A 72089-nucleotide genomic window follows, 5' to 3' on the forward strand; every position below is an offset into this window, starting at 1 on the left:
TCCTTTTCTCCAAGATAAAAAGACCCGCTTGGAAGAGGAATTTGATGACCTTATATACAGACAACAGATGGATTAAAGAAGAAGTTTGACAACCTTGTACACAAACAACAGATGGACTATGCCATAGACCCCCATTTTCCCTAGAAATTTTAAATTTACGAGAGCCCAATTTTTTTTGTAAGTCTATGGACATTGATAAAGCTTTGCTTACGTTTATTAGCAAAAGCACAAAGAGACTACAGTCAACATGTACATCAAGACAAGACAAGACAAGACAAGACCTCAATCGGCAAATGTATATTAAACTCACATAGTTTATCAATGCACTTACCATAAGTGTTCTTTATCTTCATCTCTACAACCTTCAGGTAATGACACACATAGTCGATAGGGAATACAGGCACAGATATCAGCATTCACATATTCCCCCCCATTCATGTATCATCAACTAAAATGTGCTCCCCCATTTTGTTGCAACTAAAAGCCGAAAAGAGCTCGGTAAAGTTTGACAGCCCATCCACAGACCCGTACCACGGGATAAGAAGGAATTCAAATGTATACTTCGCAATACCTCGAAGCTTGATTTAAAACACGTACGGCACGATGATACATGACCCTCCAAACATGGACTCATACACACATGCTTCTGCTATCTCACTAGGTCATACCCTTTCCTCACCTTCTCCTCTCCTCCCCTACCCAACCATAGAAATATTTACACATGACATATATTTTTCTCGTTTTTGAAATGTTTTAGAAAGTGGCAGTTATTGGTGACTGCCAAAGGGTGGACTGTCAAAGTCAGAAAAATATCATGATGCACACTACCATATTTGCACCTCATGCGTGTCCCCGCTGCGCGTGCCCACGCTCTCCCGTGCGTACGCATACTCGCTGTTGCGTGCACCCGCAGGCGCACGGTATGCGCATTTACGGTAGAGTTTGTGTGCGTCTAGCGGGCGACTCGATCGTTACATATTTTAACCATATAATGTATTTTGTAGATTATTGTCCCTTTGATAGAATCTGAAAGTTTAGTTAATGTAGCATGTTCATGAACAAAGAGATCCCTCTTTGTTTGATACGAAGGGTCAGACAAGGGTTATACAGTGGAGTTTAGTATCCATCGGAAGAGTATTTAATTAGCAATATTCCGGTGTTGGTTTGAAGCGGATTAATCGCTCGTGCGAATAGTTATGGACATAAGCAGTTTATGGACTTTTACTATTATTTGCACTTTATTATCCATGCGGCGGGAAACCTAGTTTCCCACCCACCTGAGCAGTTGGAAATAGTCACAGCCCACCTGTATGAATCAACCTATGACCTTTTGTTATAATGCGAAGACGAATTCCTGTGTCCAATGAACAATGAGATTGTAGGGACCATTGTATTGTATTGTGTGTGGTGTATATATAGACGAGCCGATCTGATCCAGCTCCACTCTACTCTCTTCAACGGTTCTCATCACTGATAATCGGGAGCTGGATATTCAGAAAGGCGCATGCGATTTGTTCCCCTTGTGCGTAAGTTTCTCCGCAATCATATTGTCTTTAATGTTATTGTGAGCCATATCTCTCTCTCTCTCTCTCTCTTCTCCCCTTTTCTCTCTCTTTTCCTCTTAAATTGTTATTGTACTGTTATTGTATTTCATGTGTAGTTATCTGGTTAGTTAGTCTATGTTATATTGGTAGTGTATGACTTGTATTGTATTATTCTTTTGCAAATAGAACGTTCATATAAGGTGTTAGAACCTAAGATCGGTATCTGTGTATTACTTATATTTCTAAGTATTCTCTGAGCGTCGGAGACGCTCGTACAGCTTTTAAGTTAATAAGGTTACACTGTGTTACATTTACACCCTATCACTACACCAAGGTTTACTGCATAATACATTGTTTTATGGTATAGTTATAAAGGTTTTACACTGTGAGCGTCAGCGCCGCTTGTGATCTCCTCGTGGTCCCGAGCGTCCGCTACGCTAATAGCGGATCATTACGGTAGTCGGCAGCCTCTAGCGTGCCTGCCTGTGATCTCTTGGCCGTGAGCGAACGCGACGCTTGAGCGTCTCGACTACGGCTAAGCGATTGTTACGCAACGTGCGTACCCTTACGGTATTCCATACGCCAATAGCGTACTGTGTTCTTTGACCTCTTAAAGGGTTTTAAGTAAGAAAAATATTTAGCTTTATCAGTATGGTTAATCGAGAAGCACGTGGTGAACAACTGGGAGGACTTATCCATCATGTCCAACGACAGTGAAGGGGACAACTACATCAACTCTACTGAGTGCCTCCTTAACATATCCCTACCCTTTACTTATGGTGGTTTATGAGAACTGGTGGCGGCTGGACAACTGTTGGAGTTCATCTTCAAGGTTTTATGCAATGGTGAGCGCTATGAGAGTTTTGATGCTGAATGATTCCCTGTGAGGAGGCTACGCTTTATGCAAGACCTAAGGGCCATTTTCATGCATACCTACCACGTAAACTTCAAGAGGTGTCCACACCACCCCTCCTTCAGCCTGACTCCGCCTCACACCCCTCACAGGCATCACCTCTTCCTGTTTTTTAATCCACCGTCAATTCATTTATATTACAAATGTTTAAATATCTTAATTAATTTAATCTTGATACTACTACGCTCCTGTACCCCAGAGGCATGAAATGAACTAAGCATATAAATTAAGATGGACTGAAGGCATATTTGCCTACTCTCCCGAAAATTAGATGGCACTCCCAAATCCGCTCATAAACCCGATATCCCCGCCACCCACTTACCGAGTAAAGAAGGTGGACTGTGCGGCTGATGACGCGATTTGCACTGAATTGTCATTGTAGCCACACACCCCACTGTACAATGGGGGTAATTCCAAGTTGATCGCAGCAGGAATTTTGTTTGCAGTTGGGCAAAACCATGTGCACTGCAGGGGGGCAGATATAACATGTGCAGAAACAGTTAGATTTGGGTGGGTTATTTTATTTCTGTGCAGGGTAAATACTGGCTGCTTTATTTTTACACTGCAAATTAGATTGCAGATTGAACACACCACACCCAAATCTAACTCTCTCTGCACATGTTATATCTGCCTCCCCTGCAGTGCACATGGTTTTGCCCAACTGCTAACAAAATTCCTGCTGCGATCAACTTGGAATTACCCCCAATGCCCGAAATTTCAGCATTGTACAGCGTGTGTGTGGCTATGATGATACGAGCATGCAGCCACATCCCCCACCGTTGTACCAACCTGGCTGTTTCCCAGCCGTAAAGTCAGCAACTCTGGATGAAGGAAATGGAAACAGTATATATCGAATGACTACCCGGGTGAAACCAGGCACATCAGCTAGTCAATCATACATAAATGATGCTAATATATTAATTGTAGAAGAGCTATCTTGTCTCCTCTGTGCGTGTGCAGTGGAACCCTGTGAGGAAAAAGCCACAGGGTAAATATGGGAGCGGGGCGGACTGACGGGGCAGTCAGAGTTACGATGGAGCAGGGTTGTGTGTTAGGGTAACAGTAGAGAGGTAATGGGGCCGGCTATAGAAGGAGTGGGGCGGAGACTGAGGTAACCTGTATCTATATATTATTGAGAATAATACATGTAAAAACAGATAAACAGTAAGTTCTGTTTTATTAAATTAACCTGTCTACTCTAAGGAATAAGCCTATTGTAGCAAATTATGGTTATTAGAAGTCACCTTGGATTTATGGCCCTCATTCCGAGTTGTTCGCTCGCAAGCTGCTTTTAGCAGCATTGCACACGCTAGGCCGCCGCCTGCTGGGAGTGGATCTTAGCTTAGCAGAATTGCGAACGAAAGATTCTCAAAATTGCGAATAGAAATTTCTTAGCAGTTTCTGAGTAGCTCGACACTTACTCTGCCACTGCGATCAGTTCAGTCAGTTTCGTTCCTGGTTTGACGTCACAAACACACCCAGCGTTCGCCCAGACACTCCCCCGTTTCTCCAGCCACTCCCACGTTTTTCCCAGAAACGGCAGCGTTTTTTCACACACACCCATAAAACGGTCAGTTTCCGCCCAGAAACACCCACTTCCTGTCAATCACACAACGATCACCAGAACGAAGAAAAACCTCGTAATGCCGTGAGTAAAATACCAAACTTCTTAGCAAATTTACTTGACGCAGCCGCAGTGCGAACATTGTGCATGCGCAGTTAGCGGAAAATCGCACCGATGCAAAGAAAAATAACGAGCGAACAACTCGGAATGAGGGCCTATGTGATCTCTTCAGTGCCTTATAATATATGATGAGGAGGAACTGAATTCCTGTCATCAACGAGATGGGCTATTCTGGAACTGGTGATGTCAGCACTATGAGATGTGTACTGGTGTGGATAATTGGGTCGTACCAGTCTAGGTTGACAGTCACTAGGTTGACACCTGAAAATGGTCAACATGGACTGAAGGTCGACATGAGTTTTTTTTGACTGTTTTTGATGTTGTTTACTCCGTACAACCAGCGGGAACCCTAATTAGCACACGGCATCCCCTCGCATGGCTCACTTCTCTTGCTTCGGGCTGTGCTCAGCACAGGTTACTATTCCCAATCGTAGTCCACATGGATTGTAAAGCATGAAAATTTTTTAAAAATAGTGAAAAACTCATGACGACCTGTTCTTGTGTCAAACTTTGTCATGTCAACCTTGGAACCATGTCGACCAATAGTGGTTGATCTTTTGACTGTCGACCTAAGTGTGGTTGACCTAACAACCGCATACCTATGTGCGCAGCTGGCATTGGGAGATGCCAAGCTGCACAGTAATGAATTACCCCCAATGTCCACTGACATTTCTGTAAATAACATTGCTGATTATTCATGCTAATAAGCATCCAGCAATTTCTTTTACTAGGCCTGATTGCGAATGCTACTGGTTGCGTGAACCGCTATGTGTCGTAGCATCAAGACTGTACTAGTGATCACCTCACGGATCTGGGTTGCTTGTGAACATCTCGTACACTACCCGAATGATTGTACACTACACATGGCAGTGGGGACAAATGGTTATGCTCAACCATATACAGTACAGGAAATTATAAAAACAGGATTCCTTTCTGAACCTTATTGTGATTTGTCGTTCAGTATCTTGCATCGCAGGCTTTTGTGTCAGGAACCTTCAGTTGTATTCCACTGATGCCTCCTGCAGTTTTAGGGAGTAAAGTTTGCTACGTGTGTGTAAATTGCAATACACATGGGGGTAAATTTACTAAGATGGGAGTTCTATTTAAGATGGGGTGTTGCCCATAGCAACCAATCAGCTTCTACTTCTCATTTATCTAGCACCTTCTACAAGATAATACCTGGAATCTGATTGGTTGCTATGGGCAACATCTCATCTTAAATAGAACTCCCATCTTAGTAAATTTACCCCCATGGTATCTTTTAAATAAGCCCAGAAAGATGCTGCACACACACCTTTGTATTGATCAAAGAAATCATAACAAATGGTGAAACGCGTAATACATAGGCTTTTTCTCCCTTTTTATAGTTTACTAGCTTCCCCAGCTTTCCTAAAATGTTATTCACTACATGTAGGATTACAACCTTATCCTGCTAAAGATCGCTAACAAGATTAAAAGAACACTTGTGTGGATTTATCAGATTAGTGCAAGTGCATGGCACTGGATATGTGAGTAACGTGATCGATTAAACAGGACATTTATGCAAAATAAATTGCAAATGATCCTGATTCTTAGAATTGCTGAAAAATTGGATGTTTAAAGAGATATTTGTGGCATTATTAGTATGACGAAGCATCTGATCTGATTGGGATTCCAGCTCTTTTTAAAAAAAAAATCACCAAACTTTTGGTTAATTTTTAGGATTTTTTTTTTTTTTTTTTTTGTAGTTTCCTTGTATTTATGCTCAATGTTGAAATAAAATGTTGTTTCCTGTTTTATTCATGGACATAACACATACAATAAAAAATGTTTTTTTCATAGATAGCCAATAAAGTATTCACAAAAAGAATGAGAGAATACAGCGATGAAACAGCTGCACTTGGTACGGAAGGTGAAACCAATATGAATTTCTTAGTTTTTTTGTATGGAGGGGATGCAGGATGTAAAGAGAATTGAGGGGAAAGTAGTCATGGGCACATGGGATCCACTAGATGAGTGATGGCTAACCGTGACACTCCAGCTGCTGTTGAACTACACATCCCAGCATGCCCTGCTAGTTTTGCTATTTGGCCATGCTAAAACCAATGCAGGGCATGCTGGGATGTGTAGTTCCCAGCATGCCCTGCTACAGTTTTGCTATTTGGCCATGCTCAAACTGATGCAGGGCATGCTGGGATGTGTAGTTCAACAACAGCTGGAGTGTCAAGGTTAGCCATCAATGCACTAGATGGAAGGTGTAAGTCAGTTATGTAAAGGAGGAGGCAGAGTTATGGCAGTGAAAAAAAAAATGAAAAAGGAGGAAGCGTCTGAATTTGTAGAGCAAGGTTTGATAGTACAGTAGACGGATGTGAGGGCTGTTCAAGAGTATAGCCCAGGTCTGGTGAAATTTGGCTCCTCATGCAAGTCATGGGTTATCTTTTCCATGCATGCAATATACCACATATAGGACCAGTCCAGAAGATAATGGAGTGGAAAAGTTGTGCACCCCTCTGGCCAACAATAAACACTCAATAAAAAGAAATGCACTCTACCAATGCCCTTTTATTTCATTTCAATAATCTTTCTTCATAAAAGGAAACGTGAACATCTCAGCAAAACAAGGTGCTCGTGCCCTCTACACCAACTTCTACTGCTCAGTAAATGTCACTATATTATAATAATAATTTTATTTATATAGCGCTATTTCTCCAATAGGACTCATGGCGCTTAACAGATACATAGCATAATATAGTACAGAAACAATGAAGTACAGAAAGGCTTTTCATAAAATACAGAGAGCATGTAGATACTAAAGGGACATTATGAAAATGCTTGAGTAAACAGGAAAGTCTTGAGTCTGTTTTTGAAGGATTCTAGAGTAGGGGCTCCTCGAACTGTGCGGGGAAGTGAGTTCCATAGAGTCAGAGCCGCATGGCTAAAAGGTCGACCCCCTGATGAATTACGGGAGATTCTAGGTACTGCTAAAAGTCCATCTACAAATCACAGTAATCGAGTGGGGCAGTATGAAATCAGAAGCTGTTTCAGGTACGTTGGGCCTTGGTCATGTAGTGCTTTGAAACTCAGCAAACCAATCTTGAAGATGATTCGCCATCTTACAGGCAACCAGTGAAGGGAGTAGAGGATGGGTGTTATGTGGCTAGAACGGGGCTGGTTGGTTAACAACCAGGAAATCTAAACACAAATTAGGTATACAGCCTTAGACCCTTTGTTGGTGTCTGGTCCATCGTGGAGGCTACACATAATTGAATATAGATTCAGCAATAGAGAATTTCAACAGATTTATTTTTGTTTAATGCGTTATTTTCATAAAGGGATATCAAGTGTTCTAAACCACTGGAATAAACACAAAAAGCACCAGAAATCATATTGTGCAGGTTCTTTATTCATGCAGAAATTCAGACACTTACGCAAATTGAGGCAAAGAAGATGCAGTGGACATTTTGAACTTCAGAAATGTCCTCCAGTGAGACACACAGGGATGAACTCAATTACCTGTGAGCCTCCTCGCAGCGCAAGTGCAGTTATATACCACACTTATGGTACCCCCGAATTTGTGGATTTTCAATCTATCAGTCTTGCACAGTGTTTTTCAACCACTGTGCCGTGGCACACTAGTGTGCTCTGAGTACTCTCCAGGTGTGCCGCCACAGACGCACAGCCAGGCCCGTCAGTGTTTGGCCGCTACTGAGGCCCTGGAATGATCAATACTGGTGGATGTAGTGGTTGCTGAGCCAGTTCTAATTTTGGGCCCTGGCAGTGTTGGGCTCTTCTGACTTTCTCAGAGCTCAGGCGTTACCTATGGAGAAGCTGTGACATGACATCCTAGGACACGCAACTGCACCATGCACCATTATATTTGAACGTGCCTTGGCAATATTTAAATCTTGTTCAGTGTGCCGCGAGTTGTAAATGGTTGATAATCTCTGGTCTAGCATGAGATCATGACCGAGAGGTGAGGTTCCGTTGCTTGTGTTTCCATGCCGTTACAGCTGCAACTTGCCCCCCCAAAACTTATCTTAGAACTTGGGGGCTCATTTATCAATGAGTAACAAAACTTGTTGTGAATGATACATGATGCTCTAGCCAATCAGCTCCTGTCACGTGCTTCAAAAATGACAGTGGGGAGCCGACTGGCAGGAGCTCAATTTATCATACGCAATGAGTTTTATCACTCAATATATGGGCCCTATAGTTTGCCAAAAGTAAAGTAAGGCTTATATAAAAACATGCGTTACAGATGTACTAAAGCATACCTCCCAACATGACCCTCTCCAGGAGGGACAGAATGCTCTGCTCCTGGACTTCCCTCTTAATGTATGATTGCCATCACCTGTGCTGAAACACCTTTCTTATCCATTAACCTGTTCAACACAGGTGCCGGCAATCATACATTAAGAGAAAAGTCCAGAAGCAGAGCATTGTGTCCTTCCTGGAGAGGGTCATGTTGGGAGGTATGCTAAAGTTAGGCTTAACAGCCTATCCCAACACCAAAGCCTCACCCCCGGGCCCTGAGACTAACTCCATATTAAAGGGTGACCATCGATGATCAAAACCATCGATGGTATCTTACAGATGGTTTCCCCCCGAGGTTTCAATCGATGGTGCCATCAATGATAACCCACCGATGACCATCCCTAACCTGCATTTCCCCTCATTTTAAGCAAGTAGAGAACATGTGTAATTCATTAGTGTTCTGGTTTAAAGGGATAATATGGAAAGACTAAAGGGCCCTACACACTGGCCGATCCACCGCCAAGCTGCCCGACGGCGGATACGGCCGACGAGCGACCCGGCGGCGGGGGGGCAGTGACGGGGGGAGTGAAGTTTCTTCACTCCCCCCGTCACGCGGCTCCATTGAAGTGCAGGCAAATATGGACGAGATCGTCCATAATGGCCTGCATGCACAGACGATGGGGGCCGCACATCGTTCATCGCTGGAGCCTCCACACTGAAAGATATGAACGAGTTCTCGTTCATTTATGAACGAGATCGTTCATATCCTTCAAACAAATCGGCATGTGTGTAGGGCCTATAAGTAATGTCCAAACAATGAGCAAGGCTTGTTACACGGTTAATAGAAATGACTACTGCCAGGCTAATAATGACTCCGTATTTATTCCCACAACACAAGGAGAGTGGCGGCCTTCATGCCACCAGCAGATATAGTTAAGTTTTTCCACTTTTGGATTTTAACCTTTTCAGTATGTGTTTTTCCTATTTTAGCCACCTTTGTTGGCTCTCATGTTATCTCATTAGCATAGGATTATAAGAACCAGCCGGTTGTGAGGGAGAGCCGGAAACCTGAACGTTTGAATAAGGGGAAACACTGACCGGAAATGCTCCAGCCGCCATTTTGTCTGGCTCAATGCATCCCCTAGCAGGTTTTTCCCATCAGCCATCTTAGGCGGTCGGAACATTGAAATCGCAGCTTAACCCTCTGTAAATGGCGATAAAACACATCACGCGCACATCCCATCGACGTTAAATCTATATAGTTCAAGTTCTGTACGTTGCGAGGCAACATTAATGAATCGCGTCATAAGCCGCCGTCTCCATGTGTGTACACCCAGCGGTATCAGTGCCGGTCCTGGCTACAAGACGGGTGTACCAAGATGGCGGCACCGAACCCTTATTCTCTGTCAGGGATAGAGGCCGCGCTGTGCCCCGGCCAATGACTGGGCTCAGTCGTGCACGCACAGTCCCCCCTCCAGCGCTCCAAGGCCGGACACAGCGGTACGTCGCCCTGCCTGAGCCCGCTCCACCGTCACCCACCCGCCGCCTTCCCCCAGCAGCCATTGCGGAGTAGCGAAGACTTCCGGCGGGGGCGGGTTTATAGCAGTCCGCGCCTCCCCACCCCCTCCCAGACCAGCAGAGGCAGCAGCAGAAGCCGCAGCTCCCGCCAGCCCCTCCCGCCGTCGCCACTCCTCGCCTGCCCGGCTCTCTCCTTCCCTCCCTCCCCGGGGCATCTCGCCTCCGGATCGCTCCTTCCTCCCCATTCCTCCCTTGTTTTTCCTCCCCCTCTCTTCCCTTCCCCGTTCTCTGTCCCGCACAGCCCGCTCCCGGCGGACACATCTCGTCCTGTGTAACTTGGAAGGTAAGAGCGGGGCGCGCCTCCCGTGTGCCGGGGGAGGGTATGGCCCTGACCCATTGTGGCGGATGCACCATGTGAGGCGGCCCAGCTACCGGGCCTGCACCACGTGACGTCGCCGCCGCTCCTCCAGCACCTGCGTGCCCGGTGCGGGCGGGGTGTGCCCACGTGACGCTGCCGCTCCTCCAGCTCGGTGCGGGCATCTCACGCTGCACACACTAGCGGGATACGGGATCATGGGCCGTGCTGTGGCCCTATCACTGTGCTGCGTGCGGGCTGAGGCATGGGCAGCTGTGTAACACCGGTCTGTGAATGACCTTTGTGTGCAGCCTATCACAGTGCCAGTGTCTTCCCCATCATCCTCATCACCAGCATGACCTCATCTAGGTTACGACTTAGAGATGGGTCCCCCCCCCCCCTGCCTCGTGTTGTCTTCCTCAACCCACCCCAAGGTGTCACATATTACATTATCCCTTTTTAATTTTTAAGTCTCTATTTCATTGGCTGCTAATTTCTGGGTGGGGCTGGATGTAGACAGAGGCCAGGTTCCTCTGGCTATTGCTGAGGACGGATGCCCTATTTATGGGTCCCTTATATACATAGCTAGTGAAATGGTTTTCTGCTTGTAATCAGGCTTATTTCTTTTCTGCATAGTGCCGTTTGGCATGTGTGCTATGTCATTCTAATATTGTAGTGTTTCTCTGTAGTGTGGTGGCCTGGGTAGTTTAAGAAGTAGTAACGTGTTTTTATTGGTCACCGGTGCTGTAGGCAGCTTTATGGAATAATTGATCATCTAAAGAGGATTGCATTTAGGCCTGCAGTCTGCTTGTTGTAACTTAGTGCTGCGTAATGGAAGCGACTTAATTTGCTGAGCATGCGGTATTAAGCATCCTAAACACCTCCCAATCCCTGATTCACCGTAGGTCATCTATAGATGCTTTAGAGAACTGGTCCTTCTGTTTCATTGCTGCTTCAGTGTTCTACCCGATTATGCATCCATAGTAAATTAGACTTTGCTATATAAATAAGGTGTATAACGCTGAGGCTAGGAAGCTGATTTAGCGCGACACAGAATATAGCTTTGTTTGGAATCCTCTAAAATCGTCCAGGCTGTGTGTTTGGAAGTGGGATGTGACGGGGTCAAGCTAAATATTTTGTGTTGGTGTCGCTGGTCTCCTGCGGTGTTTTTGCTAATCTTGACGGTATTTGTTGAAGCCTCAAGTGGCTTCTTTGTAGGACAGATGTGAATATACCACATCCTCTTAATATTGTATAATTTCTATCATATTATTCTGTTGAATAATGTAAGCATTTTATGCTGTTATTGAACCAATAAATATTGCAATATTAATCAGTTTATACACGTTGACTGTATTTCAACACTCCTGTTTTGTTCACAATAGAAATTGATCTTTCTTTGCCTGAGGAGGGGGTGGGAGAGCCTAGCCTGCTTTGGTAAGACAGCCATGTGCGCTGGCTCCTCTTCATAGGGGTCTAGGAAAATGTCTTTTGGCCCATCAGATGGGAGGTGGAGTAAATGACCCTATGTGCACAAGCTACTAAACCTTGCAGAGTAAATTATTATCCTTTATTTAAATACTAATAGTATTTTATTTACTTAACTTGCAGCTATTATCACAAGATAAGGGTAGGCAGGCGCACAGATTACCACTAAACAATGGTACTTTAATAGCCTGACGTATCATAGCCAAAAAGTATTATTACTAAACGCATAATACTTAGAAAGAGTAATGAAACATGAATAAACAGTACAGGAGACAAGAGAACTCTAGTTTCTGAGGCACTCTTGTGTTAAAGAAAAATTGTAATTCCTTTAGTAAATGTTTGTTTTTGTGCGTTTCTATTTAATTAGATGTTAAGCTTTAATATAAGAGTGCACTAGAAATTAGCATTTTCTTTCCTCCTATACTGATTATTAGCTACTAATTCTCATGAATTAAATATGCTATCATCTGAGAGTCACCTATAAACATGTGAACCATGACTTGTGACTGAAAGTAGCTGCTTTCCCTTCTGTATACAGCCAGATTCACAGCACTTACAATGGTGACATCTGCAGGCTAAAATTAGGTACTTGTCTCTTAGAATGTGGCGATGGAACAATGACGAAAGTAAACAAACAGACCTTACCTTACTGTGACAAACTATAGGTACAAATGGTTGCTTTGTGTAAAGATTTTGAGAGCACTGGGTGTAGAACAGTGACATCTTGGGTAACCTCTTGAGGTTATTGACAGCATACCACGTATGTCATGTAAAATTGGCTAAACGTTAATGGTTTTTGCCTTGAAATCAGTATTTCTGCATATTGGCATTTTTTTGGAGGCCTTTCTCTGATCACAGGTCTAATTTTGCCTTCAGTTGTAGAAAAACGTTCACCTCCAAAACATTGGGGACGCTTCAATTCGGCGCGATGTGAATAGCGCTGGGAAGGAGGTCCCGGAACACGATGCTGTCTGCGCCGCACTAAGGCACAAAACAGCATTGCACCACTAGTTTTGCCGGATTTCTCACAAAGGCTGTAGTTTGACTTGACAGCAAGCTGAATTGAATATCTGAGGGACCTCCTTCCGAGCGCTGTTGACAGCGCTCAGAATTGACCCTATTGATATCTGTAACGTGATGGACCAAGTGGTTTTCTGCTGTCAAAGCTGTTTCAATCCCTGTAGAGCACCCCTATGTTACTTGAGTCATAGATTCAGTTGATGCTTTCAAACTGCAAAATATCCTTTTGACCACTTTTACATTACTATGTAGATTGCCATTCACAGCCATCTTTGTTCTATAGTAAATGTACAAACAGAGCTGAGCATCTTTTCCTTGATATGGGTAATGAAGGCAATATAAGTTCCTTAGGCTGGGTACACATCGGGATGACTCTGATCGTGGCTGTTAGGACAACCGAAGTAACAATTTTGTTCAATGGCCTCATCCAGGGGCGTGCTGCTGGGTTGTTGCATCACATGTGACAACCCCTGATGCAGGCAGGAGTGCGCAATCACAGGTACACATCAGACAATATGCCTCTCCGATCAGCAGGATCAGCCAACATATCGTCTGTGCACCCAGCCTTATTCAGTTGGGACAACCATGTATAGTATCTCTGAAGACTGACGCAGTAGTATTTCTGAAGACCAGTGGTGTATGTAGTTACGTGACATGTTCCCAACACACAACCGATTCACGCTTTTAATTGTGTTGACTACTGCTAAAGGTATTGGGTTGGGGATAAACATTTGTCAATCGGCCATGTACCTTCTTGCACCTCACGTGTTATATACACCCCCCCCAACGACGTGCTGGTTACACACGCAGAACGCCAAACATTGCATGTTAGTTTTGTCACTGCTATATATGACACCAGTAGGTGAGGTGCTAATACCTCGCTTGCTCTAAAATATGTAGTGTGTGTGTATAGAGCGATAGATAGATAAAAATAAATAAATCTATAATTTAGCATAGTTCTGAAGCCTGACAGTAATATTCAGTCATATGTAATGTCACCCACATTTTTTTCCTTAATTGAATGATCCCTTGGAATGGGGGAGAACTAGTGGGTAAGAAATAAAATAAGTTGTGGGTTGACATATCCTTGTACAATACATCATTGTACATTTTTATGCAGAATTTCTAGAGCTTTGTGTATTGTGCACTGTAATCATACTGCTATGCTGCAGATAACAAGGCTTGTACTGTCCTCCCTAGTCAGCAGTGTTTGAAGAGAATTTAATCTGCTACTTTGTAGTAAATCTGAACATTCTGTCCCAAGAATCCAGTCTTTAGTAACTTGTTACATACTGAAATTTTAAACTTCGGCAGCTGCTTCTGCAGACTATTACAGGATCACACAACAATGTTACACATCTTAATTTACTTCATTGTTTTTGCTACCATGAATGAGCATTGCTTTAATGGTCTGAATGTCTACAAAAGCCTGTACGTGTGGGCGTTCCTAGTGCTTCTACTACATCCCTCCAAACTGTAGGTTAGTGCCTCACATGGGGACTAAGCTGCCCCGTGGAGAGATACTGGCAACAGTATACAGGCTTTACAATGCATGGTAAGGTAACCAACTGAGATTTGGTAGTAGAAAAGATGCAGGCCTGGGTGGACTGCCAAAAGTAGGAGGTAGGCAAATAAGTCATTGGGCATGATTCAATTTGAAGAGTTGAATAACGCTGAGATTCAGCACCCGGTGATACCAGACAACTGGATTTCTCCTCGCACCTGCAGAGGGGAGCGAGCAGAAATCTGTCAGAAGGGCTGGCGCGATGCTGATTTCTGCCCTTAGTGTGAAGGAAACAGCTTAAGTCACGGAATGCTGGTTCTCCCAACAAAACAACCTGTTTAGTCCGGGAGAACAGGCATTCTCCGGTTTTTACCACTGCGCTGCATTGAATAGCCCTGGGAGCTAATTCCCAGTGCTATTCAACTGTCTTCAAATTGAATCGTGCCCATTGATATTCTGCAGTGCTTTAGAGCACAGGTTCTCAAACTCTGTCCTCAGGACCCCACACGGTGCATGTTTTGCAGGTCTCCTCACAGAATCCCAAGTAACATAATTAGCTCCACCTGTGGACCTTTTAAAATGTGTCAGTGAGTAATTAATACACCTGTGCACGTACTGGGTTACCTGCAAAACATGCACTGTGGGGTCCTGAGGACAGAGTTTGAGAACCACTGCTTTAGAGTATGTGGCCATTCACCTCAGTCCCTTCCCCAGTGGAGCTTACAGTCTATATACACATTCATGCTAGTGTTCATTTTGTTAGCAGCCAGTTAACCTACCAGTATATTTTTGGATTGTGGGAGGAAACCCACGCAAGCACGAGGAGAATATACAAACTCAACACAGTTAGGGCTTTAATGGGAATTGAACCGATGACCTCAGTGCTATGAGGCATTAATGCTAACCATTATACCATCCGTGACTTGGCATGCTCTTTAAAATTGTCATTGGTGAAAGTAGATATGTCCTTTAAAAGAAATATTAACTTTCAGACATTTTGTTTGGATCTGTTCCCAACAAATTGATCTTTGAAAATGTGTCTCTGCGCGTGCCCAGGAAGGAGGCATGGCTTTGCGTTTGTCATGCTGCGGTGTTGCCCCCAGGCTCACTCCCTGTGCACATGGCATGTATTTTGACCCAAGTGGCTGGGACAGTGCTTGAAAAAAGGATTGTCCTGCTGAATCAGGACAGTTGGAATGTATGTTACTCCTCCATCTGCTGTCTAATGCTGCATCCTTCTGGTTGTCCACTCCAGTGCAAATTCTGAGAAACAAAGCTTGGCAGGATAAAGCTTGCATGCCCCTTAAGTCTGACCTTTAAATGACAGCTGGGGAACCTCCAGAGCATGCCAAATAAACACCAGAGGGCAGTGTATGAGACAAGAGGTTCCACCTTCCTATGTGATCTGGATCTGCTAGAGTCTCTGCCAATTTAATTATCTGGTGCTTGCACAGCAGAGTACTACAAATGTGGGATAATAGAAAATAAGGTGTGGGGATACCAAAGGACAGAGCACAGGAAAGCCTAAAAAAAATATATTTTTTATATCTACATATCTCTACATTTATTTATTTCTATTTTCATACTGCAGCAGTTTAGTGTTGCTGTGGTGAAGTGACAGAATAGCAAAACAAGACTGGGCATTAACAAATAGGGGTCCTGGTTACCAAAGTTACCAGGTGCATTAAATATGTATTGGGTTAGTGATCATGCCTCCAGGCCAAGGGGTCTATTCATGCAGCAGTGAAAAGCCCTGTTTTGCGTTAAACAGGGCTTTTCTCTGCCTTCTGCAATATACAGAGCTGGTTACCGTGGAGAAGTCTCTGACTTCTCCAGCGGTACCCCCGCTCTCTGCCTGAATCGCATCACCATACTTTTGTATGGTGAGTGCGATTCATGAAGGTGCGGAAAGGAGCTTTCCGCTTCTCCATGGAGTTCAGGTTCGCCATCTCAGGACGGCGTAACCTGAACTGTAGTGCGGAGACATCAGGGAAGCTCAATGCTTCCCTGGTCGCTGCTCTGCACCTCGTGCTGGCTCCGCCCCCCGACCTCCCAGCAACCACTGCAGCCTGCCTGGAGGTCAACACCCTGCGCATGCGCACAGGGACCCACCGCTGGACTCCGCATCGCTGGGAAGGACCGCTGGAGTTGACCTCACCGCAGGAGCCCCAGACACCGCAGCGCATTGTCGGAATGGTGAGTATACATGAATTGCTACTTATTACAGCTATACATCGCATCGAAGCGATGTATAGTGATAAGTAGCAATTCTGTTTTCGTTTTCTGTATGAATAGACCCCCAAGTCTGTTGTATCTGGTCATGGGAGCAAGTTAGTGACCGAAGTGTTGTGTAAAGGGGGGTACTCACGGAGCGATATTCTAAGCAATCTGACTAGATTGCTTAGAATATAAGCCTGATCGCTCCGTGTGTACCCCTTACAGCGATAGCGATGCGCAGCCCCTCGCATCGCTATCGCTGCTGCTAGATTGGCTTGCCGAGCGCCCTCCCCCCGCACGCTCAGCACACATTGCGCTGTGCTGAGCGGTTCGCTCAGCACACATCTCTCCCTGCATTGGCCCGTCTATATGGGCCTTTAATTGGATGCCTTAGAGTGCTGCCTCTTAGCAATCAGGCTTTCTGAAGGCATTAATTGCTCTTGATTGTGTAGCTCTCTGGAAAAACGAAGCTATTCTTCAGTGCCTATGTGCACACTTCCCTACACAGCTTTACACAGTAGAATCCTGTATAACTGCAAATAACAGCAGCTTTCTGATAGTGTACAGGTTGGCAGTCCAGGTCAGTGGTGTTTGTTTGTTTTTTTTGTTTTTGATGTGAGCTAGTGGAACCTGATCTATCTAAAGATTAGGCTGTAAACTTTAAGGGGTATGTTTCCTGTATACAACTTTTGATACAAAGCAAAATAATGCGATTTGCAGTAAACAAAGTGTGTAACTTGGAACTTCTGTCAAGGTGCTTAGGTAACTGTGGATGGATAGTCACTAGCTTTTCCCAGTTGTGAAAAGACAGCCACACGTATCTAGTCAGAAAGGTTTCCCAGGAAACTTGCCCTGTCACAGAACTTTGGGGTCTATTTACTAAGCCATAAAGTGACTGGAGATGAAGTACCAGCCAATCTGCTCCTAACTGCCATGTCACAGGCTGTGTTTGAAAAATGACAGGAGCTGGTGGGCTGGTACTTTATCTCCATCGAATGCTTAGTAAATAGACCCCTTTGCTCCATTCCACGCAGGCTACCACGCTTTGCCGTGCACCATACTGCTGGGACTCTACACTATCATAGGAGTTCTGTCTTCTAGCCTGGACCACTAGGTCTGGGGGGTTGCAAATGCCTCCTCCTGCAATCCTCATTACTGAACATGGGCAGATAACACTGTCCACTGGTCAGCATACAGAAGGAGAGGGGGGGCGTGCAAGGAAATTGCCAGTTTCCTTTCCTGGCATCCTCCAGAGTGATGGAAAGGGCAGCAGTACCTATTGTATAGCTGACATGCCATTCGAACATACCACTTCTAGATGGTATTGCCTTTCTCCTGGGAGCACAAGCAGCAGCCACATGTTTTTGCAGAATCCCTAAATTGTGATGTACAGCCCACTCTCCCTAGCGGTCTCTCACAATGACTGGTAAACTGCTAGTTTAAAAAAATGTTGACCTATTTAGCGTTTGGTTGTACTTCTGTCCCTCTTTGAGAGACTTTCATACTACTTTCAAAGTGGCTTTTCTTTTCTTCATCTAGTCTTGTCGTCTCATCATGGACACCAGTGTAATTGAAGGAGGCCTGAATGTCACCCTCACAATCAGACTCTTGATGCATGGCAAGGCACGTATACTATTCCTGTTTGTTACGGATTTATGTCCAGCCTTCTGAGGACTGTAATGATGTGTAAATACTCATGATGTAACATGAAAAATGTTCCTGCATTCTGAACAGAAAGCAAATCACTTGATGCAGCTCAGTGTTTGCTTTGTCCCTGTCTGTTCATTCTGCAAGTACTGTACTTTGGTGCAAGCGTCAAATTTCCTTTTTGTTGATGACTAAGCAGGAAAGAACACGTGTTCAATCCGGTAAGCTGTGTACTGTAAATGGAAGCAGTGTCTATGCAATACGGCTCCCGTTAAGTGTATTTAAGGGCGGCGCTGGGAGATCATGTGATCTCCCAGCGCTGCCCCTGCCGCGTCAACAGCAGCGCCATCAACCCGGCAATATGCCGGGTTGGTGAGCTCTGTGTAGAAGGGGGCTCTAGCACGGGTCGCAGCCGTGTCAGCTTCCCGGCTGCAACCCGTGCTAGCAAGTGGAAAAGGGGTATTAAATCTGAAAGATTACTGTAAAGAGAAGTATAGGGTCTTGTGGCATAATTAATGACCCTACATTAGAGCTCAATCTTGTGTTCTATTGTAGGATGAACTGTGCTAGCTTGATTTTATCAAAACATGTTTACTCAATCACTTGAAATCTCTTCACACATTTATCTCGAATGTTATGTGTTTAACGCCTTCAAAGCTGCGTTGCTGTCTGGAACTCTGATATAGGGGTCGATTCAATTCGACGCTATTCAATTCAGCTAAAGTTAAGTCGGAGAATGCTTGTACTCCCGACAACTACCTGTTAAGTCGGCGAGAACGGGCATTCTCCGACTTAACTTTAGCTGAATTGAATAGCGTCGGGAGCTAAGTCGGAGAATGCCCGTTCTCGCCGACTTAACAGGTAGTTTTGTCGGGAGAACGAGCATTCTCCGACTTAACTACCCGCGGCGATGCGGTTTCCCGACAATCAGCCTCTCGCCGGCTCTTTTGTCGGTCTTCTCTCACCCCCGGGGCTGAGAGAAGAATTCCCGACAATTGAGGGTAACTAGTCGCTGTATTGAATAGCGTCGGGAGCTAATTCCCGGCGCTATTCAACTGTTGCCGAATTGAATCGACCCCGTAGAAACCACTATTGTGTATACTGGTCTCTGGTCCCACTGCAGCCTCTTTAAATTAGCCAATGAAAATCCACACTACCTAGGTGGACAGTGTTAAATTAAATCTACTAGTGCATAGGTTTTTAAACTCTGTCCTTATGTCTCCCAAACAGTTCACATTTACCAGTTCTCACAGAATTGCAAGTGAAATAATCTGCTCCAATCTGGAACTTTTAAAATGTATCAGTGAGTAGTCTGGGCACCTGCTAGGTGATCTGGAAAATGTGAACACTGTGGGGTCTTGAGGACAGAGGGACAGATGTATTAACCCTGGAGAAGTGATAAGTGGAAGGTGATAACAACCCATAATGATTGGCTGGTGTGTTAATCACCTTCTATTTATCACTGCAATAGTGTAATTTGGCAGATGGCGTTAAGCATGTCTGTTGTGCATGGATCATTCTATTCAATGAAAACTCTTGTATTACTAAATATAATCTCCAATTGAGGTATCTAGGATTCAGTGACCACGAGATTGAGTACATCACTTTGCTGTTATATAAACCTATTGTATATGTATGTGTGTAAGCTGCTCCAGCCAATCCTCAATTAGTACAGAGGGGTAATTGGTTTTTTACAAACAGCCTTGTATGGAGTTCAAGAAAAGTGGAGTTTGATTTTAGCATGGTTTGTTTATTACTTTCAGGAAGTTGGCAGCATCATCGGGAAAAAAGGAGAATCTGTTAAAAAGATGCGTGAAGAGGTAGGTCTCCATATTCCCATAAAATTGATGTGTCGACTGATCTAGAGTGACAAAGAAATATTTCTGCCTCTAGTGTAAAATGCAGTTTTAACAGTCTCAGATTTAAATGTTTTGCAACTTTCCAGATCCTCCTTTGCAGAGCGCTCTTATTTGATGGATAATCCATTATGATTTTTGGATATGGACCTAGGATGACCTTATCAGTAACTTATATATACACACACTCACACATGTTAAAAACGCCTTTTTTTTATTCAAATATAAAGGACATATTCAAATATATGTTTCTGTAATCCTTTTCTACAAGGAAGTGTTGATATTTGTTCAATTTTTGTTCATACAGTAAAAATGTTAATAAAATATTTTTCGCCCAATGCGTTTTGTTTATTGCGACTTCTTCAGGCGGCTTTAGTTCTTAGGCAAGAATTCGTTTTCTTATGATGCCAGGACTGTTTAGAATGATTTTCCTTCTTAAATGGTGACTTAATGAATGAAACCACATGTAAAGGCAAATTATTTTACTGAAAACATATTTAGAGTAGTCTTAATTAACTTCCACAGCCAAATGTCAATTTCACCTGGATTCCACAGCCTAATGGCAATTTTAGCTGGATTCCCTATTTGTGGGATTCTAAAGGTTTTTAGATTAGAATCAAATAACTTCTAGCTGGTGTCAGAATTTTTTTATTTTATTTTTTGTCTTTACCAGCAGCAATCCTATAACGTCTGTGGGCTCTAAATGTGAATATAATAGAAAAAAAAAAAAAATATCTATATATATCTATATATATATATATATATATATATATATATATATATATATATATATATATATATATATATATATATATATATATATATATGGTTGTAAATGTACAGTTAACTCTTCATGGAGATTACGGCTAAGTACATTTGAGACATGTAAGACTTGACTGCACAGGTGTTACTTTATTGGCATACTTCACCTATTAAGGTTTTTATATCTGTGAGTGAGCATAATGAGTTTTTTGTGTTTTGATATTCACTTGTCCATGTCCAACTTAGATTTTTATCTTACTGAGCATGCCGATGTTAAATTACATTACTTATCTCTCCCTTTCTCTTAGAGTGGGGCCCGGATAAACATCTCAGAAGGAAACTGTCCAGAAAGAATAATCACTCTAGCAGGCCCAACAAATGCGATCTTCAAAGCCTTCTCGATGATTATTGATAAACTGGAAGAGGTAAAATTGTGTTTTGTAGAAGTTGTTTTATGGTTTGCTTACAGAATGTTTTGCTATAGTCCATGCTGTACTGAGCCTTAATACAATGAACTATACAGTAACTCTGAAGTGCGGATGTATTACATAGTGTGTTCCTCCTAGGATATCAGCAGCTCGATGACTAACAGTACTGCATCCAGTAAACCACCAGTGACACTGCGCCTGGTGGTACCTGCAAGCCAGTGTGGTTCTCTGATCGGTAAAGGAGGATGTAAGATTAAAGAAATCAGGGAGGTGAGTGTTTTGTGTATTGAGGCTAGCTTCCATGTAAAGCTGCTGTTGGAGTCTGGGTAAGTAGATTGCGCTCTTGTAGAAACAAGGGTTCTGCGATAAATTGGATTACATAATGCGATAATTGCACCCTGCTTGTCTTTCAGAGTACAGGGGCGCAGGTGCAGGTGGCGGGTGACATGCTTCCCAACTCGACAGAGCGGGCGATAACTATTGCTGGTATTCCCCAGTCAATAATTGAATGCGTCAAGCAGATTTGCGTCGTTATGCTGGAGGTGAGGATGTCTATAAAATATTGGAGTGGTGTCAATGGTCAGCGTTTCTGCTTTTGTGAGCAGAAGTATGAAAGGGTGGGAATTGGCCAGAAAATAAATCTTAAATTGTGGTGGTTATGATCTAAATTTAAACTATAAAAGTATAGAATGCAATGTAGTGTCAGTTGCCCAGTTCTCTTAACATAACGAGTGGTCAGGATAAGTCATGATTGCTAATTTGGTAGTTCTGTATGGCCAAGTAATTGTCACATGGTTATGTACTAGTGCTGTATTATCCTAACTCACAAATTCACTAATTCTATATTCTAGTTAAGAAATCCTTGTTCTAATTGGCTATTCGCCACCAATACTACAAGCAGTTATTTTTTATTTTTTTTGATTATTGATATAATCTGTACTTTCTTGGGTAATATGAAAACTCTTCCTAATAAACTGAAATACACAAGAGGGAAGTGGAGGGAGGGGTCCTATCAGGAAATGTTATCATACATTTTGTCGCTAGGCTGTTGGGGAAGGGGAAACTGCAATAATGGGGTCAGTTCAATTAATCATGGAGTGAATAGCATCTGAGGGAGTGCCCGGAGCTATTCAACTCAGTGCTATGGTGTCCCCGACTAGAGTTTCTTCTTTCACCCCTCTGGGGGTGCGAGCAGAAATCTGACAAAACTAGGTCAGGGATGCTGTCTTGTGACCTAGCGCCGTGTAAACAGCATCGCAGTGGCAGTTTAGTTGGAGAATGCCAGTTCTCGCAACTAAACACCCTGTTTAGTCCGGGAGTACAGGCATTCTCCAACTCGGCATCACGCTGAATTGAGTAGTGTCGGGAGCTCTATACCGGTGCTATTTAATTTGTGATGAATTGACCCCGTAGAATGGTAAAGCTTGCTTCCATAGTGTTATAAGGCAAACAAGTTATGTGACTAGTGAGGGGCCATAACATAAAATGAATAGATGCAACACATTTTACAAAATTTGGAGCTATAATGTGCTACATAAACTAACAATCAATTAGCGGAGTGATTTGTACCTTTTTGAGAGCCCCCTTTACACAGTGCAAATGACCCAATCAATAGGATTCGTATTTCTTTTTCATCCACTAGGGGTCACTGGAGTACTCTTGGGATATGGACGGTTTCCGTAGGAACAGGGCACTGAATATTAAAATTTAGAACACTCCACCCCTCCATATCCCCGAGTACCTCAGTGTTTTTTCTGTGCTCGAAGTTGCAACAGGTCATTGTGGCTGGGTCCACGATTCTTTTGAATAATTTTTCTTTTAAGCTTTCTTTTTTCCTACACATCCCTTTCCCCCTTCCAAAAGGCAGGGTCAGGGATAGTGCAAGCTGCTAATAGCAGCTGTGGCGTGTCTGTCCTCACTGAATGAGCTCCCTCACAGCCACACAGATCCTCCTGCACAGGCTGGCCGGCGCTTGTAGAAAAGCCCCGTCGGAGCCTCACCACAAGCAGCAGGAGTCAAGGTATGTTGAACGGGGCGGTCAGCTCCCGCTGCCGCCCCGCTGTGTGAAGGACATTGGTTTCAGGCGCTGGGATCCCTCTACTGACGGCCGCCCGCCGCCGCTGCTCCGGCCGCCGCTTCTCCGAGCCCCACTGCTGCTCCGGTCCGCTGCTCATAGCGCTTCACGGCGCGCTCCCCGTCCCCCGCTGGCGGCCCCACAGCTCGCTCCCCGCACTGCATCCGCAACGGAGCAGACGGGGGGGGGGGGGCGCATTACAGTATATTCTTCATAAGATCGGCGGCACAAGGGCAAGCAGCAGCATCAGGGCTGCAGGGATTTTACACAGGCTGTTTATACAGAGTTATATGTATCAGTTAAGAGCTAGTACCCTGTACTGCGATTATAAGTTTAAGCATGGCAGCCATTTCTCTATCGTCCTAGTGGATGCTGGGGTTCCTGAAAGGACCATGGGGAATAGCGGCTCCGCAGGAGACAGGGCACAAAAAGTAAAGCTTTCCGATCAGGTGGTGTGCACTGGCTCCTCCCCCTATGACCCTCCTCCAAGCCTCAGTTAGATTTTTGTGCCCGGCCGAGAAGGGTGCAATCTAGGTGGCTCTCCTAAAGAGCTGCTTAGAAAAGTTTAGCTTAGGTTTTTTATTTTACAGTGAGTCCTGCTGGCAACAGGATCACTGCAACGAGGGACTTAGGGGAGAAGAAGTGAACTCACCTGCGTGCAGGATGGATTGGCTTCTTGGCTACTGGACATCAGCTCCAGAGGGACGATCACAGGTACAGCCTGGATGGTCACCGGAGCCTCGCCGCCGGCCCCCTTGCAGATGCTGAAACAAGAAGAGGTCCAGAATCGGCGGCAGAAGACTCCTCAGTCTTCTAAAGGTAGCGCACAGCACTGCAGCTGTGCGCCATTTTCCTCTCAGCACACTTCACACGGCAGTCACTGAGGGTGCAGGGCGCTGGGAGGGGAGCGCCCTGGGAGGCAAATGAAAACCTATTTGACTAAAAAATACCTCACATATAGCCTCCGGGGGCTATATGGAGATATTTAACCCCTGCCAGAATCCACTAAAGAGCGGGAGACGAGCCCGCCGTAAAAGGGGCGGGGCCTATCTCCTCAGCACACAGCGCCATTTTCCTTACACAGCTCCGCTGGTCAGGACGGCTCCCAGGTCTCTCCCCTGCACTGCACTACAGAAACAGGGTAAAACAAGAGAGGGGGGGCAAAATAGTGGCAACAATTATATTATAAAAGCAGCTATACAGGGAGCACTTATTATAAGGTTATCCCTGTCATATATATATAGCGCTTTGGTGTGTGCTGGCAGACTCTCCCTCTGTCTCCCCAAAGGGCTAGTCGGGTCCTGTCTTCGTTAAGAGCATTCCCTGTGTGTCTGCTGTGTGTCGGTACGTGTGTCTCGACATGTATGAGGACGATATTGGTGTCGAGGCGGAGCAATTGCCAAATATGGGGATGTCACCTCCTAGGGGGTCGACACCAGAATGGATGCCTTTATTTATGGAATTACGGGATAGTGTCAACACGCTAAAGCAGTCGTTTGACGACATGAGACGGCCGGACAATCAATTAGTGCCTGTCCAGGCGCCTCAAACACCGTCGGGGGCTGTAAAACGCCCTTTGCCTCAGTCGGTCGACACAGACCCAGACACAGGCACTGATTCCAGTGGCGACGGTGACGAATCAACCGTATTTTCCAGTAGGGCCACACGTTATATGATTTTGGCAATGAAGGAGGCGTTACATTTAGCTGATACTACAGGTACCACTAAACAGGGTATTATGTGGGGTGTGAAAAAACTACCTATAGTTTTTCCTGAATCGGAAGAACTAAATGAGGTGTGTGATGAAGCGTGGGTTGCCCCCGATAAAAAGATGCTAATTTCAAAGAAGTTATTGGCTTTATACCCTTTCCCGCCAGAGGTTAGGGCGCGCTGGGAAACACCTCCTAGGGTGGACAAGGCGCTCACACGCTTATCTAAACAAGTGGCGTTACCCTCTCCTGAGACGGCCGCACTTAAAGATCCAGTAGATAGGAGGATGGAAAATATCCAAAAAAGTATATACACACATACAGGTGTTATACTACGACCAGCTATAGCGACAGCCTGGATGTGCAGTGCTGGAGTAGCTTGGTCAGAGTCCCTGATTGAAAATATTGATACCCTGGATAGGGACAATGTTTTACTGTCTTTAGAGCAAATAAAGGATGCATTTCTTTATATGCGTGATGCACAGAGGGATATCTGCACACTGTCATCACGGGTAAGTGCTATGTCCATTTCGGCCAGAAGAAGTTTATGGACGCGACAGTGGTCAGGCGATGCGGACTCAAAACGGCATATGGAAGTTTTGCCGTATAAAGGGGAGGAGTTATTTGGAGTCGGTCTATCAGATTTGGTGGCCACGGCTACAGCCGGGAAATCCACCTTTTTACCTCAAGTTACTCCCCAACAGAAAAAGACACCGACTTTTCAACCGCAGCCCATTCGTTCCTTTAAAAACAAGAGAGCAAAGGGATATTCATATCTGCCACGAGGCAGAGGAAGGGGGAAGAGACAGCAACAGGCAGCTCCTTCCCAGGAACAGAAGCCCTCCCCTGCTTCTACAAAAGCCTCAGCATGACGCTGGGGCTTCTCAAGCGGACTCGTGGGCGGTCGTCTCAAGAATTTCAGCGCGCAGTGGGCTCACTCGCAGGTAGATCCCTGGATCCTGCAGATAATATCTCAGGGATACAGGTTGGAACTAGAGACAGATCCACCTCGCCGTTTCCTGAAGTCTGCTTTACCAACGTCCCCCTCCGAAAGGGAGACGGTCTTGGAAGCCATTCACAAGCTGTACTCTCAGCAGGTGATAGTCAAGGTACCTCTTCTACAACAAGGAAAGGGGTATTATTCCACTCTATTTGTGGTACCGAAGCCGGATGGCTCGGTAAGACCTATTCTAAATCTGAAGTAATTGAACCTGTACATAAAGAAGTTCAAGTTCAAGATGGAGTCACTCAGAGCAGTGATAGCGAACCTGGAAGAAGGGGACTTTATGGTATCCTTGGACATCAAGGATGCGTACCTCCACGTTCCAATTTACCCCTCACACCAGGGGTACCTCAGGTTCGTCGTACAAAACTGTCACTATCAGTTTCAGACGCTGCCGTTCGGATTGTCCACGGCACCTCGGGTCTTTACAAAGGTAATGGCCGAGATGATGATTCTTCTTCGAAGAAAAGGCGTATTAATTATCCCATACTTGGACGATCTCCTGATAAGGGCAAGGTCCAGAGAACAGCTAGAGATGGGATTAGCACTGTCTCAAGAAGTGCTAAAACAGCACGGGTGGATTCTGAATATTCCAAAATCCCAGTTAATGCCAACAACTCGTCTGCTGTTCCTAGGGATGATTCTGGACACGGTTCAGAAAAAGGTTTTTCTCCCGGAGGGGAAAGCCAAGGAGTTATCCGAGCTTGTCAGGAACCTCCTAAAACCAGGAAAGGTGTCTGTACATCAATGCACAAGAGTCCTGGGAAAAATGGTGGCTTCTTACGAAGCAATTCCATTCGGCAGATTCCACGCAAGAATTTTCCAGAGGGATCTGTTGGACAAATGGTCAGGGTCGCATCTTCAGATGCACCAGCGGATAACCCTGTCTCCAAGGACAAGGGTATCTCTTCTGTGGTGGTTGCAGAGTGCTCATCTATTGGAGGGCCGCAGATTCGGCATACAGGATTGGATCCTGGTGACCACGGACGCCAGCCTGAGAGGCTGGGGAGCAGTCACACAAGGAAGAAACTTCCAGGGAGTGTGGACGAGCCTGGAAACGTCTCTTCACATAAACATTCTGGAACTAAGAGCAATCTACAATGCTCTAAGCCAGGCAGAACCTCTGCTTCAGGGAAAACCGGTGTTGATCCAGTCGGACAACATCACGGCAGTCGCCCATGTGAACAGACAGGGCGGCACAAGAAGCAGGAGTGCAATGGCAGAAGCTGTAAGGATTCTTCGCTGGGCAGAGAATCATGTGATAGCACTGTCAGCAGTGTTCATCCCGGGAGTGGACAACTGGGAAGCAGACTTCCTCAGCAGACACGACCTTCACCCGGGAGAGTGGGGACTTCATCCAGAAGTCTTCCACATGCTGGTAACCCGTTGGGAAAGACCAATGGTGGACATGATGGCGTCTCGCCTCAACAAAAAACTGGACAGGTATTGCGCCAGGTCAAGAGATCCGCAGGCAATAGCTGTGGACGCGCTGGTAACGCCTTGGGTGTACCAGTCGGTGTATGTGTTTCCTCCTCTGCCTCTCATACCAAAAGTATTGAGAATTATACGGCAAAGAGGCGTAAGAACGATACTAGTGGTTCCGGATTGGCCAAGAAGGACTTGGTACCCGGAACTTCAAGAGATGATCACGGAAGATCCGTGGCCTCTACCTCTAAGGAGGGACTTGCTTCAGCAGGGTCCCTGTCTGTTTCAAGACTTACCGCGGCTGCGTTTGACGGCATAGCGGTTGAACGCCGGATCCTAAAGGAAAAAGGCATGCCGGAAGAAGTCATTCCTACTTTGATTAAAGCAAGGAAGGAAGTAACCGTGCAACATTATCACCGCATTTGGCGAAAATATGTTGCGTGGTGCGAGGATCGGAGTGCTCCGACGGAGGAATTTCATCTGGGTCGATTCCTACATTTCCTGCAATCAGGATTGTCTATGGGTCTCAAATTGGGATCTATTAAGGTTCAAATTTCGGCCCTGTCGATTTTCTTCCAGAAAGAATTGGCTTCAGTCCCTGAAGTCCAGACTTTTGTTAAGGGAGTGCTGCATATACAGCCTCCTGTGGTGCCTCCAGTGGCACCGTGGGATCTCAATGTGGTTTTGGATTTTCTAAAATCTCATTGGTTTGAACCACTAAAAAATGTGGATTTGAAATATCTCACATGGAAAGTGACCATGCTACTAGCCCTGGCTTCGGCCAGGAGAGTGTCAGAACTGGCAGCTTTATCTTACAAAAGCCCATATCTGATTTTCCATTCGGACAGGGCGGAACTGCGGACTCGTCCGCATTTTCTCCCTAAGGTGGTGTCAGCATTTCATCTGAACCAGCCTATTGTAGTGCCTGCGGCTACAAGTGACTTGGAGGACTCCAAGTTACTGGACGTTGTCAGAGCATTGAAAATATATATTGCAAGGACAGCTGGAGTCAGAAAATCTGACTCGTTGTTTATATTGTATGCACCCAACAAGATGGGTGCTCCTGCGTCTAAGCAGACGATTGCTCGTTGGATCTGTAGCACAATCCAACTTGCACATTCTGTGGCAGGCCTGCCACAGCCTAAATCTGTAAAGGCCCACTCCACAAGGAAGGTGGGCTCATCTTGGGCGGCTGCCCGAGGGGTCTCGGCATTACAACTTTGCCGAGCAGCTACGTGGTCAGGGGAGAACACGTTTGTAAAATTTTACAAATTTGATACTCTGGCTAAGGAGGACCTGGAGTTCTCTCATTCGGTGCTGCAGAGTCATCCGCACTCTCCCGCCCGTTTGGGAGCTTTGGTATAATCCCCATGGTCCTTTCAGGAACCCCAGCATCCACTAGGACGATAGAGAAAATAAGAATTTACTTACCGATAATTCTATTTCTCGGAGTCCGTAGTGGATGCTGGGCGCCCATCCCAAGTGCGGATTATCTGCAATAATTGTACATAGTTATTGTTAACTAATTCGGGTTATTGTTGTAGGGAGCCATCTTTCAGAGGCTCCTCTGTTATCATACTGTTAACTGGGTTTAGATCACAAGTTGTACGGTGTGATTGGTGTGGCTGGTATGAGTCTTACCCGGGATTCAAAATTCCTCCCTTATTGTGTACGCTCGTCCGGGCACAGTACCTAACTGAGGCTTGGAGGAGGGTCATAGGGGGAGGAGCCAGTGCACACCACCTGATCGGAAAGCTTTACTTTTTGTGCCCTGTCTCCTGCGGAGCCGCTATTCCCCATGGTCCTTTCAGGAACCCCAGCATCCACTACGGACTCCGAGAAATAGAATTATCGGTAAGTAAATTCTTATTTTTAACCATGCTTCCTGTGTCTTCCTGCTGTGATTCTAGAACGTTCCAGTACTACATCTCTACTCCACCGGAGGCGCAGGGGTGTTAGTGGGAATTTGGGATCACATTTCATAGTACTGGCCACGTGTACTGCACTTGGCCTGAGATAGAGATATATATATATATATATATATATATATCTCTATCTATCTCACCTTAGTACTATTTTACTGAGTCGTGCAAGTGTCTGTTTTGGTGTTTTGTCTGTTGCCATAATGAGTAAGGCACCGGCAAAAACTAAAAAGCATAATTGCAAAGTCTGTAGCAGTGTGTTACCGGATGGATCTACCACATGTACAGTATGTTTTGTGGATTCGGTTCCAAATAAATTCTGCTCCAGTTTTAAAGCAAATTTCCTCCCTGGACCCTCCTTGGGAAATGCTAGCCAATGTACTGGCTGGGTTGCAATCCGAATTGACCGCCGCTCGACAGGAGCGGGAAGCGGCAAGATCTGAGTCTAGGGTGAGACCACCAGAACTACCGGAGGCGTCTCAGCCTTGCGAAAGGCCCAAATCCATTTTGGGTAGACGGGATAAATTTCATATGTCTTATGATTTACCTGTTTCGGCTATGTTGCATTCTGACTATTCCATGCCAGACCTCACGGCACAAGATGAGGGTGAGGAGGGCGAAGTGGAGTCAGATAGTGAGGATTTTAATAGCTCTGGTATTGATCTCATCAGAGCTGTGCGTCAGTCTCTGAAGTTTACAGAAACTGAGGAGCCTCTCACAAATGATCAGGTCGTATTTACTAAACGACAGAGAACTCCAATAAGTTTTCCTGTGTCGGAGTCTCTTAATAAGATGTTAGTAGAAACTCGACAGATTCCAGATAAACGGTTTTCTATTCCTCGCAGATTTAAGTCTAGTTACCCGTTTCCAGACTCTGTGACATGTACATGGGAGAATCCACCTATAGTTGATTCGTCAGTGTCGAAGCTTACGAAGAAATTAACCATACCATTGCCAGCGGCTACTACGCTTAAAGACCCTTCAGATCGCAAAATAGAAACTATGCTAAAGTCCATGTATGTAGCAGCAGGAGTGCTGCTGAGACCTGGCTTGGTTGGTATCTGGGTCACTAAGGCGCTCATAGTATGGATAACAGAACTTAAGTCTGCCCTCCATGACGAACACCTTATACTTCTTGCTGATCAAATGTGTGAGGCTGCGGAGTATCTCTGTACAGCTTCTACTGACGTCTGTCAGCTCACTTCTCATATTTCATCGTCTCTAGTTACGGCACGACGAGCACTGTGGCTGCGTTCTTGGCAAGCGGAGGCAGAGGTCAAACGAGGTATAGAGGCGTTACCTTACGATGGCAAGAAGTTGTTTGGTCCTGAATTGGACACATGGATTTCTGAGGCTACGGGAGGAAAGTCTGTTTTCTTACCATTGCCTCCACCGGTTCCAAGAAGGAGGTACTCTGGACCTTCGTTCAAATCCTTTAGACCTCAGTCCTTTCGCGGACATGGCAGAGGAACAGCCACGCCTGGTGGACGTGGTTTCCAACAAACCAACACAAGTTGTCAGGACGCTAAGGTTACAGACAAGCCAGTGGCATGACGGGCTACCAGCCCATCTCGGTTCTCCGATTGTGGGAGCAAGCCTTCAGACGTTCCATTTGGCGTGGTTCCAGACATCCGCGGATGGGTGGATCCGCAATTTAGTGTTATAAGGTTACAAAATAGTTCGACTGTCTTCCGCCACTGCGGTTTTTCAAGACAGGATTGCCTCTGTCGGACGACAAGAGGGCGGTTCTGCAAGTTGCCATTCAGTCCCTACTGGATTCAGCAGTTTTGATTCCGGTCCCTGTACACCAACAGGGACAAGGTTATTATTCCAGTCTGTTTGTGGTACCGAAGCCGGATGGCTCAGTCAGGCCAATTTTGAACTTAAAGGGTCTCAATCGGTACGTAACTTACTACAGATTCAAGATGGAATCTCTGCGCTCAGTGATTGCAGGTTTAGAGCCAAAGGAATTCATGATTGCGCTAGAACTCAAGGATGCGTACTTACACATTCCGATTTGGCAGCCTCATCTAAGGTTCTTGCGGTTTGCAATACGCCAGAACCATTACCAGTTTCAGGCTCTACCGTTTGGCCGATCGTCAGCGCCTCGGGTATTCACCAAAGTGATGTCTCTGATAATAGCTCATCTCATATCCCTGGGAGTGACGATAGTTCCGTATTTAGACGATCTGCTCATCAAAGCCCCGTCTCAACAGATGCTTCTCCAACATGCGCTGCTAACGTACAATGTACTAGTTCACCACGGTTGGATTGTAAACTTCAAAAAAATCACATCTCATTCCGTCTCAACGCCTTCAATTCCTAGGTATGATTCTCGATACGGTGAATCAAAGAATTTACCTACCACAACAAAGTACAGATGATTCGTCATCTAGTACAATTAGTACTCAAGCCACGCACAGTCTCGGTACATTTGTGCATTCGCCTCTTAGGATGGCGGCTTTCGAAGCGCTTCAGTTCGGAAGATTTCACTCACGTCCTTTTCAACTGGATGTGCTCGCACAGTGGTTGGGCTCGCATCTGCAAATTCACCACAGGGTGAGGTTGTCGCTAAGAGCAAGGGTGTCTCTACTCTGGTGGCTCAAGGAACACAATTTAACCGCAGGGAAACTATTCGGCGGATGGAATTGGATAATTCTAACGACTGAAGCGAGCCTCAGAGGTTGGGGAGCTGTAGTTCAAAATTGTCAACTCCATGGTCTCTGGGCGGATCACGAAAGATTGCGGTCTATAAATGTCCTGGAACTCCGCGCAATTTACAATGCACTACGACAAGCCGTACACATGCTTCGATCTGACTGTCCAAGTGCAGTCAGACAACGCAACGGCAGTCGCATACATCCACAAACAAGGAGGAACAAAGAGCCGCATGGCAATGCGGGAAGTAGCTCTAATCCTCAATTGTTTTAGAAAAGAAGGTACTCCAGTGCTCATGTATTTGCGTATTTAGATTGTCCTAAGGCTGCTACCTGTTTTTCGAAGTGCCTCAAACTTCTATGGAATTATAGTACAGTACAGGGTTAGGTGCGCCAGATGGACAATAATCTATTTGTGTAAGAGAAATGATGTGGTGATAATGATACTCAGACTAGATGTTATAGCTAATAAGAATATTTCTTTATTTGTACCAAAAAGATGTGGGGGTGGGGGGGGGGTTTGAGCGGGATTTAGGTACTGATGGGAGAGGGGGGTGAACATGAATAGATACACTTTACGTGTATAGGGGATTATCTGTGGGTACCGGATAAAATAAATTGTTTTTTTGTTGCTGTGACTTTAGTGGGGGGCACTCAGATCGGTGGCGTCCCACCTCTGTAGTGCCTTGAGTCTCGTTATGCTGTCCAGAGCCTAATACAGGTGCTTGTGTTTAGTCAAAAAACTGTAAAATTATTAGAAGCAAAAAATGGTGGGGGTCCCCCCGGAGGGTCGGTGCGGCAAGGGATCCCGGTGGTCGCTAATCTGTCAGGTAGGTAATTAGGGCTCCGGACATACCGTCCTCCCCTACGCTCTGACAGTACGTGGTGTCGTTCTCCTGAGCGCACCGCGACTGTCTGTGCCTGTCGGAAGTGGTCACCGTCTTGGAGAGGGAGAAAGACAGCTGCTTCTAGCCCTGCTGGGCTATCTGCCGTGTCTTTTCCTCTCCTACAGAGTCCCTTACCTTATCCTCGTAGCTCCGTCTCGTTCCCACTTGCCGGCGGCCTGCTCCGGTCTCCTTCGGCGGCGTTGTCCTCTTGCTTCCGGGTTGTCCTGATCACGTGATCGGGTTGCGAGGTCGCGGCGTTCTTGGTCCGTGAGGCGGCTGCTCCCCCTCGTCCGTCTTAGCTCCTCTATTTCTTAAGGCTCTGTTTGGGAGTTAAAGTTGATGGTTGTAATAAATGGAAGTGGTGGTGTACTACTTCCATTTATTACAACCATCAACTTTAACTCCCAAACAGAGCCTTAAGAAATAGAGGAGCTAAGACGGACGAGGGGGAGCAGCCGCCTCACGGACCAAGAACGCCGCGACCTCGCAACCCGATCACGTGATCAGGACAACCCGGAAGCAAGAGGAGGACAACGCCGCCGAAGGAGACCGGAGCAGGCCGCCGGCAAGTGGGAACGAGACGGAGCTATGAGGATAAGGTAAGGGACTCTGTAGGAGAGGAAAAGACACGGCAGATAGCCCAGCAGGGCTAGAAGCAGCTGTCTTTCTCCCTCTCCAAGACGGTGACCACTTCCCCGACAGGCACAGACAGTCGCGGTGCGCTCAGGAGAACGACACCACGTACTGTCAGAGCGTAGGGGAGGACGGTATGTCCGGAGCCCTAATTACCTGACAGATTAGCGACCACCGGGATCCCTTGCCGCACCGACCCTCCGGGGGGACCCCCACCATTTTTTGCTTCTAATAATTTTACAGTTTTTTGACTAAACACAAGCACCTGTATTAGGCTCTGGACAGCATAACGAGACTCAAGGCACTACAGAGGTGGGACGCCACCGATCTGAGTGCCCCCCACTAAAGTCACAGCAACAAAAAAACAATTTATTTTATCCGGTACCCACAGATAATCCCCTATACACGTAAAGTGTATCTATTCATGTTCACCCCCCTCTCCCATCAGTACCTAAATCCCGCTCAAAACCCCCCCCCCACCCCCACATCTTTTTGGTACAAATAAAGAAATATTCTTAGCTATAACATCTAGTCTGAGTATCATTATCACCACATCATTTCTCTTACACAAATAGATTATTGTCCATCTGGCGCACCTAACCCTGTACTGTACTCTAATCCTCAATTGGGCAGACTATCACCAGGTGATATTGTCGGCGGTGTTCATTCCGGGAGTGGACAACTGGGAGGCGGATTATCTCAGCCGTCGGGATTTTCATCCAGGAGAATGGGCATTAAATCCAGAGGTGTTTCACATGTTGGTTCAGAGGTGGGGTTACCCTCAGGTGGACCTGATAGCGTCTCGCCACAATCGCCAAACACTCCAGTATGTGTCCAGAACGAGAGATCCAAAGCAGTGGTGGTGGATGCTCTCACAATCGCGTGGCCGTACAGCCTCGTGTATCGGTTTCCGCTGCTCCCTCTAGTGCTAAAACGGATCATAAGAGTCAGTCAGTCATACTAGTGGCGCCTCATTGGCCTCGAAGAGCTTGGTTCTCGGATCTCCACGGACTACTCGCAGACTATCCTTGGCCGCTCCCTCTACGTCCGGACTTGTTACAACAGGGTCCGTTTCTTTACCCCGATTTAGCGTGGCTGTTGAGACCGCCCTCTTAAGAAGAGGGCATTTTCAGAATCGGTTACACCAACCATGCTACGAGCTAGGAAGCCGGTTACGGCAGCTCATTATTACAGAATTTGGCGTGCCTATATAGGTTGGTGTGAAACTCGAAAGTTTCCGACATCTTTCAAGTTATCCCGTCTTTTGTTATTTCTACTAACGGGGTTAGATGGAGGACTGTTTATCTACACTAAAGGTGCAGGTATCTGCTTTGTCAATTTACTTTCAAAGAAGATTGGCTCTATTGCCGTCTATACACACTTTTCTGCAAGGTGTCCTCAGAGTTCAGCCTCCATTCATTCCACCTACAGCGCCATGGGACTTGAATCTGGTTTTAGATTTTTTTACAGTCTTCATATTTTGAACCCTTACAGCAAGTGGATATAAAGTTTCTCACTTGGAAAACAATTTTTCTTCTAGCCTTAGCTTCTGCAAGGCGTGTTTCAGATTGGGTGCCTTGTCATGCAAGCAACCGTATTTGGTGTTTCATGATGACAGAGCGGAACTTCGGACGAATCCCGCTTTCTTACCAAAGGTAGTGTCCTCTTTTCACATCAATCAACCAATTGTAGTTCCTGTGTTGACATCACATTCGGGAACTCTGGATGTGGTACGCGCTTTACGCGTTTATGTATCCCGAACGTCTACAGTTCGTAAGACGGATACGTTGTTTGTTCTCCATGATGCTGCCAAGCTGGATTGGCCAGCGTCTAAGCAGACCTTATCCAGATGGATAAAACTGACCATACGTCAGGCTTACCTTCATGCTAGGTTACAGCCGCCTACATCAGTAACCGCTCATTCCACACGTTCTGTGGGAACTTCATGGGCAGCTGGTCGTGGAGCTTCTACGACGCAGCTTTGCCGTGCGGCTACATGGTCTTCAGTGCACACGTTTGTGCGCTTTTACAAGTTTGATACGTTTGCGGCATCAGCATCTAGCTTTGGCCGCCTAATGTTACAGGTGCCAAACAGCTCTCCCGCCCACGGGGGAAGCTTTGGTACATCCCAAGAGTACTCCAGTGACCCCTAGTGGATGAAAAAGAAAATAGGATTTTGGTACTTACCTTGTAAATCCTTTTCTTTGAATCCATAGGGGGCACTGGACGCCCACCCAGAGCAGTTTTACCTGGTTTGTGGTAAGTTCAGGGGATCTTATGGTAACACACTCTCACAGACTGGTTCAAATTCTCAAGTGCTGGTTATGGTGTCAACTGTTTAGTTGTCAGTAACGTTATGTGTCAACTTCGTTGTTGTCCATTATGTTATATGTAATACTCCATTGTCAACCTCTCTATAGTTCCTGTTCGGCTCAGTAAACACTGAGGTACTCTGGGATATGGAGGGGTGGAGTGTTGTAAATTTAAATATTCAGTGCCCTGTTCCTACGGAAACCGTCCATATCCCAAGAGTACTCCAGTGCCCCCTATGGATTCAAAGAAAAGGATTTACCTGGTAAGTACCAAAATCCTATTTTCCGTGCACATGCAATAAACAATACAGATTACATTTGAGGAATAGTTCCCAAAAAAATAAACTTTCTTTGTTACACAACACTTCAGATTCAGTTCACAATCTTGATAGCTGAATGATTCTGTGAATTGAGATGTAATACTATACTAACAGTATTTTATGATGCATTTTAGTCTCCTCCGAAGGGAGTCACAATACCATACCGGCCCAAACCCTCCAGTTCACCTGTCATCTTTGCAGGTGGTCAGGTAAGTCCTCTATTCTACCATGTTCAGCATGTAGAAACGTCAAGTTAATAGTCTCATTAATACCTAGTGGTCGTGTCCTACGAGTGTCTTGCACATGATCTGTGACAAATCCTATTTGGAGTTCTGTAATACTAGGGAGATGTACAAAGCCTTGAAGAGTGATACTTTATCACTGAAAACGTAACAGCCAATCCGCTCCTAACTGCCATGTTACCGGCTGAGTATGAAAATGACAGGAGCTGGTTGGCTGGTACTCTCTTGCTGTGAAATTTATCACTTTTCAAGGCTTGGTACATCTGGCCCGTGGTCTTTAGCTCGATTATTATCTGCATTTAACTACAAATGTGAGTGAATCCTAAGTGTTCTATCCCATTAGTTGCTTTTTATAGACTGGATCCTTTCAAATTGCAGTAGGAAATCCTGTAATTTATTACAACATAAAGCCTTTTTCTCCTGAACAGGTGAAATTTCTTTAAGTGGTGACCGTTTTAAAAATGTGCTTTCCAGAGCCTAGTTCTAGTACAGTGATTCTCAAACTGTCCTCAGGACCTCAGGTCACCTGGCAGGTGCACAGGTGTAGACATTACTCATTGACACACTTTAAAAGATCCACAGGTGGTGCTTATATCTCTTGCGATTCTGTGAGGGCACCTGGAAAACATGCTCTGTGTGGGGTCCTGAGGACGGAGTTTGAGAACCTATGATCTAGATTAGAACATACCGTATGGCTGAATGAACTGGAAATCTTCCTTTAACTTAAACTCCTAACACTTGAATCCCCAGTAGTTCTAGAGAAACTGGGTGGTCCCAAGATCTTCCAATGCTTGGCGTGTATGGCAATAACCTGTAGATGTATCATGGAGGCGCTTGTCCACTCTGAATTAATAACCTTAATCTGAATTGGTTTAATCCAAAATCCCAAGGCATGGAGAATCATGCCTTTCTCCTGAACAGTGGGTGAGTGAGGCTTTGATATGGTAGTGAGGCTTTGAGTTGAGGAACTATTTGATGGGGGGGATGGGGGTTGCATACCTCCCAACATGACCCTCTCCAGGAGGGACAAAATGCTCTGCTTCTGGACTTTTCTCTTAATTTGTGATTGTCTGCACCTGTTTTGAACAGGTTAATGAGTAAGAAAGGTTTCACCACCAGTGATGGCAGTCGTAAGGTGTGTACACACGGTGAGATTTTTTTCTTGAGATTTTGACTATATAGTCAAAATCGCAAGAAAAGTTAGTGCAAATCGCAAGGTGAAAGTCACCTTGCGATCCCGATGCGCGGCCCCGCCAGGTCGGCATCGCAAGAAAAGATACTGTGCAGGCAAGTCAATCCTTGCTAGATCGGTGTACTATCTAGTTCATCTCACATGTCAATGACATCTCGCATAAGCCAAAATCTCACATAAGCCAAAATCGTAAGCACACATAGTCCATATCTCAAGAAAAGTTAGTCAAAATCTGTGCTATCTGGGCTCCGGGGAGTTCAAGGGAAATCGCAAGTAAAAATCGAACATAGCAAGGATCTCACCGTGTGTACACACCCTTACATTAAGAGGGAAGTCCAGGAGCAGAGCATTCTGTCCCTCCTGGAGAGGGTCATGTTGGTAGGTATGCAAATGTAATCTCAGTGGGGCTGTTCCTAAAAGTTTGTATTAAGGATGCTGCTTGTATATTAATATCCGTATGCAGACTTAAATCTTCCTGGCTACCGTTCTGTGTTGTCTGTAGTAGCTTTGAAGCTTTTTTTTTTTTTTTTTTCCTTTCAATAACCTTTTTATCTATGCATTTGTTACTTATGAGACTGAGTCTTCTATTAAAGTTCAGGAGATAGGCAGTGTACCTATACCATTTCTTCTTGCTTGAACCAAGCTGATGCCTCACCTTTTTGAACAAAGTGTAAGTGTCTCTGATGGAAGTGCCTGCCTTATAAAAGTCTTCACATTTTTCATTTTTATTTTTCAATCTTTTATATTTTGTCAAATAATTGGTTGTAATCATGGATCCAAAATGACGTGGTGACTCATATCTAGCACTGTGCAAGCGTACTGCTTTGAGTTCATGCTCTGGCATCCCTGTACTTTATGCGCCTTTCACTTAACGCTCTGGCATTTATTATTATTTGAAGCCACTTGAGACTAGAAACGTGCAAAAATTTGGTAACCTTAAAATAAACTAACGCTTTAACCTGTTAGTGGTATAACGTGCTTTTATTTTACAGAGAACCTAGTCTAAACACGTTTGACATAGTTGATGTAGCATTAATGCTGGAGCCTACTGTAGTGCAGTCAATACTAGTCAACTAAATGCCTGAAACTACTTGTGCAGCCCTCTAAAATGCATTGTAAGAATGTAACTATACCTCTGAGGAGGTCACGTGCGTGCGTGAAGTTGTTGGGAAGGATTAGTATTTAACTGGCCTCATTTTGGATCCATGACCAGACTTTCTCCTTTCCCATGCTAAAAGTGGATGTAGTGGTTGGGTGAAGTCTGAGGACAGAGGCTGTGACTTTTATCAGAGATAACTGAATCCAATTTTCGCTTTGTTCAACAGGTGTCGCGCCAGGCCGGAGGGCACGCATGTGAGACTGACCTGTGGGAGGGGCGGAGGTCCCACACAGGGGGAGTCTCCCTAGATGCTGTGGATCTCCATGGGGTAGGTTTTGATATCTTATCCTCTATAGTATCCTTCCCTGGTATGTGGTTTCTGTCCTCCCTCCCTGTTAAAAAAAACCTTTTACTTTTTTTGCACCAACCAGTCATTAAACCACTTCTGATGTCATTTATCACAGATCATGTGCAATATCTAATGTATACTAATGCACTTGCACTAGGCTATATAGCAGCAATATTAAAGGAGCCACTTATGGTTGAAGTGTAAGATTAGAGTACATTCTCTGGTATGATCACTCCTCTGGTGTCATGTGGTTGCAATCATTGTCCAGTTGTGAACTTTATTTGGTGTGTTTTAAAATAAGCACATGACACACAAACTGCTTTGTCTGGAGACCCTTCTCACTACTTGGCTTCATGTGTTCCCACCCTATCGCCTCCTGTTCTGTGTAAAAGCAGAAGTTGTCACTCCACTACTTGTGGCGGGATCAGTATGTATTACCAACTGTCTGGATGCCGGCTGTATGCAGACCATGGCATGCCGGCAGCAGGGTGAGTGCTAGCAAGCCTGTGGGGTCGGTGGCTCGCTGCACTCGCCACAGGTTATATATTCCCACGCTATGGGTGTCGTGGACACCCATGAGTGGCAATAACCCCTGTGAGCCGGGATTCCGGTTGGCGGCTTTGTCGGCAGTTGGGATTCCGGTGTCTATATGTATCCTGACCGCAGGGATCCCGACTGCCAGCAATGTAACTGCATCCCCTTGTGCCATCATTACTGAAAATCTTAGAGCTCCAGAAGGATCCTAGAGAAATTACATGAGCTTACCTAAATAGACCACTGTAACACTGCCTTTAGCTGTAATGGTGTAACACTGGATGCCGCCTTTTTAACCCTGGAGATGGTGGCAGTAAATACAGCTAAAGTGTTTGGGTCACCAGGAAGACCCAAACTGCCACATGTATCCAGAGGATGATTGGGACACCGATGCCAATACATGTATATGTTTGTGCTATGTTAATCTATTATGTTAATGTTGGTTTAAACTGATTTTAGGTTCAGGATCAAAATAACAAATCTGTCCGCTAGCCCCCAACGCCATAAGCAGTTTCCAGAAAGCTATGCCACCAATGCTACTCAAATCTCACATCTGTCTTGCTTATGTGTGGCGTGTCCCAGTTTGTTGGGTCTGCTTCTGTCCTGCTTTGCTAGAACTTGCCTTCACATCTCTTGGTCTAGCTGGCTGTCACAGCAGTTTAATAGGACTACTTTTGCTTCCTTTTTATAGGCCTACACCATTCAAGGACAGTATGCCATACCCCAGCCTGATGTAAGTGTGCTTTTGCCTTTTTATCTTGTGCTTTGCCTTCCTTTCTGTATCTCACTGTTCCTGATTCACTCTGTAAATGGTGCACTTTTCACCCCTCTCTCTGCTGTGCCCATGTATTGAGATGTGTTTCCAAGCACACTGCTTCTGGCCAGGACAGATCTGCTATTTCCTTGAAGTGCAGTGTCCTATTCTCCGTAATGCTAACGTGTCCCCAGTCTATGTTCTGGACACAATGTTTGTGCATATATCCCCCCACCCCCCCCACTCTTCCAGCCTTCTAATAATTCCAAAGCCTTGCATCTGTGTAGAACTGCATTATTTTTTTTTCCCTTAGCTGACCAAGTTACACCAACTGGCAATGCAGCAATCTCACTTCCCCATGTCCCATAGTGGCAATACCGGATTCAGTGGTAAGGAATCTATGCTTGCATTTTTCTGTTAAGAACGACACTGCTCACTTGCTAGCTTTGCAGTATACTACCAATCTGTCAACGTTTGCCAGGAGACCATCAGTATGACCAAAGCTGATGTCTTACTCCCAGAAACACTTCCAACACTCTAGTCTTCAAAAGCACACCCTCATGCGTACTTCAGGCTCCAAGTGCAGAGGAAGGAGAGGCCAATATGGCGCACACACAAAGGTGAATGCCCACTCTTCCCTCTGGCACAGTTGCCACCCAGAAGTTGAAAGAAGAGGGAATTGACCTATTTACCATGTAAATGTCTTGTCAAAGTCTAATCTTTTCACTCCTTACCTTAAGCTTGTTTCTCTATCGTCCTAGTGGATGCTGGGGTTCCTGAAAGGACCATGGGGAATAGCGGCTCCGCAGGAGACAGGGCACAAAAAGTAAAGCTTTAGGATCAGGTGGTGTGCACTGGCTCCTCCCCCTATGACCCTCCTCCAAGCCTCAGTTAGATTTTTGTGCCCGGCCGAGAAGGGTGCAATCTAGGTGGCTCTCCTAAAGAGCTGCTTAGAAAAGTTTAGCTTAGGTTTTTTATTTTACAGTGAGTCCTGCTGGCAACAGGATCACTGCAACGAGGGACTTAGGGGAGAAGAAGTGAACTCACCTGCGTGCAGGATGGATTGGCTTCTTTGGCTACTGGACATTAGCTCCAGAGGGACGATCACAGGTACAGCCTGGATGGTCACCGGAGCCTCGCCGCCGGCCCCCTTGCAGATGCTGAAACAAGAAGAAGGTCCAGAATCGGCGGCATGAAGACTCCTCAGTCTTCTTAAGGTAGCGCACAGCACTGCAGCTGTGCGCCATTTCCTCTCAGCACACTTCACACGGCAGTCACTGAGGGTGCAGGGCGCTGGAAGGGGGGCGCCCTGGGAGGCAATGAAAACCTATTTTTGGCTAAAAATACCTCGCATATAGCCTCCGGGGGCTATATGGAGATATTTAACCCCTGCCAGAATCCGTTAAGAGCGGGAGACGAGGCCGCCGAAAAAGGGGCCGGGCCTATCTCCTCAGCACACAGCGCCATTTTCCCTCACAGAAAGGCTGGAGGGAAGGCTCCCAGGCTCTCCCCTGCACTGCACTACAGAAACAGGGTTAAAACAGAGAGGGGGGGCACTAATTTGGCGTTAGAAATATATAAAAAAGATGCTATAAGGGAAAACACTTATATAAGGTTGTCCCTATATAATTATAGCGTTTTTGGTGTGTGCTGGCAAACTCTCCCTCTGTCTCTCCAAAGGGCTAGTAGGTCCTGTCCTCTATCAGAGCATTCCCTGTGTGTGTGCTGTGTGTCGGTACGTGTGTCGACATGTATGAGGACGATGTTGGTGAGGAGGCGGAGCAATTGCCTGTAATGGTGATGTCACTCTCTAGGGAGTCGACACCGGAATGGATGGCTTATTTAGGGAATTACGTGATAATGTCAACACGCGGCAAGGTCGGTTGACGACATGAGACGGCCGACAAACAATTAGTACCGGTCCAGACGTCTCAAAAACACCGTCAGGGGTTTTAAAACGCCCGTTTACTTTAGTCGGTCGACACAGACACAGACAGGGACACTGAATCCAGTGTCGACGGTGAATAAACAAACGTATTCCTTATTAGGGCCACACGTTAAGGGCAATGAAGGAGGTGTTACATATTTCTGATACTACAAGTACCACAAAAGAGGGTATTATGTGGGATGTGAAAAAACTACCGTAGTTTTTCCTGAATCAGATAAATTAAATGAAGTGTGTGATGATGCGTGGGTTCCCCCCGATAGAAAATATGGGCGGTATACCCTTTCCCGCCAGAAGTTAGGGCGCGTTGGGAAACACCCCTTAGGGTGGATAAGGCGCTCACACGCTTATCAGAACAAGTGGCGGTACCGTCTATAGATAGGGCCGTCCTCAAGGAGCCAGCTGACAGGAGGCTGGAAAATATCATAAAAAGTATATACACACATACTGGTGTTATACTGCGACCAGCGATCGCCTCAGCCTGGATGTGCAGAGCTGGGGTGGCTTGGTCGGATTCCCTGACTAAAAATATTGATACCCTTGACAGGGACAGTATTTTATTGACTATAGAGCATTTAAAGGATGCATTTCTATATATGCGAGATGCACAGAGGGATATTTGCACTCTGGCATCAAGAGTAAGTGCGATGTCCATATCTGCCAGAAGATGTTTATGGACACGACAGTGGTCAGGTGATGCAGATTCCAAACGGCACAAAGGTGTATTGCCGTATAAAGGAAGAGGAGTTATTTGGGGTCGGTCCATCGGACCTGGTGGCCACGGCAACTGCTGGAAAATCCACCGTTTTTTACCCTAAGTCACATCTCTGCAGAAAAAGACACCGTCTTTTCAGCTTCAGTCCTTTCGTCCCTATAAGAGTTTTATCTGCCCAGGGATAGAGGAAAGGGAAGAAGACTGCAGCAGGCAGCCCATTCCCAGGAACAGAAGCGTTCCACCGCTTCTGACAAGCTCTCAGCATGACGCTGAGACCGTACAGGACCCCTGGATCCTACAAGTAGTATCCCAGGGGTACAGATTGGAATGTCGAGACGTTTCCCCTGCGCAGGCTCCTGAAGTCTGCTTTACCAAGGTCTCCCTCCGACAAGGAGGCAGTATGGGAAAAAAATTCACGAGCTGTATTCCCAGCAGGTGATAATTAAATTACCCCTCCTACAACAAGAAAAGGGGTATTATTCCACACTATATTGTGGTACTGAAGCCAGAAGGCTAGGTGAGACCTATTCTAAATCTAAAAAAATTTGAACACTTACAAAGGTTCAAATCAAGATGGAGTCACTCAGAGCAGTGATAACGAACCGGGAAGAAGGGGACTATATGGTGTCCCGAGAAATCAGGGATGCTTACCTCCATGTCCCAAATTTGCCCTTATCACTAAGGGTACCTCAGGTTCGTGGTACAGAACTGTCACTATCAGTTTCAGACGCTGCCGTTTGGATTGTCCACGGCACCCCGGGTCTTTACCAAGGTAATGGCCGAAATGATGGTTCTTCTTCGAAGAAAAGGCGTCTTAATTATCCCTTACTTGGACGATCTCCTGATAAGGGCAAAGTCCAGGGAACAGTTGGAGGTCGGAGTAGCACTATCTCGGATACTGTTACAACAGCAGGGGTGGATTCTAAATATTCCAAAATCGCAGCTGATCCCGACAACAAGTCTCCTGTGCTTAGGGATGATTCTGGACACAGTCCAGAAAAAGGTGTTTCTCCCGGAAGAGAAAGCCAGGGAGTTATCCGAGCTAGTCAGGAACCTCCTAAAATCAGTGCATCATTGCACAAGGGCCATGGTAAAAAAATGGTGACTTCCTTCGAAGCAATTCCAGTCGGCAGATTTCATGCAAGAACTTTTCAGTGGGATCTGCTGGACAAATGGTCCGGATCGCATCTTCAGATGCATCAGCGGATAACCCTATATCCAAGGACAAGGGTGTCTCTCCTGTGGTGGTTACAGAGTGCTCATCTTCTAGAGGGCCGCAGATTCGGCATTCAGTTTTGGATGTTGGTGACCACGGAGGCCAGCCCGAGAGGCTGGGGAGCAGTCACACAAGGAAAAAATTTCCAGGGAGTGTGATCAAGTCTGGAGACTTTTCTCCACATAAATATAGCTAAGGATAAATTTATAATGCTCTAAGCTTAGCAAGACCTCTGCTTCAAGGTCAGCCGGTATTGATCCAGTGGGATAAAACATCACGGCAGTCGCCCACGTAAATAGACAGGGCGGCACAAGAAGCAGGAGGGCAGTGGCAAAAACTGCAAGGACTTTTCGCTGGGCGGAAAATCATGTGATAGCACTGTCAGCAGTGTTTCATTCCGGGAATGGAAACTGGGAAGCAGACTTCCTCAGTAGGCACGACCTCCACCCGGCAGAGTGGGAACTTCATGGGGAAGTTTTCCACATGATTGTAAACCGTTGGGAATTACCAAAGGTGGACATGATGGCGTCCCGTCTGAACAAAAAACGGGACAGGTATTGCGCCAGGTTAAGAGACCCTCAGGCAATAGCTGTGGACGTTCTGGTAACACCGTGGGTGTACCAGTCGGTGTATGTGTTCCATCCTCTGCTTTTCATACCTAAGGTACTGAGAATTATAAGACGTAGAGGAGTAAGAACTATACTCATGGCTCCGGATTGGCCAAGAAGGACTTGGTACCCGGAACTTCAAGAGATGCTCACAGAGGACTTATGGCCTCTGCCGCTAAGAAGGGACTTGTTTCAGCAAGTACCATGTCTGTTCCAAGACTTACCGCAGCTGCGTTTGACGGCATGGCGGTGGAACGCCGGATCCTAAGGGAAAAGGCATTCAGGAAGAGGTCATTCCTACCCTGGTCAAAGCCAGAAAGGAGGTGACCGCACAACATTATCACCACATGTGGCGAAAATATGTTGCATGGTGTGAGGCCAGGAAGGCCCCACGAAGAAATTTCAACTCGGTCGATTCCTGCATTTCCTGCAAACAGGACTGTCTATGGGCCTCAAATTGGGGTCCATTAAGGTTCAAATTTCGGCCCTGTCGATTTTTCTTCCAGAAAGAATTGGCTTCAGTTCCTGAAGTCCAGAAGTTTGTCAAGGGAGTATTGCATATACAACCCCCTTTTGTGCCTCCAGTGGCACTGTGGGATCTCAACATAGTTCTGGGATTCCTCAAAACACATTGGTTTAAAACCAGTCAAATCTGTGGATTTGAAGCATCTCATGAAAAGTGAACATGCTCTTGGACCTGGCCTGGACCAGGCGAGTGTCAAATTGGTGTTTTTTTTTCTCAAAAAAAAGCCCATATCTGTTTGTCCATTCGGACAGGGCAGAGCTGCGGACTCGTCCCCAGTTCTCTCCCTAAGGTGGTGTCAGTGTTTCACCTGAACCAGCTTATTGTGGTGTCTTGCGCCTACTAGGGACTTGGAGGACTCCAAGTTGCTAGATGTGGTCAGGGCCCTGAAAATATAGGTTCCAGGACGGCTGGAGTCAGGAAAACTGACTTGCTGTTATCCTGTATGCACCCAACAAACTGGGTGCTCTTGCTTCTAAGCAGACTTTTGCTAGTTGGATGTGTAATACAATTCAGCTTGCACATTCTGTGGCAGGCCTGCCACAGCCAAAATATGTAAATGCCCATTCCACAAGGAAGGTGGGCTCATCTTGGGCGGCTGCCCGAGGGGTCTCGGCTTTACAACTTTGCCGAGCGGCTATTTAGTCAGGGGCAAACACGTTTGTAAAATCCTACAAATTTGATAACCTGGCTAAGGAGGACCTGGAGTTCTCTCATTCGGTGCTGCAGAGTCATCCGCACTCTCCCGCCCGTTTGGGAGCTTTGGTATAATCCCCATGGTCCTTTCAGGAACCCCAGCATCCACTAGGACGATAGAGAAAATAAGAATTTACTTACCGATAATTCTATTTCTCGGAGTCCGTAGTGGATGCTGGGCGCCCATCCCAAGTGCGGATTATCTGCAATACTTGTATATAGTTACAAAAATCGGGTTATTATTGTTGTGAGCCATCTTTCAGAGGCTCCGCTGTTATCATACTGTTAACTGGGTTCAGATCACAGGTTGTACAGTGTGATTGGTGTGGCTGGTATGAGTCTTACCCGGGATTCATAAATCCTTCCTTATTGTGTACGCTCGTCCGGGCACGGTATCCTAACTGAGGCTTGGAGGAGGGTCATAGGGGGAGGAGCCAGTGCACACCACCTGATCCTAAAGCTTTACTTTTTGTGCCCTGTCTCCTGCGGAGCCGCTATTCCCCAAGGTCCTTTCAGGAACCCCAGCATCCACTACGGACTCCGAGAAATAGAATTATCGGTAAGTAAATTCTTATTTTTACTACTAGGATATTGTTTGTTTTATCTTCATGTCAAAGCAGCAGTTCCATGAAATATACTTCTGGATGAGATTGCATAAACTTCAATACCTTCCAGTTTAGCATCTTCCCTTTACAAATCCTGTGTCAGGTTGACCTATATGGCTGCTGCCACCAATACAGACTTTATTGCATAGTTCAGTGTCTCAAAATGCTCTTCTCCACCAGACTGTAAAGTGAAGCACAATATGGGTATAGAATTTACCAGAAGACCGTCAGGTTTGAGCTATATATAGCATAGAAATGGCTGTGCACCTTGCCGCGCTAAGATGTTCCTAACTATAGACGTTTTTGCACTGCAAAAAGTGCACGATACACCAAATGCCCTACTTGGCAAGGTGCACTTCCCATCAGCCCATGCTATGCTGCAGTCTTGTGTAGGGAAGATATGCACTTTGCCTGTTCTCCAGATGGGGAGTGTGCTGGGCATGTAATGTAAACATTGCATAGCAAACTCCTCTGAACAATCTGTAGAACACTTAATAGAATCTTTCATTCTAAGTTGTATTCCCAAAATTACCCTTTATCTGCAGACATTTAACTTTTGTTTGCCACTTAGTCATAACTGTAGAGTAGTATGGACTATTAGGGGCTTATTCAACTTAATGTGCACTGCTGTCGTGGAACAGCACATGGTGGCCATTAACATTGTAAGTTGTGCTTCGTACCCCAGAGTTACTGTAAATTAGGGGCATATTCAATTATGTTACATTTTGAAAAACCCTGTGGTGCAGTATTTCCTGCAGAGCTAATTACAGCAGCAGACCGCAGTCCTTACTGTTAGAAGTGGTGACCACGGTTTCACGAGTGAGTTTTATATACCCACCTATGGGTGAGTTATATTGTTTGTGCATGGTAAATGCCTGTTGCTTTATTTTTACACTTCAATTTAGATTTCCATTTCATCACACCCCACCCAAATCTCTCTGCACATGTTACATCTGCCCCACCTGCAGTGCAACATGGTTTTGCCCATTAGTGCGCTTTTTTTTTTTTTTTTTTTGCCAACAAACCTAAAGAAGGACCTAAATGCAACTTCGCTGTCCCTGAGCATTACAATGTTGGAGTCTTTCAAATTTTAGAAAGCCTAATCCCCTATGAATCTGACCATGCGCAGTTTCAGATTCCAGAGTTGGACAGAAGCTGCAGGAGAGAGAGCTTAAGATCCCTCCATAGAAGCATTTTATGCCATTGGCAGATGGCATAAACTAACAGGGTCCGCTTCTGAAACCGTGGTCACCACTTATAACAGTGAGGACTGCAGTCTGCTGCTGTCATTAGCTCTGCGGGAAAGTCTGCACCACAGGTTTTTCTTTTCAAAATTGAACACAATTGAATATGCCCCTAATGGGTCAATTAAATTAAATATGAAAGGTCAACAAGCATTAGTATGTGAAAGGGGAAATTGGTTTTAAGTGAGTCTCTTGCAGTATGGATTGCTAATAATGATGGCATTGCAGAGATTACTCATACTTAGGCCTCCATCGTGTTTAAAAATAAAATGTAGATGCTTGTCACAGCTTGCCAGTTCAGCCAAGTGTTCTTTTACAGTATTACTTCTTGCTAATGATTGTCTTGTATTTTCAGGCGGTATTGATGCTTCAGCACAGACCACTTCCCATGAACTTTCCATTCCAAATGATGTACGTATCAATGGGTTAAAACAAACTCGTTACAGTAGATCATTTAAGCTAAAGTGCTCATTAGAAATATAGGAATTCAATTGTTCTGGATGTCTAAATGGGGCTTTTTAGACTCTCAAACAGTTGTCACTATTCAGTTGTTTGGGTGCATGTCACGCCTAAACAGACTGGGTTTAGCTGCCTAAAACTGCTAAACCAGTCTAAACTCTTGATAAGGCCAAGTTCTGAGTGCACACTTTTTTTTTCTTGAACCTCAGGAGGCTGTGAGAAAATGTGTCCTCTTAGCTGCTAGGTGCCTGACCTGCAGAACAATTGAATTGGGTGCCATCTAGTGGCGGGCGTGAATAAAACATATACAGGTTGATATCCCTTCCCCAATATGCTTGGCACCAGAAGTATTTTGGATAGCAGATTTTTTGGTTTGGAATAACTGCATACCATAATGAAATATCATGGCGATGGGACCCAAGTCTAAGCACAGAATGCATTTGTTTCATATACACCTTATACACACAGCTTGTAGGTTATTTTAGAGAATATTTTTAATAACTGCATTAAACAGTGTGTACATACACACGATTCATTTTGTTTCATATACACCTTATACACAGCCTGAAGGTCATTTAATACAATATTTTTAATTGAGCATTAAACAGTTTGTGTACATTGAGCCATCAGAAAACCTCTCTCTCTCTCTCTCTCTGTGTCTCTCTCTCTCTCTCTTATTTAGTAGTAATCCGTATTTCTGAATATTTGGATATGGGATACTCAACCTGTACTTCATGCAGCCCTCCCCTGTGATCTGTTGTAACTTCCTTCCCAAACAGAATGAAACCATAGTGCTGTATTGAAATAAAATCCTATACTACTTCCACTGTGTTCATTGGCAGGAGTGTGACTGGCATCCATAATGTGTGTGTGTGTGTGTGTGTGGTTCTCAAATCTTTGCTTGCTGTAGCGGTGTACAGACGGTCTTTAATACACTTGTAATTATTTAATGTTTGGCTACTTTTCAGCCCTTCTAATGAGTAACTTGTATGTTAAGAGGTAAACAGGACTTGTATAACTCTTATGACCGTGACAGTGGAGTTTTATTTATTTTCTGCAGCTGATTGGTTGCATCATTGGACGTCAAGGAGCTAAAATTAACGAGATTCGCCAGATGTCAGGGGCTCAGATAAAGATCGCAAACCCTGTTGAAGGTTCTAACGACCGCCAGGTTACCATAACTGGATCAACGGCCAGCATCAGTTTGGCCCAATACCTAATCAATGTCAGGTAAGCTCTTCAGTATTAAAACTGTTATTTGTGTGTTTGGTATTTAAATAAGTGGGTCCTCAGTCCTGCTTACTTCTCACAGCATGTTTTCCAGGTCTCCAGTTGGTTAATTAGTAACTCATTGTTAAAGACCCTCATGTACATCCTGAAACTGTTAATGTGATATCTGTAAAACATGCTCTGGTGGGGGAGGTCTGGACTTTGCTAGAACCCAATGGGGTGTTGGCTGCTTTGCTTGGTTTGCAGAATACTTTTGATTCCTGTGTTAGGTAAACTTAGTCTTATTGGGCTTTGTAGCTTATGAAGATGGCTTTAAAGGCAATTGCTTATGAGAAATGAATGAGACAACTGTACATAATTTTATCTTTGTTTCTCTATCCATTGAGGCTCCTCGTAGTGTTTGAAATGAGATGTGTCAAGGAGTGAAAAAATAAAGCAGTTGCCCATAGCAACACTGTGCTTCTACCCATTTATGGAATGTACTTTGCATCAACATAGCATTTGATTGGATGCTATGGGCAACTTCTACACTTTTTTTTTTTTTTTTTTTTTTTTTTTTTTTTTTCACTGCTTGATACATCTGACCGTGATACTGGTGTATAGGTTGATAAATGAACTTTTAATACTGGATTTATTAGAGATATTGGGGAATTAACAATGCACAGCATAGGGATGCCCAGTTAGCAGTACAAAGGTAAATAGCTTGCAGCAGTTTATGTAGTATCTCTCAAGCTAGGTCTAGGTGTTGCCATACAGATCACATTGCTGGAGGAGTTATTCACATAAGGGGCATATTCAGTTAGCCATGTTATCCTGATATGAGATTAAGGGGCCGGCTGCAAGGTTTTATTTTTGAATCCAATTAATATTGCAGGTGGGAGCTACAGGTGCTTAGCAATTTTAAGTGGCTTAAAATTACTCAAATTGGCTTTAAAGGCATTTTTAATACACCCCTGATTTAACTAAAGCAATTTGAAAGCTTTTAAGAGCACCAAATATTTTGCCTTTGGTCCGTAAATAAATCTGTTATCCAACATTTAGTTGTAAGGTTTCCAAGCTTACAGGCTGACTTCCCTATTTTTCAGTATAATTAATGCGGCTATTCACAGCAAAATAGGCCACGTTTTTTTTTTTTGTTTTTTCCCCCCCCCCTTTTTCACTGTCAGATTGGATGGTGCACTAATTGGGACCCTGCATAGCCGTGTTAATTAAAAGTTTGGCGTGAAGGACCCTTTTTTTTTTTTTTTTTTTTTTTTTTCCCCAGCCAGAATTGGGCAGCTTAATTGGATATGCCCCTAAACATACTTGAAATAGTGTCCGTTCCCCATTTAAATGAAATTATCTGATTTGGTCCTACGTATCAGATTTAAGACCTAGCTGCTACTAAGGTTTCTGTAGATGGTAATTTAGAGCACTTGATCTGTAGTCTGCTATAGCTTAGAAAAGCGAGACTGGCTGTGTCAATTTATTGGCTGATTAATTGTGTGTTGTACTGCATTGTGCATCACACTAAGTAAATATTACTTGGGTGCTCAGTGTAGTTTTGCTTGCTCTCAGCCTCCATTGTTATCCTCCTGTACTCCTTCGTTTTTGTTCCTGCCCTCCCACCCACCCGTTTTTGTTTTGTTCCCTTTTCTTTTTTTTCCTCTGTTACAGTCTAGAAAGTGCTAAACCCTCCTCCTCCCAGAGCGTCACGACCCCTGACCTTCTCAGCATCTCTCAACCCTCCACCCCTTCCTCCTCCAACGCTGCCCCCTCTCTGGTGATTGCTGCCACGGTCGAGTGTTGCGAACCTTCCTCAGCCTCCACCTCCTCTTCCTCTTCCTCGGAAGCACCTTCCAGCCTCCCTAATCCCTCGACTGCCCCTTGTGTCTCCAATCTGCTTGACATGAAACCTGTCCCGCTCCTGGCTCTAAATGTCGTGTCCACTGCATCCTCTACCTCATCCTCTGCTGCATCTGCCGCCCAGCAATATTCTAAAGTGAAATCGGACAAGCAGCGCTTCTCTCCATATTGAGTAGCCTGTGGTTTTAGTTGTCCTAGATATTGGACAGCTACGCCTCACTTTTATTTGAATGAATTTGCCAATGTGTTTGCTCTTGTTACAATTGCTGTAAATCCCCACTACGCTATAGATAATAAAGCTTTGCCTATATAGCCTACAGTGGGAAAGGTTTGGGTTCTCTTGAGCGAATGTGGAAAGGTAGTTCCCTGCCTTTTTTATTGTGCATCTGTAAATTTACCAGTAGTGTTGGCTCTCATCGCTTTGATCAGCGTTCACTGTGAGCATTATTTCAATAAAACAGCCATTGATTTGATGACAACTAAACTAGTTTTGGATTCTTTGAGTGGAAAGTACATTTACACACCTTGTTAGAACTTTAAAGCTATTGAATATGTATGAGCTGTAAAACACCTTCAAGAGAAGTCCATATGTTTTCAAATTGTTAACTCGTAGGCCCAGTAACCTCAATTTGCATTTTTCAAATCGTGTAATTTGGAATGTTTAAACATGTAAAAGGCTCCATCGTCTGATCCAAATAAAACATTTCAGCTAGTTGCGGTTGCACATTTCTCACTGCAGAGACTGGCTAATAACCATGGTGATGGATGAGTACAGGCATGTATAGAAAGTATACATTTACTACTGAACATCTCATGCATGTGGTAGGTGAAGTCTACATTGAGAAGTTTGAATTTTTTATTTTTATTTATTTTTTGTCACCTTGGGGGTAGGTGCAATACATTCTCCACCGTTATTACTGTGTGATTGAGTTGTGTTATTTAGGACTGGTTCCTTTTCAAGAGTGATTTGTCACCATAAAACATGATTTTGCAACTTACCTGGTAGGTAATGTCCCATCTTCTGGTGCCTGGCCATGACAAGATAACGGACAAAGTATATTAAGTTCAACCAAGTTTTAATTACAAATATGAATCTTGTACAGGAGGTCTGCTTTTTGTTTAGGGGGTTTTATTTTCTCTTTTAGGTACTCAATACTTGAGAGCATTTCTGAATGAGATTATCACAGGGGACTAAGGGGCGTGTTAACACAATCTGCATCTCGGATGGGATGTGATAAATTACCAAATCTGCAGTGCTATAATTCAATACATTGCAGAGATTTATCAATTATCACATGCGGGGACAGCGCTTGTGGGAAAGTGGTTTCCCTGCGAATCCCCTTACTGCAATTCTCATGGTGCGTGTATGTATAAATATATTTTTTTAACTTCTATTTTGATTGTGCTCTGTCACTGGATCTGGTCACCTGATCCTGTGCTCGCACTGTGACCCCCTTCCCCCCACTCTGCACTTTACTGCACCTCTGCTCACTGCAGGAGAACAGCTATCGCATGACACTGCCCTCACCGGATCACCCTTGGGTTTTTTGTATTTCTGTTTGGCTGCTCACAGGGGCTGCATCAGAGCACAGCCTTTAATGTCTAACACTATCTCAAGATGGTGTTATCACAGGGTTTCCTCTGGTTTGAGTCTTTAGGTAATTCTAGTGGATCATATCTCCCATTACAAGTAGAGATGGGATCGAGAGTGTGCATTGAAGGGAATTGTGTGAATTCTGACAATTCTTCTACAGTTGCCATTTAGTACACATTATTTTAGTAAACATTTTTTAATTAAATATGCTCATAAAAACAAACAAATCTAATGTACTGAGGTAAGGAACGTGTAGGCTGTGCATTCTGCATGTGGACATGGAAGGAACTAGTAGAGGTTTAGTCAAATGAGAACTTAAGACAGACTGCAGGGGAGAAAGGAGGGCATGGCTGGTGGCAGTAGACGAACAGGCAATGGTCACAGTGGAAGGACTAAGGTAGGAGGAGGGTTATTGACAAAGCACTGTATGACATACTTGAGTCTTGTGTAGTGGTATTTATACCATTGAGGTCCATACCCACCAGTAAGTGCTCTAATGCATGGACGTTCAGGAAGTAATTGGATGTGTTTGATGCATGCTTTACATGTTTCATCCGGTTAACGTATGACTTCTGGATTTTATGCATGAGAAACTACCCTCATAGGCTGGTGTAGTTCAGAACAACTAGTTAAGATGTATCTATGTTGCACAACAGTGGTGGACATCTTCAGCTCACAATGTTCTAGATATTACTGAACTAAAAGGTTTTTTTTTTTTTTTTTTTTTTTTTATTTCCTTAACCTGTAATTCAGTCTAGAAAATGGCTAGTCCACTGTTTATTCTAAGTCACAGTAGCTAAGGACTAAAGTTCCAACAAACTCCTGAACTTTTCCCAACACAGGCTGTAACATGGCAGTCCGGAGCCGAATAGCTTATACTTTATTTTCATCCAAGACTTGGTAAATGGACCCCAACGTACCAGCCAGTCTGCTCCTGACTGCCATGTTACAGGTTGTGATTGGCGTTGGTACTTTTCGCTTTCCAAGACTTAGTACATAGACCCCTAAATGGCCCTGTGATAGTGCAGCATACTAGCTGCTACTTATAAGTCGGTCTTTTCTTTCATTAGTCTAATGTTAGCAAGGCTAATTAAATTGCTGATTACCTTCTTAAAATATATCCTAGTAGATGTGCTATAAGCAGCAGCTTTTTATTATGGCAGATCTAACCTGTTTGGACATAGTGTGTGACTATATTTTACATTAAACCTGTGCTTTGTTTTTGTTTAGGCTTTCTTCAGAAGCTGGTGGCATGGGAAGCAGTTAGACATCTTCCAGAAACTTCCTATTTAGCTCATGTCAGTCTACATAGCCCTGCAAGGTTTTTTTTTTTTTTTGTTTTCAGGTTTTAACTAGTTTGCAAATTTTCAGTTTCAGTGTGCTTTCCCTCATGCACTTGTCAACTTTTTCTTTTTATTGCAATGACAGCATTTTTAACTTTTTTTGTTTTTTTCCTCTCCCGCTGTTAAAACCTGCTGATAAAGATTTTAGTTTTATAAAAGTTTTTGTCCTGTTTATTTTATTTTTCTTTTTTATTTAAGTCACAATGTAAAGAGTGGGGTATTAAATGGCATTTCAAATTAGTTCTGTAATGTCAGGAATTTTTCAGAAAACAAATAAAGATGGACTGAAATTTTGTGTGGGAATTTGTCTTTACCACAGAACCTACTCCCAAATTTGGTGTATTTTGACAGGAGGCAATCAATTTGCCGGCTGTCGGGATCCTAACGGTAAAGATACTGGCTCACAGGCTAATCCCACTCACGGGTGTCCAGGACACTGGTAGAGTGGAATAAATCCTGTGCCAAGAGCAGCGATTTACCGTGCATGCAAGGGGACTCGTAGCGCTTGCCCCGCTGCTGGCATTCTGATGGACTGGAAGCCACTGTCGTGATACTGACAGCCGGCATCATCCCGTCTGCCAGTAAAATAAATAGAATTTAAAAAAAAAAAATATATATATATATATATATATATATATATATATATATATATATTTTATATTATAAATATATATATTTTATATTATAAATAAATCTCCCCTTTGAACGACTAGATAGTATGAGCAGAAATAGCACTAAAGCCTTTCATTTGTTCAAATAGAGACCATACCCTCAATCCTGACCCCTTCCATCCGGTACAAAATGCTCTGCTCCTGGACGTTCTATGGTAGTGTATGATTGCAGTCGCCTATGTTGAAACCCCCTTATTTCAGCACAGGTTACTGCAATTGTAAATTTTGTGCAAAGCATTTTGTACTTAGTGGAAAGGGTCATGTAGGAGGGTCTGCTATACCAATTTCATGGTTTCTGTCTTGTTCTGGTAACCTGTGTACCTCTTGTCTACAAAAAAACCCCAGCAAAAACAAAATGTTGCCTCACAATGACATGTTCCTGGGGGACAGTGTGGTGTAGCTAAAGGTCATACTGTGAGCACTTCTGTTACTTCACCGCCTGCATCGGTCACTGGTCTATGATGTAGAGCTGAAGCTGCTGCAATGCTAGAACAGCTGTCTTGGCATAATTGCTGGAGCCTCTCCTGGGAAATTCTTCCGTGCATGCTTTAAATAGTCTAACAGAACATGTCACATAGCTGTACTTTAAAGTGGATCTGTCACTAACCTGGAAATCTCTCTCCCATTGGATTGAAGAATTCTAAACAAACATCTCCTTTTACACGTCTCGCTACTTCTGAGAATACCAGTTCCGTGGTAACTTATATTGTTCGCTGCTAGGTCATAGTCATTGGATAGTCCTACAATTACTTAATATCTCCAGCTGTGAATAATATGCATACAATATGAAATGATTATTCTTGGCTGTATCTTGTCTACACTGCACTGTGGCTTGCTGTTTATAATAGGAGTGGTGCTTTTGTAAATTGGGCAGAGGTGTAAAGACTGTATGACCTTTACACCAGGGCCAGTAAATCTGCCTTTAGACTAGACATGAGTGGGTTCGGTTTTACTCTGGGCTCAAAACGGCATCTTATTGGATCATGGATGTCACGCGTTTTGGATAGCCAATAAGCAAAACCTGAAATACCTGAGTAAAACCGAACCTGCTCATCTCTACTTTAGACCAGCAGAAAGCTTCTAAACATATGGTAGGAATTGCAACACTCTGTAGTGGGGAGGGGAGACTACACTGAACAATGTATTTGATCCAAGCAAAGGGATTAGTGGTTCTATAAAGTGGTGCTTCCCAAAGCCAATCCTTTAAGACTGTTCTTGACCCCATAATGTGCCAGGTCAAAAATACCAGGACTTTGACCAAGGATGACCCTTTCACAGAGAAGGTGGTTTTGGGTTGATCCTGCAAATTGCTCTCAAAACCTGCCAAATTGCTCTTCTGTGAGGAGGGGGGAGGATCTGTGCTTCAAATGCCAGGTTTGGTATATGGGACACATGTTTTCCATGCATCTTTGCTATAGCACAGGTGTAGCCATTAAGTACCGATAACTTTTAAAAGATCTGCAGGTGGTGCTAATAACTTCATAAGTGGCTCTTTAAGATGACCTGGAAAATACAATCCTTGGGATACAAAAGTCCTAATGGAGTTTTGTTCGTGAACTGCTCATCTCTCGTCCAGTGACCCAGAAGTCCAGCCCTGCTAGCGAGCAGTATTTTTCCTGTAAAGAACCCAGGTAAGGCTCAGTGTAAATAGGTCCTGGGTTGCATGAACCTGGGTTACTTTATTTTTTCTCATATGTCCTAGAGGATGCTGGGGATGCTTCAAGAACCATGGGGTATAGACTGGACCCGCAGGAGACATGGGCACTTTAAGACTTTCAATGGGTGTGAACTGGCTCCTCCCTCTATGTCCAGACTCCAGTTAGATTCTGTGCTCAGTGAGACTGGATGCATACTGAGGAGCTCTCCTGAGTTTCTCTGAAAGACTTTTGTTAGGTTTATTATTTTCAGGGAGACTTGCTGGCAACAGGCTCCATGCATCGTGGGACTGAGAGGAGAGAAGCAGACCTACTTCTGTGAGTTTCAAGGCTCTGCTTCGGCTACAGGACACCATTAGCTCCTGAGGGTCTGATTGCTAGGTACGCCTAAATGCTCGTTCCTGGAGCCCGCCGTCACCCCCTTCCTTGCAGAACCAGAAGTCAGAAGACTGGTGAGTAGAAGATCAGAAGACTTCAGTGACTGCTTTGAGGCACCGCACAGCAGCCACGCTGTGCGCCATGCTCCCACACACAGCGGCACTACAGGGTGCAAGGGGGGTGCACCCTGGGCAGCATAAATCCTCATTTCTCTGATGTCCTAAGTGGATGCTGGGACTCCGTAAGGACCATGGGGAATAGCGGCTCCGCAGGAGACTGGGCACAACTATAAAGAAAGCTTTAGGTCTAACTGGTGTGCACTGGCTCCTCCCACTATGACCCTCCTCCAGACTTCAGTTAGAATCTTGTGCCTGGCTGAGCTGGATGCACACTAGGGGCTCTCCTGAGCTCCTAGAAAGAAAGTATATTTTAGTTTTTTTATTTTACAGTGAGATCTGCTGGCAACAGACTCACTGCAGCGCGGGACTAAGGGGAGAAGAAGCGAACCTACCTGACTGGAGATAGTTTGGGCTTCTTAGGCTACTGGACACCATTAGCTCCAGAGGGATCGAACACAGGACCCGACCTCGATCGTTCGGTCCCGGAGCCGCGCCGCCGTCCCCCTTACAGAGCCAGAAGCAAGAAGTGGTCCGGAAAATCGTCGGCAGAAGACCTCGCTCTTCAACAAGGTAGCGCACAGCACTGCAGCTGTGCGCCATTGCTCATCATGCACACCTCACACTCTGGTCACTGATGGGTGCAGTGCGCTGGGGGGGGGCGGGGGCGGGCGCCCTGAGCAGCAATATAAACACCTTTGCTGGCAAATCATCACAATATATAGTCTCAGAGGCTATATATGTGATAAATTACCCCTGCCAGAATTCCTGAAAAAAGCGGGAGAAGTCTGCCGGAAAAGGGGCGGGGCTAACTCCCGCAGCACACTGGCGCCATTTTTCCCTCACAGCTCCGCTGGAAGGATCGCTTCCTGGCTCTCCCCTGCAGTATCAAGCTACAAAGGGTAAAAAAGAGAGGGGGGGCTGGCATACTCTCTCTCTGTCTCCCCAAAGGGCTTTGTGGGGTCCTGTCCTCTGTCAGAGCATTCCCTGTGTGTGCGGTGTGTCGGTACGGCTGTGTCGACATGTTTGATGAGGAGGCTTATGTGGAGGCGGAGCAGATGCTTATAAATGTGATGTCACTCCCTGCGGGGCCGACACCTGAGTGGATGGTTATGTGGAAGGAATTACGTGACAGTGTTGACTCCTTACATAAAAGGTTTGACGACATACCAAATATGGGACAGCCGGCTTCTCAGCCTGTGCCTGAACAGGTGTCTCAAAAGCCATCAGGGGCTCTAAAACGCCTGCTACCTCAGATGGCAGACAGATGTCGACACGGATACTGACTCCAGTGTCGACGACGATGATGAGACTAATGTAACTTCCAATAGGGCCACACGTTACATGATTGAGGCTATGAAAAATGTGTTGCACATTTCTGATGTTACCCCAGGTACCACAAAAAAGGGCATTATGTTTGGAGAGAAAAAACTACCAGTAGTTTTTCCTCCATCTGAGGAATTAAATGAAGTGTGTGAAGAAGCGTGGACTTCCCCCGATAAGAAACTAGTAATTTCTAAAAGGTTACTAATGACGTACCCTTTCCCGCCAGAGGATAGGTCACGTTGGGAAACATCCCCTAGGGTGGATAAAGCGCTCACACGCTTGTCAAAGAAGGTGGCACTACCGTCTCCGGATACGGCCGCCCTAAAGGAGCCTGCTGATAGAAAGCAGGAAGCTATCCTGAAGTCTGTATATACACACACAGGTATTATACTGAGACCAGCTATTGCTTCAGCATGGATGTGCAGTGCTGCAGCTGCGTGGTCAGATTCCCTGTCGGAAAATATTGATACCCTAGACAGGGACACCATATTGCTGACCGTAGAGCATATTAAAGACGCAGTCTTATACATGAGAGATGCACAGAGGGATATTTGCCAGCTGGCATCTAAATAAGTGCAATGTCCATTACTGCCAGGAGAGGGTTATGGACTCGGCAGTGGACAGGTGATGCAGATTCTAAAAGGCACATGAAAGTTTTGCCTTATAAGGGTGAGGAGTTGTTCGGGGATGGTCTCTCGGACCTCGTTTCCACAGCAACAGCTGGGAAGTCAGCATTTTTACCCCATGTTCCCTCACAGCCAAAGAAAGCACCGTATTATCAGGTACAGTTCTTTCGGCCCCATAAGGGCAAGCGGGTTAAAGGCGCGTCCTTTCTGCCCAGAGGTAGAGGGAAAAAGCTGCAGCTTACAGCCAGTTCCCAGGAGCAAAAGTCCTCCCCCGCTTCCGCCAAGTCCACCGCATGACGCTGGGGCTCCACAAGCGGAGCCAGGTACGGTGGGGGCCCGTCTCAAAAACTTCAGCAATCAGTGGGCTCGTTCACGGGTGGATCCCTGGATCCTTCCAAGTAGTATCTCAGGGGTACAAGCTGGAATTCGAGACGTCCCCTTCCCGCCGTTTGCCTAAAATCTTCCTTGCCAACAACTCCATCAGGCAGGGAGGCAGTGCTAGAGGCAATTCACAAGCTGTATTCCCAGCAGGTGATGGTCAAGGTGCCCCTACTTCAACAAGGACGGGGCTACTATTCCACAATGTTTGTGGTACCGAAACCGGACGGTTCGGTGAGACCCATTTTAAATTTGAAATCCTTGAACACATATATAAAAAAATTCAAGTTCAAGATGGAATCGCTCAGGGCGGTTATTGCAAGCCTGGACGAGGGGAATTACATGGTATCACTGGACATCAAGGATGCTTACCTGCATGTCCCCATTTACCATCCTCACCAGGAGTACCTCAGATTTGTGGTACAGAATTGTCATTACCAATTCCAGACGTTGCCGTTTGGTCTATCCACGGCTCCGAGGGTATTTACCAAGGTAATGGCCGAAATGATGATACTCCTTCGAAAAAAGGGAGTTTTAATTATCCCGTACTTGGACGATCTCCTGATAAAGGCGAGGTCCAGGGAGCAGTTGTTGGTCGGGGTAGCACTATCTCGGGAGGTGCTACAACAGCACGGCTGGATTCTAAATATACTGAAGTCACAGCTGGTCCCTACGGCACGTCTACTGTTCCTGGGAATGGTTCTGGACACAGAACAGAAAAAAGTGTTTCTCCCGGAGGAGAAGGCCAAGGAGCTGTCATCTCTAGTCAGAGGCCTCCTAAAACCAAAACAGGTGTCTGTGCATCACTGCACGCGGATCCTGGGAAAGATGGTAGCTTCCTACGAAGCAATTCCATTCGGCAGGTTCCATGCAAGAACCTTTCAGTGTTTCACTGTTGGACAAGTGGTCCGGATCGCATCTTCAGATGCATCGGCTGATAACCCTGTCTCCAAGGACCAGGGTGTCTCTGCTGTGGTGGCTGCAAAGTGCTCATCTTCAAGAGGGCCGCAGATTCGGCATACAGGACTGGGTCCTGGTGACCACGGATGCCAGCCTTCGAGGCTGGGGGGCAGTCACACGGGGAAGAAACTTCCAAGGACTATGGTCGAGTCAGGAAACTTCCCTACACACAAATATTCTAGAACTGAGGGCCATTTTCAATGCCCTAAGTCAGGCAAAACCCCTGCTTCAAAACCAGCCGGTACTGATCCAGTCAGACAACATCACGGCAGTCGCCCATGTAAACCGACAGGGCGGCACAAGAAGCAGGACGGCGATGGCAGAAGCCACAAGGATTCTCCGATGGGCGGAAAATCACGTGTTAGCACTGTCAGCTGTGTTCATTCCGGGAGTGGACAACTGGGAAGCAGACTTCCTCACCAGACACGACCTCCACCCGGGAGAGTGGGGACTTCATCCGGAAGTCTTTCAACTGATTGTAAACCGTTGGGAAAAGCCACAGGTGGACATGATGGCGTCCCGCCTAAACAAAAAGCTAGAAAGATATTGCGCCAGGTCGAGAGACCCTCAGGCGATAGCTGTGGACGCTCTAGTGACACCGTGGGTGTACCGGTCGGTTTATGTGTTCCCTCCTCTTCCTCTCATACCAAAGGTACTGAGGATAATAAGAAGAGGAGTAAGAACTATACTCATTGTTCCGGATTGGCCAAGAAGAGCTTGGTACCCGGAACTTCAAGAAATGATCTCAGAGGACCCTTGGCCTCTGCCGCTCAGACAGGACCTGCTGCAGCAGGGGCCCTGTCTGTTCCAAGACTTACCGCGGCTGCGTTTGACGGCATGGCGGTTGAACACCGGATCCTGAAGGAAAAGGGCATTCCGGAGGAAGTCATTCCTACGCTGATTAAAGCTAGGAAAGAAGTTACCGCAAACCATTATCACCGCATTTGGCGAAAATATGTTGCGTGGTGTGAGGCCAGGAAGGCCCCAATGGAGGAATTTCAGCTGGGCCGTTTTCTGCACTTCCTACAGTCAGGGGTGACTATGGGCCTAAAATTGGGTTCCATTAAGGTCCAGATTTCGGCTCTATCGATTTTCTTCCAGAAAGAACTGGCTTCACTACCTGAAGTTCAGACTTTTGTTAAGGGAGTGCTGCATATTCAGCCCCCTTTTGTGCCTTCAGTGGCACCTTGGGATCTCAACGTGGTGTTGGATTTCCTAAAGTCACATTGGTTTGAGCCACTTAAAACCGTGGAATTGAAATATCTCACATGGAAAGTGGTCATGTTGTTGGCCTTGGCTTCGGCCAGGCGTGTATCAGAATTGGCGGCTTTGTCATGTAAAAGCCCTTATCTGATTTTCCATATGGATAGGGCAGAATTGAGGACTCGTCCCCAGTTTCTCCCTAAGGTGGTATCGGCTTTTCATCTGAACCAACCTATCGTGGTGCCTGCGGCTACAAAAGACTTGGAGGCTTCCAAGTTGTTGGACGTAGTCAGGGCCCTGAAAATTTATGTTTTCAGGACAGCTGGAGTCAGAAAGACTGACTCGCTATTTATCCTGTATGCGCCCAACAAGTTGGGTGCACCTGCTTCAAAGCAGACTATTGCTCGCTGGATCTGTAGTACGATTCAGCTTGCACATTCTGCGGCTGGACTGCCGCATCCTAAATCAGTGAAAGCCCATTCCACGAGGAAGGTGGGTTCTTCTTGGGCGGCTGCCCGAGGGGTCTCGGCTTTACAACTTTGCCGAGCAGCTACTTGGTCGGGGTCAAACACATTTGCTAAATTCTACAAGTTTGACACCCTGGCTGAGGAGGACCTAGAGTTTGCCCATTCGGTGCTGCAGAGTCATCCGCACTCTCCCGCCCGTTTGGGAGCTTTGGTATAATCTCCATGGTCCTTACGGAGTCCCAGCATCCACTTAGGACGTCAGAGAAAATAAGAATTTACTCACCGGTAATTCTATTTCTCGTAGTCCGTAGTGGATGCTGGGCGCCCATCCCAAGTGTGGATTGTCTGCAATACTTGTATATAGTTATTGTTTAACTAAAGGGTTATTGTTGAGCCATCTGTTGAGAGGCTCAGTTGTTGTCATACTGTTAACTGGGTATTGTATCACGAGTTATACGGTGTGATTGGTGTGGCTGGTATGAGTCTTACCCGGGATTCAAAATCCTTCCTTATTGTGTCAGCTCTTCCGGGCATAGTATCCTAACTGAAGTCTGGAGGAGGGTCATACTGGGAGGAGCCAGTGCACACCAGTTAGACCTAAAGCTTTCTTTATAGTTGTGCCCAGTCTCCTGCGGAGCCGCTATTCCCAATGGTCCTTACGGAGTCCCAGCATCCACTACGGACTACGAGAAATAGAATTACCGGTGAGTAAATTCTTATTTTAAGTGACTGGCAAAAGTGTTAGTGCCTGGGCACTGAATCTGAACCCCCACCAGTATAAATATTTGAAAAATAGTGGGCTGAAGTGTGCCATTAAAGGGGTGTGGCTAAGCCCTCAGCCCTGTGAAGAGAAAATGGCGCTGATGAGACGCTGGTCCTGTCCTACACTGCTGTACAAGTAACGGTGCAAAATGGGGGGGGCACAGTTAATTGGGTGCTGGTTTAATAATAAAAGCGCTACCAGGTCTGAGGCATTGGGTAAACCGTTTCAGTACCAGGATAGGTGCTGCGTTGTGAGCTGGCAAACTCCCCTATGTGTTTCTCTGACAGGCTTTACTGTGGGTCTGTCCCCTATAGCCCCAGTGTGGGTGTCGGTACATGTGTGTCGGCATGTCTGAGGCTGAGTGCTCTTCCCAGGAGGAAGCTTGAGTGGGGACAGAAAAGACTGGGAGTGACCCTGTCGGCACTACCGACTGCTGATTGGGTAAATGTTTTGAATGCAAATGTGGCTCTATTAAATAAGAGATTGGATAAATCTGAGACTCTGAACCAGGCATGGAAAAAATCCATGGAGGATGTGTTGTCACGAGTCCATACCCCCTCGGGGTCACAAAAGCGTTCATTTACCCAGATACCGACACGGACTCTGATTCCAGTGTCGACTATAGTGATGCCAGATTGAATCCTAAACTGGCTAAGAGCATTCCGTACATGATTGTGGTGATAAAAGACGTATTGCATATCTTGGAAGACCCTACGGTTCCTGATACAAGGGTCTGTATGTATAAAGGAAAGAAACCTGAGGTAACGTTTCCTCCCTCTCATGAACTGAACACTCTTTTTGAATAGGTCTGGGAAAATCCTGACAAGAAGTTTCAGATTCCCAAGAGAATTCCTTTCCCTTCGGGGGATAGGGATAAGTGGGAGTCATCCCCCACTGTAGACAAAGCTCTATCACGGCTGTCCAAGAAGTTGGCGCTTCCGTCTCCTGACACGGCGGCCCTAAAGGATCCTGCGGATCGTAAGGAAAATGCATTAAAATCCATTTGTCACTAAGGGTACGCTGCTCAGGCCTGCCGTTGCATCGGCATGGGTGAGTAGCGCTATTGAAAAGTGGGCAGATAACTTGTCAGCTGAGAGATACCCTGGATAGGGATAACATTCTTTTGACACTGGGTCATATCAGGGATCCTGCAGTCTATCTAAAGGAAGCTGCGAGGGACATTGGCCTTTTGGGATCAAGGGCCAATGCCATGGCAGTTTCAGCTAGGAGCATTGTGGGTTCATCAATGGAATGCTGATGCTGACTCTAAGAAGGCTATGGAGTCTCTGCCGTATAAAGGTGGTGTCTTGTTTGGTGACGGCCTCGCTGACCTGGTATCTACGGCTACCACGGGTAAGTCATCGTTTTTACCTTATGTTCCTGCACAACAAAAGAATACGCCCCACTATCAAGTGCAGTCCTTTCGGCCCAATAAATACAAAAAAGGACGAGGGTCTTCCTTCCTTGCTGCTAGAGGAAGAGGAAAGGGAAAAAGGTCACCAGCTGTGGCAGGTTCCCAGGAGCAGAAGTTCTCTCCGGCTTCTGCCAAATCCACTGCATGACGCTGGGACTCTTCTGCGGGAGTCCGCACCGGTGGGGGCACGTCCTCTTCAGTCAGGTCTGGGTTCGTTCGGGCCTGGATCCTTGGGTATTAGAAATAGTGTCCCAAGGGTACAAACTGGAGTTTCAAGACGTTCCCCCTCACCGATTTTTCAAATCTGCCTTACCAGCTTCTCTTCCAGACAGGGAGGTAGTATGCGATGCAATACAAAAGCTGTGTCAAAATCAAGTCATTGTCAAGGTGCCCCCGTTACAACAGGGAGAAGGTTTTTATTCAAGTCTCTTCGTGGTCCCGAAGCCGCACGGCTCGGTCAGACCAATTCTGAACCTAAAATCCCTCAATTTCTATCTGAAAAAATTCAAATTCAAGATGGAATCTCTCTGAGCAGTGATCTCCAGTCTGGAGGAGGGGGATTTTATGGTGTCGGTTGACATAAAGGACGCCTACTTACACGTCCCCATATATCCTCCGCATCAAGCTTACCTGAGGTTTGCTATTCAGGATTGTGATTACCAATTTCAGACGTTGCCGTTTGGTCTGTCCACGGCTCCGAGGGTTTTAACCAAAGTTATGGCGGAAATGATGGTTCTCCTGCGCAAGCAAGGAGTCACAATTATCCCGTACTTGGACGATCTCCTGATAAAGGTGAGATCCAGGGACCAATTACTGCAGAACATTACGATTTCCCTGACAGTTCTGCAACAGCATGGTTGGCTCCTAAACTTGCCTAGTCACAGTTGAGTCCGACTGTCGTTTTTGAGAATGATTCTGGACACAGATGTACAGAGTTTCTTTTTCATCCACTAGGGGTCACTGGAGTACTCTTGGGATATGGACGGCTTAGCAGAAACAAAGGCACTGAATATTTAAATTTAGAACTCTCCACCCCTCCATATCCCAGAGTACCTCAGTGTAGTATCTCAGTGTTTTTTCTGTGCTCACAGCACTAACAAGGCTTGTGGGGAGATCCCACACTTGGTGGAAGATTTTATTAATTTTTCATTTTTACTTTTACTTTTTTCACTTAGCACATCCCTTCCCAGTTTCTGGAAAAACATGGGTCCAGGATTGTGCCGCTGCACGGGCAGCGCATGGCGTGTCGGTCCTCACAAAGAGCACCCTCACAGCCACAGGCAGCCCACTGTCTCCTGCAACAGCTGGACGGGGCTTACAGATAGAAGCCCCGTCGCAGCCATGACCTGAAGGGCTGGACGGAGCTTACAAATAGAAGCCCCGTCGCAGCCATGACCGGAAGAGGAGCTTAGAAGCCCGTCGCAGGCCTCCCTACAAGGTATGCTGGGGAAACGGGGCGGTCAGCGCAGGCTGCCGCCCCGCTGTGTGGGGTCACTGTTGTAATGCCGCCGCCGCCGCTCATACAGCCGCTCCGTCCGGCCGCCCAGCCGCCCCAGCACCGCCCGCCCGCCCGCCCAGACGCTCCGTCATGGTGCCAGCGCTGAGAGGGGGAGAACCGCCGCAGCTCGGCTAGCGACGCCGGAAGCCGCTACGCGCCGCTCCGGCCAGCCGACCTCCGCTGCTCGGCAAGAAGTGTCCCTCGCCTCCCTGCAACTGCCCGGCGCTCCCCGCTGGGACACAGCGCTACAGGGAGTACAGGGGGAAGGGGGGGGGGAATCTGGCTGATTACAGCGGCAAGGGAATGTAAAGGGCTGCCATATCTTTATAAACAGAGTTAATGTGTGATAGGCTAGTGAGCCTATATTAATACTGGAATGTATTGTGGTCTGCCTGTGATTATCACTGTATAATAGGCTATTGAGCCTATATTAACACTACAGCATGTATTGTGGACTGCCTGTGATTATCACTGTATAATAGGCTATTGAGCCTATATTAACACTACAGCATGTATTGTAACCTGCTTGTGATTTTCACTGTATAATAGGCTATTCAGCCTATGTTAACACTGTAGCAATTGTAACTGTGATTATCAGTGTAAGCATGGCATGGGGGCCATTTTAACCATGCTTCCTGTTTCTTCCAGTTTGTAATTCCAGAACATTCCTGCCCTACATCACTACTCCACCGGAGGCGCAGGGGTGTTAGTGGGAAGTTTGGTTCAGGTTTCACATAGGCTGGCCATGTGAACTGCATTTCGGCCATAAATAGATATATATTACACACCTTAAGTAATAATTTTACTAAGTCGTGCAAGTGTCTGTACTTTGCCTATTGTGTTGTCTGTCGGCATAAGGAGTAAGGCTCCAGCACAGACTAAAAATACTTTTAAACAAAAGTCTGGACATAAATCTACCACATGTTCAGTATGTTTTGTAGGTTTCCACTTCGGAAGCCGGTTCATTCCCAGATCCTATGTTAAGCATTGGCAATTCAAATTGACTCCGCTCGACAGGAGCGGTAACATCGGAGTCTCGGAAGTTACTCCGCCAGCTTTAACGGAGGAGTCTCAGTCCAATTTAACTTTGGATACCAGGGTGTTAATTTAACTGGTCTTATAATTTAAACATTTCTTCTATGTTGCAGTCCTGACAATTCTATGTCAAACCTCACAGTGCAAAATACGAGTGAGGAGGGCACATTAGACAGTCAGATAGTGCGGGTTTTTACAACCATACATTGCTAATGACCAGTGAGTCAGTCTCTGAAATTTACAGAGAATAAGGAGGCTCTAACATCCAAATTTACAGAGAATAAGAAGCCTCTAACATCTAATCCGTTGTATTTACTAAACGACAGATCTTCACTGGGTTTCTTATTTAGGATATCTTACTAAGATTTAAGGCTATTTACCCGTTTCCACACAGTGACATCTAAATTGGAGAATCCGCCATTGGTGAATTCGTCTGTGGCAAACCTTATAAAGGCCCAAGATACATTTGGGTCACCTGGGCGCTCTGTATGGAAACAATGACGATCACGTTATACTTATCGTTAATGAGAAGCTGCTGAGTATCTCGGTACAGCGTCTGCTGCCGCCTGTTACCTTGCTTCTCGTTTTTCATCGTCGCTAGTTTCAGCACGACAAGGCCAGAAGTTGTTTGGTCCTAAATTGGACAAAATGGCCTCCTCCGGTATCAAGCCGGAAATACTCTGGTCCGGCGTTTAAAGCTTTTAGACTTCAGTCTTTTCAAGGCTGTGGTACAAAAACAGTCACGCCTTGTAACGCCAGGGCGCTAAAGTCACAACAAGCCAGTGGCTTGACGGGCTCTCAGCCCATCTCGAATTTCCAATTGTGGGAGTGCTCCTTTACACGTTACATTTGCCGGGTTTCCAGCCATCTACTCATGGATGTATCCGCTATTTAGGGTAAAAGACAGGACTGCCTCTGTCGGACGAAATAAGGCGTTTTGGCAGGTTGCCATTCAGTCTCTGCTGGTTTCAGCAGTTTTTATTTCCAAGCCTGGTACACCAACAAAGTCAGGGTTATTATTCCCGTCTGTTTGTGGTACCGAAGCCGGAGGGCTCCGTCGCAGTCTCAATCAGCAAGTCACTTACTACAGATTGAAGATGGATTTTCTGCGGTTAGGATTTGCATTTTTGGAGCCACAAGATTGCATGATTGTGTTTGATCTCCAGGATGCGTACTTACACATTCCGGTTTGGTCACCTCATCACAGGTTCTTGCGTTTTGCAATACGCCACAACCATTAACCGTTTCAGGTTCTACCGTTTGGCCTCTTCTCAGCGCCTCGGGTATTCACCAAAGTGATGTTTGTGATGATAGCTCATCTCAGATCCCTGGCAGTGACAATCGTTCCATACTTAGACGATCTGCTCATAAGAGCTCCGTCTCAACAGATGCTCCTCCGACTTGCGCTGCTAACATACACCACGGTTGCAGTGTCAAGTTCAAAAACAATCACATCTAATTCCGTCTCAACGACTTCAATTCGTAGGTATGATTCCAGATACGGTAAATCAAAGAATTTACCTACTACACCAGAAAGAACAGATTATATGCCATCTGGTACAATTAGTGCTCAAGCCACGCACACTATCGGTACATTGGTGTATTCGCCTATTAGGAACAATGATGGGCTTTCGAAGCGCTTCAGTTCGGAGGTTTTCACTCGCGTATCCCACAGGGGGGCGAGGGTGTCTCTACTCTGGGCGAGAGTCTCAGAGGTTGGGGAGTTGTAGTTAAAATGGTCAGCGACAGGGTTTCTAAACGGATCACGACAGATTGCTGTCTATAAAGGTCCTGGAACTCCGTGCAATTTACTATGCACTACATGCTTCGCTCTCAGACTGTCCAAGGCCAGTTACACAACGCGACGGCAGTCGCATACACAACAACCAGGGAGGAACGAGAAGCCGCATGGCAATGCGGGAAGTAGCTCGAATCCTCAATTGCCCAGAATACCACAAGGTGATATTGTAGACTGGGTTCATTCCGGGAGAGGACATCTGTTAGACAGATGATCTCAGCCGTCGGGATTTTCATCCAGGAGACTGGGCATTAAATCCAGAGGTGTTTCACAGGTTGGTCCACAGGTGGGGTTACCCTCAGGTGGACATGATGGGATCTCGCCACAATTACAAACGCCCAGTATGTGTCCAGAACGACAGTTCCCAAGGGCAGTGGCGGTGGATGCTCTCACAATCGCGTGGCCGTACAGCCTCGTGTATCTGTTTCCACCGTTTCCCGCTGTTTTCTCCGTTGCTAAAACGGATCATAAGAGAGTCCGTCACAGTCATACTAGTGATATCTCATGGGTCTCGGAGAGTTTGGTTCTCGAATCTCCGAGGACTACTCGCAGACGATCCTTGGCCGCTCATACTACGTCCAACCCGTTACAACAGGGGCCGTTCTTTTACCCCTTTTTAGCGCGGCTGCGGTTGACGAGGTGGTTGTTGAGACCGCCCTCTTCAGAAGAAAGAGAGGGCATTACAGTATCGGTTATACCAACCATGTTACGAGCTAGGAAGCGGTTACGGCAGCTCATTATTACAGAATTTGGCGTGCCTATATAGGTTGGTGTGAAGCTCGGAAGTTTCCGACATCATTTTTCAAGTACCCGTATTCTGTTATTTTTACAGACGGGGTTGGATGGAGGACTGCGTTTATCTACACTGAAGGTGCAGGTATCTGTGTTGTTAATTTATTTTCAAAGACGATTGGCTCCATTGCCGTCGGTACACATTTTTCTGCAGGGTGTCCTCAGAGTACAGCCTCCATTTATCCCACTTACAGCGCCATGGGACTTGAATTTGGGTTCAGATTTCTTACAGTCTTCATATTTTGAACCCTTACAGCAAGTGGATATTAAGTTTCTGACTTGGAAAACGTTTTTTCTTCTAGCCTTAGCTTCGGCAAGGCGTTTTTCAAATTTGGGTGCCTTGTCTTGCAAGCCACCGTATTTGGTGTTTCCTGATGACAGAGCTTAACTTCGGACGATTTCCGATTTCTTACTAAAGCTAGTGTCATCTTTTCACATCAATCAACCAATAGTGGTTCCTGTGTTGACCGTACATTCTAGAATTCTGAATGTGGTACGCGCATTACGCGTTTATATGTCCCGAACGTCTACAGTTCGTAATACGGATACGTTGTTTGTTCTCTATGATGCTGCCAAGTGGGGTTGGCCAGCTTCTCAGCAGACCTTATCCAGATGGATAGAACTGACTATACGTCAGGCTTACCTTAAGGCTAAGTTACAGTCGTCTACATCAGTAATAGCTCATCCCACAGGTTCTGTGGGAACGTCATGGCCAGCTGGTCATGGAGCTTCTACGACACAGCTTGACCGTGCGGCTAAATGGTCTTCAGTGCACACATTTGTGCGCTTTTACAAGTTTGATATGTTTGCGGCATCAGCATCTAGCTTTGGCCGCCTAGTGTTACAGGTGTCAAACAGCTCTCCCGCCCACGGGGGAAGCTTTGGTATGTCCCAAGAGTACTCCAGTGACCCCTAGTGGATGAAAAAGAAAATAGGATTTTGGTACTTACCAGGTAAATCCTTTTCTTTGAATCCATAGGGGGCACTGGACGCCCACCCAGAGCAGTTTTACCTGGGTTGTATTAACCTCAGGGGATCTTATGGTAACACATTTTCACCGACTGGTTCAATTATAAGGTTCTATCGGTTATGGTGTCAACTGTTTCGTTGTCAGTAACGTTATGTGTCAACTTTGTTGTTGTCCGTTATGTTATAGGAATTCTCCATTGTCAACCACTCTATAGTTCCTGTTCGGCTCAGTAAAAAACACTGAGATACTACACTGAGGTACTCTGGGATATGGAGGGGTGGAGAGTTCTAAATTTAAATATTCAGTGCCTTTGTTTCTGCTAAGCCGTCCATATCCCAAGAGTACTCCAGTGCCCCCTATGGATTCAAAGAAAAGGATTTACCTGGTAAGTACCAAAATCCTATTTTTTCTTCCAGAAGAGAAGGCTCTAGAAATTCAGAGTCTGGTCAAACAAATTCTGAAGCCAGCAAGAGTGTCAATCCATCAATGCACTCGAGTGCTGGGGAAGATGGTGGCGGCCTACGAGGCCATTCCATTTGGCAGGTTCCATGCCAGAGTGTTTCAGTGGGATCTGTTGGACAAGTGGTCTGGATCTCATCTGCACATGCACCGGAAAATAATCCTGTACTCCAAGACCAGAATCTTACTCCTGTGGTGGCTGCACAGCTCTCACCTGGATGGGCGCACGTTCGAGATTCAGGATTGGATCCTAGTGACCACGGATGCGAGTCTCTGAGGCTAGGGAGCAGTCACACAGGGGGAAACTTTCCAGGGAAGATGGTCAAGCCAGGAAATTTCTCTACACATAAACGTGTTGGAGTTAAGGGCCATTTACAACGGCCTTCTTCGAGCGGAACGTTTTTTCTTCGCAACCTGCCCGTCCTGATCCAGTCGGACAATGTGACAGCAGTGGCGCACATAAACCGCCAGGGCAGAACAAAGAACAGTGGCAATGGCGGAGGCCACAAAAATTCTCCGCTGGGCGGAAAGACATACAAGCGCTCTGTCGGCAATATTCATTCCAGGAGTGGACAACTAGGAAGCAGACTTCCTCAGCAGACACGATCTCCATCCCGGAGAGTGGGGTCTTCATCAAGAGGTCTTCGCAGAAGTGACAAGTCTTTGGGGAATTCCTCAATTAGACATGATGGCGTCTCGCCTCAAAAAGAAACTTCAGAGATATTGTTCCAGGTCGAGAGACCCTCAAGCAATAGCAGTGGACGCCCTAGTGACACCATGGGTGTTTCAGTCGGTATACGTGTTCCCTCCGCTTCCACTCATTCCAAAGGTGCTGAAGATCATAAGAAGAATAAAGGTTCAGACAATCCTCATTGTTCCGGACTGGCCAAGAAGGGCTTGGTATCCAGATCTTCAGGAATTACTCATGGGAGATCCCTGGCCTCTTCCTCTACGAGAGGATCAGTTACAGCAGGGGCTGTGTGTGTTTCAAGACTTACCGCGTCTTCGTTTGACGGCTTGGCGGTTGAACGTCGTATCCTAGCCCGAAAGGGTATTCCCAGTGAAGTCATTCCCACACTACTTCAGGCTAGAAAAGAAGTGACGGCGAAACATTATCACCGTATTTGGAGGAAATGTGTCTTGGTGTAAATCCAAGAAGGCTCCTGCGGAAGAGTTTCAGCTAGGTCGGTTTCTCTGTTTTCTGCAAGCAGGTGTGGATGCGGGTCTACAGTTAGGCACAATTAAAGTGCAAATTTCAGCCTTATCAATTTTCTTT

The 72089-nt window shown here is 45.6% G+C and overlaps 1 protein-coding gene across 7 annotated transcripts; it reads left to right on the plus strand.

Annotated features, from left to right (window-relative positions):
- Positions 1-9773: 9773 nt before the first annotated feature.
- On the plus strand, positions 9774-54594 carry PCBP2 (poly(rC) binding protein 2). 7 transcript variants are annotated; one of them, XM_063952137.1, is made up of 13 exons: positions 9774-9874; positions 18016-18103; positions 19891-19943; positions 21050-21166; positions 21308-21439; positions 21583-21711; positions 36246-36320; positions 38871-38972; positions 40219-40260; positions 40595-40670; positions 48189-48244; positions 49353-49522; positions 51179-51851. In XM_063952137.1, the coding sequence occupies exons 2-13, from the start codon at positions 18031-18033 to the stop codon at positions 51537-51539; spliced, it is 1386 nt and encodes a 461-aa protein (XP_063808207.1). In that variant the 5' UTR covers positions 9774-9874; positions 18016-18030; the 3' UTR covers positions 51540-51851. The 7 variants fall into 7 exon arrangements, with proteins under 7 accessions (XP_063808207.1, XP_063808211.1, XP_063808208.1 ...); XM_063952136.1 differs by lacking the exon at positions 9774-9874 and adding an exon at positions 9971-10235; XM_063952142.1 differs by lacking the exons at positions 9774-9874; positions 51179-51851 and adding exons at positions 9974-10235; positions 54192-54594.
- The last annotated feature ends 17495 nt before the right edge of the window (positions 54595-72089 follow it).

Source organism: Pseudophryne corroboree, chromosome 2 (assembly GCF_028390025.1).
Source record: "Pseudophryne corroboree isolate aPseCor3 chromosome 2, aPseCor3.hap2, whole genome shotgun sequence".
NCBI lineage: Eukaryota > Metazoa > Chordata > Amphibia > Anura > Myobatrachidae > Pseudophryne > Pseudophryne corroboree.

Bases quoted from the DNA above. Each gene is read 5' to 3' on its own strand.
- PCBP2 (XM_063952137.1), top strand. From the start codon at position 18,031: ATGGACACCAGTGTAATTGAAGGAGGCCTGAATGTCACCCTCACAATC. The intron at 21,440-21,582 runs GTGAGTGTTTTG...CTTGTCTTTCAG, and splicing joins AGATTAAAGAAATCAGGGAG to AGTACAGGGGCGCAGGTGCA. The intron at 49,523-51,178 runs GTAAGCTCTTCA...CCTCTGTTACAG, and splicing joins CAATACCTAATCAATGTCAG to TCTAGAAAGTGCTAAACCCT.